The 67710-nt window shown below is 51.9% G+C and overlaps 5 protein-coding genes across 12 annotated transcripts in view; 3 read left to right on the top strand and 2 right to left on the bottom strand.

Moving 5' to 3' along the window:
* Positions 1–12716: 12716 nt before the first annotated feature.
* Positions 12717–24963, top strand: Atp4a (ATPase H+/K+ transporting subunit alpha). The gene is made up of 22 exons (XM_047527426.1): positions 12717–12728; positions 12816–12956; positions 13066–13125; positions 13443–13646; positions 14650–14763; positions 14972–15224; positions 15491–15759; positions 16329–16527; positions 16863–16972; positions 17054–17188; positions 17662–17854; positions 18759–18934; positions 19943–20079; positions 20161–20311; positions 20404–20572; positions 20663–20817; positions 21929–22052; positions 22381–22526; positions 23775–23908; positions 24308–24409; positions 24500–24591; positions 24770–24963. Exons 1-22 carry the CDS (start codon positions 12717–12719, stop codon positions 24796–24798), a joined length of 3105 nt encoding a protein of 1034 aa, XP_047383382.1. The 3' UTR covers positions 24799–24963.
* A 3152-nt stretch (positions 24964–28115) lies between these two features.
* On the bottom strand, positions 28116–29992 carry Tmem147 (transmembrane protein 147). Of its 2 annotated transcripts, XM_047527660.1 has the most exons (7): positions 29776–29992; positions 29634–29703; positions 29065–29124; positions 28846–28982; positions 28623–28707; positions 28402–28523; positions 28116–28318 (listed from the first exon to the last, which is right to left on the bottom strand). In XM_047527660.1, the coding sequence occupies exons 1-7, from the start codon at positions 29850–29852 to the stop codon at positions 28195–28197; spliced, it is 675 nt and encodes a 224-aa protein (XP_047383616.1). In that variant the 5' UTR covers positions 29853–29992; the 3' UTR covers positions 28116–28194. The 2 variants fall into 2 exon arrangements, with proteins under 2 accessions (XP_047383616.1, XP_047383618.1); XM_047527662.1 differs by lacking the exon at positions 29634–29703 and having other exon boundaries at positions 29776–29922.
* Positions 29993–30150: 158 nt separating this feature from the next.
* On the bottom strand, positions 30151–40081 carry Gapdhs (glyceraldehyde-3-phosphate dehydrogenase, spermatogenic). Its single transcript, XM_047527694.1, has 11 exons — positions 39563–40081; positions 36971–37148; positions 35778–35874; positions 35514–35620; positions 32891–32981; positions 32695–32813; positions 32217–32298; positions 31785–31936; positions 31469–31631; positions 30532–30629; positions 30151–30442 (listed from the first exon to the last, which is right to left on the bottom strand). Exons 1-11 carry the CDS (start codon positions 39627–39629, stop codon positions 30370–30372), a joined length of 1227 nt encoding a protein of 408 aa, XP_047383650.1. The 5' UTR covers positions 39630–40081; the 3' UTR covers positions 30151–30369.
* Positions 40082–44678: 4597 nt separating this feature from the next.
* Sbsn (suprabasin) lies at positions 44679–49695 on the top strand. 5 transcript variants are annotated; one of them, XM_047527431.1, is made up of 5 exons: positions 44679–44994; positions 46813–47058; positions 48459–48527; positions 48646–48690; positions 49519–49695. In XM_047527431.1, the coding sequence occupies exons 1-5, from the start codon at positions 44716–44718 to the stop codon at positions 49540–49542; spliced, it is 663 nt and encodes a 220-aa protein (XP_047383387.1). In that variant the 5' UTR covers positions 44679–44715; the 3' UTR covers positions 49543–49695. The 5 variants fall into 5 exon arrangements, with proteins under 5 accessions (XP_047383387.1, XP_047383386.1, XP_047383385.1 ...); XM_047527430.1 differs by having other exon boundaries at positions 46759–47058; XM_047527429.1 differs by having other exon boundaries at positions 44679–45081.
* Positions 49696–57508: 7813 nt separating this feature from the next.
* Dmkn (dermokine) overlaps positions 57509–67710 on the top strand; it is a 13631-nt gene continuing 3429 nt past the window's right edge. The window contains exons 1-14 of one of the 3 annotated variants that reach the window (XM_047527575.1): positions 57509–57954; positions 58174–58353; positions 58458–58514; positions 58750–58800; positions 58917–59132; positions 59709–59762; positions 60120–60179; positions 60372–60422; positions 62570–62614; positions 63671–63730; positions 63876–63923; positions 64106–64153; positions 66746–66802; positions 67132–67179. In XM_047527575.1, coding sequence (XP_047383531.1) covers positions 57697–57954; positions 58174–58353; positions 58458–58514; positions 58750–58800; positions 58917–59132; positions 59709–59762; positions 60120–60179; positions 60372–60422; positions 62570–62614; positions 63671–63730; positions 63876–63923; positions 64106–64153; positions 66746–66802; positions 67132–67179 — 1233 coding nt within the window. In that variant the 5' untranslated portion in view covers positions 57509–57696. Of the gene's footprint in view, positions 57955–58173; positions 58354–58457; positions 58515–58749; positions 58801–58916; positions 59133–59708; positions 59763–60119; positions 60180–60371; positions 60423–62569; positions 62615–63670; positions 63731–63875; positions 63924–64105; positions 64154–66173; positions 66316–66745; positions 66803–67131; positions 67180–67710 lie in introns of those variants that run through there. The other 2 variants (XM_047527574.1, XM_047527576.1) reach the window with 2 other exon arrangements.

Below are 67710 nucleotides of genomic sequence, written 5' to 3'. Positions count from 1 at the left end.
CTCCATGTTTCTTGGTTCCACTGCTGGTGACTCACTTTTTCACTGCTCTTTCACCTTGAATTCTCCCCTTGCCCAGTTTCTATAGCTTCACCTGATCTTGAAAGAATCAGCTGGGGTTCTGATATACTTTAAGCAGGGACATACTGAAATTCTACCTTCTAGGAAAACAACCAGTCACCCATGGGTAATGTGGATAGATAGCTGAAGTAGATGATAATGTGCCAATGAGAAGACAGCATTTGAGGGAAGAGATGGGAGCTGGTCAGAATAGTCAAAATTGGAGGGTTGTTGGCACTGAAGCCAACTAGGAATCCATGAGGGAGGAGCTTTGGCAGTCCTAGGTCAGACCCACAGAAAAAGTAGGAACCTACGGCTCTCCACACTCTCTTTGACATGCCTCAGCACACCTAATGCCTAAGTCATATCACAGAGCTCCTGGATTAAATCCTTCAAAACGCTCCCACAACAATCAACACAAGTCTTCACTCAGGTATATGCACCTGATCTTCTCATCTTCCTCATCTCCTACCTCTTGCTCCTCCTTTACTACACTCAGGCCCCATTGACCTCATTTCTGTCTGTTTTAACCACACCAACCTCTTTCTTATCTTAGGCCCTTAGAACTTGCTGTTTCCCTGTGTAGAACCATTTCCACTAAGTCTTTTCATGGTTGGATCTTTCTCAGCCTTCAGGTCTCAGCTCAGATGCCCTCTCATCCCTCCCCTCTCTGCCCTTGTCAAGTTGTCTTCCTACATCTCTCTCTACCACATCATATGATTTCTTTCCTTCTAGAGAACTTGATATCATCTGAAAAATTATGCCACTTATTTGTTCATTTATTTTATTTTCTGTCTTCTCCATGAATTGTGAGTGCCACAAAATCCATGACTCTTTCTGTTCTTGATCACCTCTTGGTTCCTAGAACTCAGCACAGAGTCAGGCACAAAATAGGTGCCAAATAAGGATAAATGGAATGAGCTAGTAAATTGCACTGCTGACAATTATGGAACACATCTGTAGGTCACATTGGGAACTAGCAGCCAGTTTCAGATGTGCACCCAGTTTGTATTCATGAGGATAATCTTGAGTTCCATTTGAGAAAGGAAAAGCAAGTATCTGAATATTTACGTCCTTTATACCTCAAGTCAATCAGAAGATGGGGAGAGCCCAGGAAATACCTTCCACATTCTTTGAACCAATCAAAAGCCCAGACTGAAAGAAAAACCTTGGAATTCCGCCCCGCCCCCCCCCCCCCATGTAAGAGGAACCAATTATAATGCTGATGGGAATGCCCAGTCAAAAGCAGAGTGAACTTTAGAAAGGCCATCCCCATTCCTCAGGGCCTCAGCTGTCCCCTTTCCCCACAGGCTGTCTGCAGACCCTTTCTCTGCTGGTCTGTGCACTGCCTGTCTGAAGTGTATAGCTGCAGCTCTCTGGGCTCTGTAAGCCGTTTTAAGCCATCAGGTGTTGTGTGTGCATCTTCGAGTGGACCCTTCTGTAGCGGGCCTCCTGCCTCTGTCCATCGATCCCTCCTCTGTTGTTTCTCCTTTAGGATCCTGGCCCCTGTTTTCTCTGACAGAGTGAGGTATAACCCCTTGTCCCTGCACCTACCTCCCCTTCCTTGTCCTTCACCCCAGGGGTCTTCTTCTGTCTTCTAACCCATTCCCTTTCTCCTTCTCCCTTTTCTCTCCAGGGCCCCAAGTCTTCTCCCTGAGACCCAGCTGGCCCCTCCATCCACCACCCTACCAGCCTCTCAGAGGGACTCCTCCCCACTTATTTCCCCTTCTCTCCAAGAACCTCCTTGCCCCTCCCACATTTCACCATCATGCTTCTTCCTTGTAATCCCACTTTTATTTCACTGTGCCCTTTGTACCCATCTCCCAAAGCACTCCTCCCTCCTTGCTCCTCCTTTACCTTGGATCCTGCTCCAATCCTTATCCCTACCCTGACCTTAGGTCTCTCCCCAGAGGAGCTTCCTCTGCCTTCCCTTCAGTTCTACCCCAACCAAGGACCCTCTCTGCCCTGGCTCAACTCCTTCATCTGTATTCCTTCCTGAGGACACTCCTACTAACCTGCCTCCCCCAGTCCTGCAGACCTGGGATGCCAACAACTGTAGAGACAGAGTCAGGGCAGAAAGGAATTTCAACATGGCCTTGGCCATGGCACCATGAGTGTCATCCTGGGCTTATTGTTTCCTCTAATGTTACTTGGTGGCAGATACCTCCACAGTCCTGGACTCCAAAGAATGACCTGGCCTCCTCTCCCTCAGAGTGTTAGGGGTGGTGAGTCCTCCTTGTTCCCCTCAGACCCTTTGGACTCCAGATGTTCATGCCCTGACTCTGTCCTGAGACAGACTGCTCTCCACTGACATTCCAGAGAACAATACTCGTAGAAGGAGATTTCTGCCTTCTGAGTGACCTGTCATTTTCCATGTGCGAGTTCCCCCAGGGTTCATTTATTCATTCAATGAACATCTACTGAACACCAAGGATCCTCCTAAAGACCAAGCCCAGGGGTCAGCATGAAGCTCTTAGGATTTGGTATTTCCATCCTCTCTCATTCATCTCTCTAGTCCAGTTGTGGTCAGCATGAAGCTCTTAGGACTTGGTACTTCCATCCTCTCTCATTCATCTCTCTAGTCCAGCTGTTTTCAAATTTTAGTTTATACAGGATATGTGAAGGACTTATAAAATGTGATGGATGGACATCACCATCTCCCTGAATTTCATGTTCGGTAGGTCTGGGGTAGGATCCAAGAATTTGCACTTCTAACAGATTCCCAGGTGATTCTGACATTTCTGGTCCAGGGATCATACTTGGAAAACCACTGTTCATGACCGATTCTTCCCCTGGGGGGTCCCAGCTCATGGCTTTCTCTATCAAGGCTGGTCATTCCTCAGTGCCTTACCAAGGCCTTTCCTCTGCATCTCTTCCATTCACAGAATTTTATGGGTTGGAGCTAGATGGTTGGAGCTCTTTTTTTTTTTTTTTGTGGTGCTGGGGATTGAACCCAGGGCCTTGTGTTGCGAGGCAGGCACTCTACCAACCGAGCCATACCCCCAGCCCGGTTGTAGCTCTTAACCATGGCTCTTTCTCATTGCCAGTTGTCTCCTAGAGTCAATGTCGTAAGAACATAGAGACATCTCCCTTCCATCTCCATAGACCGGGAGTGCTATCAAGAAGATCAAATGGGTACAGTTGGGAAATTTTCAGTATGGGCCACTTGGCTGAGTATGTCTCAAACTGTGGTTGCTTTCCTCAACATATATATTTTCATTTTTTTTTTCTTGTTGATCTGGCAAAGTCAAGGAAACACTTTACCACAGAAACTTCTAGCCCAGGAACCACCAACAGAGAGACTCTTGTCATCAAATCTAACTCTTCAAGGGGATGAACACAGACACTTTGCTCACTTGTGCTAGGTCTCCTTCAGTCCCACACATGGGGTTAATGTAAAGGAAATATTGAAATCATTCAAAATGAAAAATTCTAAGGAAGACTTGCTGGTGTGTAGGTTGTGTGTGTCTTTGAATGTGTGCAGAGTATGCAGGGTGTGCCGGATGCAGTACCACTACTACATCCAGTGACAGTGCCTCTGTTTCTGTTCCTGTCTCACCAACCTCCTGTATCCCACCTTTGCACTTGCTATTCTCCATGCATAAAACTCTCTCCCAGGATCTCCTGTTGGCTGGTTCCTCTGGTACTTCCAGTCTCAACTCAAAGATTCCTTTCTCAGAGAGGCCTTTTTGCACTTCCCACCACACTCCCAGCCACTTGTATTCCTCTGGAGTCCTCCTCAGTTCTCCTTATAGTCCCCTCATTGCCCTTAGTTCACAATTAAATAATTTTATTTATTTATACGCATGTTATTTCTCTTTTTCCCAGGGCTGTGAATTCCAGGAGCATCATGGTCCTGTCTGCCTGACCACGTGGCCCTCAGAGCACATCCTGGGCCTAAAGGACAGTAGGCTCCAAAGAGGAATAGCAATGGATCTGCCCATTACACTTACAGCCTGAAAGTGAGACCCGCACTATATATTGAACCACTCAGCTATTTAAACTGGGAACAATGGCAACAGGAAAGGCAATTCACTGTAACCCAGTCCCCTCATTCATCAAATCAATCACTAGGGCACAGAGAAAGACGTTAGACTGGGAAATGCCCCTTCTGTACATGGAGCCAATCAGAAGCCATATTTCAGCACTTGGGGCACGCCCATCACAGAGTAGCCAATCATAATGAAGTAGTAGTCAATAGTGAGGCCACACCCTGGGAGCCCAATCTCCAAGGCCACCTCCTGAACTGAGGAACCAGGGAAGTGCTAGGGTCATTGGGTAGGTGGGTGATGGGCTATCAGTAGGGTTGGAGAATTTAAATGTGTGTACATCCGGGATCGCAAGCTAGAGGAGGAAAGCTAGCAGTTGGAGGGAGGGCAGGGGGTTGTGGGGTGAGGCAGGCACTCGGGATTACGAGAGGATAGAGGAGGGGTGAGAGCGAGCTATGGGGCTCGCAAGGCTGTTATATGGGAACTTGGAGGTGTGGTTGGCTTTGGCTTGGGACACTGCCCTCTTGGATTGGGGCAGTGTTTGTTTTTAGTTTAGTTTAGTTTTTAGTTTTACTTTCTAGCCCCAGGGGTTGATTTGACTGGTCCTCATTTTTTGGAAACCCAGGTAACCCCTCTCCTGACTCCATTACCCCTGTCTACAGATTCCACTCATCCAGCATCTCCTCAGGCTAGGTCCATGGCTACTGTACCTAGACCCAGGGACCCAGAAGCCCAGGTTATCTCAAAGAAGAAGATCAAGCAGATATGGTCATCACAGCCATCTATCATGACATCCCTGCCTCCCCCACAAAGAGATTATTTGTGTCTCTCTATCATATCTTTCTTTTTCTTCATTGTGCTGGCAATCCCAGCCCTATATTTCTCCATTAAGGTGGGCACTACCTAGTTCCCATCAAATTTCTTTGGCCCCACAGCAACAACCTCTTTCACCTCCCATCTCCTTCCTCTCCCCAGGGATCTCTTCATGTTCCTAAGGACTTGTCTTTTCCCTCTTCACCATCTAGCTGCCATTACTGCTCCCCAGAATGGTCCTGGACTGCGCCATCTCCTGCCCAGATCCACTCTCTCATCCTGCTCCCTTGATTACTTACTCCCTCCCCGCCTCCCGGGGACTAAACCCTGCCCTTATCTCCCTCACACCACCATTCCTCATCTTGCACTTACCCCTTCTGCCCAGGAATGCATTCCCTCATCTCTCTCTCCTCTTGGAAACACTCCCACCAACTTGCCTTCATCCCTACAGACCCGGGAGGCCAACCGCATTGGGAGTCAGAGAAAAGCAAAGAGGAATTCCAGACTGGCCTTGGGCTTCGGCATCTCAAGCATCCTGTTGGGCACCTTTTTGTTGATTGGCACTACTGCAGTTGAAATTATGAAACATAAAGTATGAGATCATCCTGAAAGCCTGCTTCCATCAATGAGGAAGGGCCTGCTCCTCCTGGAGCCTTTGGCCTTAGACATTACCTGTGCTGGAGGAAGTCTCCTTCCTGTTCAGTAGCATTTTTGAAAGCAATAAAGTTTATGAGGAGGTTTCTGCTTTCCCATTCATTTGCTGTATGTTTCCACACACATGTCCATGCAGCCCTGTAGTTCCACTTTGCCAGGAGCCATGGGGTTCACCCAGATATTCAATTTACATTTACTGGGCAACTGTGCCAGGTACTGGTTTAGGTCTCAGTGTTTTAAGTTTCGTGCTGAGTCAGACAGATGAGATATTTGTCTCCTTAAAACTTGCGTTATAGTCAGACATGAATAGAATCCCAGTGGAATAGAAGACACAGAGACAAACCTACATAAATAGATTTATCTGATACTACGCAAAGGTGCCCAAAACATACATTGGAGAAAGGATAGTCTTTTTAATAAGTGGTGCTGCAAAAACTTGATATCCAAGTGTATAGAAGAATGACCCCTATTTCTCACCCTGCACAAAAGTCAACTCTAAATGGGTCAAAGACCTAGGCATTAGACCAGAAACTTTGCAACTCCTAGAAGAAAATGTAGGACTAACACCTACCTACTAATATACTGACACAGAACCCCTTAACAGGACCCCTAAAGCTCAAGAAATAAAACTAAAAATAGGTGGGATGCCATCAAACTAAAAAGCTTCTGCACAGCAAAAGAAATGAGCATGAAGAGAGAGCCTACCAAATGGGAGATCTTTGCCATCCACTCCTCAGATAGGGCATTAATAGCCAGAATATATAAAGAACTCAAGAAACTTAGCACCAAAAAAGCAAATAACCCAATTTATAAATAGGCAAAAGAACTAAACAGATACTTCTCAAAAGAAAAAATACAATGGCCAGCAGATACATGAAAAAATGCTCAACACCTCTAGCAATTAGGGAAATGAAAATCAAAACCACATTGAGATTTCATCTCATTCTAATCAGAATTCAGCAGATGAATGGATGAAGAAGTATATATACACAATTATGTCATTTACTGGTAAATGAACTGGAGACTATAATGCTAAGTGAAATAAGCCAGACTCAGAAAGTCACAGGCTGAATGTTTTCTGTGATATGTGGAAGCTTGTTTAAAATTAGGGGGAAAGAGAGAGAAAGAGAAAAGAAGTGTGTGGGGGGAAGTCCATCAAAATAAAAGAAAGATAAGGGAACAGAAGAAGGGAATTGAGGGGAGGGAGGAGGGATGGGATGAGGGAAAAATGGCGGAATAAATCTGACCTAACTTTCCAATGTATGTGCATGAATATAATACAACAAATCTCACCTTATGTATATCCACAAAACACTATTTTTTTTAAAAAAAGTAAATAAATAGATCAGTAGAGTAGAGGAAAGGGAACAGGATAGGGAGGGGAAGGATAAGGGTGAGTACTGGGTACTTAATTGGAGCAAATTATACTCCATATATTTATAATGATGTCAAAATATTATAAAAAGAAATAAAAATAAAAAGAAACATATAAAGGCTGTAGTTTAATGGTAGAGTGCTTGCCTAGCATGCATAACATCCTGGGTTCAATCCCCAGAAATGCAAAAAACAAATTAAAAAAATGCTCTCACATTATATTGAGGAGACACAGAAAAAAGGAGTAAAATAGAAAGCCAGAAGATAGTTCTAGATCCAACGCTAACAGAACTTTCTTTGATAACAGGACTGTTCTTTCATCTACTTTGTCCAATATGGAAGCTACTAACCAAGTGTGACTGTTGATGCTTGTAATGTGGCTAGTGCAACAGAAAAACTTAATCTTTTATTTAATTATAATCAAATTCAATTTGCCAAATGTGGTTCATGGCTACCACACTGGGCAGCCCAGTTCTAGGAAGTGATCAATGTCATGAAAGGACAGAATGAACTTGGAAGAAAGACACAGGACAGAGTCACTGGGGAGCTAATAGCTGAACTGACCTGAAGTGAAAGAAACAGTCATAGAAAAATCTGGAAGAGGAAGGGAGAGAAGGGAAAAGTCGTGGGTGGCAAATGGGGACTGAGATCAAATTCCACACATGTATGATTTTTATCAGAATGAGTCCAACTACTATGTATAACCATAATGCTCTAATAAAGAAAAACATCTGGAGAAGAGAGCATTCCAAGCAGACAAGTGTGAAGAGGAACAGTGAGACTCCAAGGCAGGAAGAGCCTGGGAAGAGAAAGGAAATTAGTGGACTGGAGCAGAACAAAGAAAATTAACAGAGAGGCAGGCATGAGACAGATCATAGGAGCCCTGAAGGTCGAAGGAAGAAAGTTGAATTTTAAATTTTAAATATGAAGGGAAGCTATCTGGGGCATCCAAAAGAGAAAACACAGGTTCTGATTTTTGTTAAAAAAGAAAATTTCATGTTCTCTCTTTTTTTTTTTTTTGGCAGGAGTTACTAGTGATTGAACCTAGTGGTGCTTAACCACTGAGCCACATTCCCTGCCCTTTTTAATATTTTATTTTGAGACAGCATCTTGCTAAGTTGCTTAGAGCCTTGCTAATTTGCTGAGGCTGGCCTTGAACTCATGATCCTCCTGCCTCAGCCTCCTGAACCACTGGGATTACAGGTGTGTGGCACTGTGCTCAGTGACTTCAAGATTCAAATTGAATGCAGAGTTTCTTTCTAAATAATAACTAGGGGAAAAAAAGATAAACTACGGAATTCATGTTTTTGTTTGTTTGTTTGTTTGTTTTGGTACTGGAGATTGAACTCAAGGGCACTCAACCACTGAGCCACATCCCCAGTCCTATTTTGTATTTTCTTTAGAGACAGGGTCCCACTGAGTTGGTTAGTGCCCTGCCATTGCTGAGACTGGCTTTGAACTCAAGATCCTCCTTTCTCAGTCTTCTGAGCACTGGGATTACAAGTGTGCACCACCGATGTGTTCTAAAAAACAACAAGAAACTGTGGATGCAAGGAAGTCCAAAGGAGCTAAATTCTAAGGAATCCAAGTTTAAGTGGAGATGGATGAGGCAGGAGCCTGTCTGCAGTTTCTAAGGAGTGGTGGTGAACAGTGTGGCTGGAATAAAGAGAACCAGGGGCAGTGGGAGGAGGTGAGCACAGGGAGGTGACAAGGCCAGCTCACAGGGGACCTTGTGTGCCAGGTGAGGACTTTGCTTTTAGGTGGAGTGAGGTGCAGCTGGCTGAGGCCAGGGAGCTCTGATCTGACTCGGGGGTTCCGAGGCTCCTTCTGACTGAGTTTGAGGAGCAGACTGTGGAGATGGGAGGAGGCTGCTGGAGTGTCCAGGCGGTTGGGCAGAGGGAGAGGCTGGGCCAAGGTGGGAGCAGAGGAGAAGGGAGAGAGCTGGATTCTGGGTATGAACTTAAGGTTCAGAACAAAGGACCTGGCAATTTCCGGAGTGAATGAAGGGCTCTGTACCTAGGCCCAGGACAGCTGACTTCCCAATCTGGACAAAGGAGGGAGAAGGGAGAGATGCAGAGGACCTGGCTGCCCACTTAGTCAGACTGGGAGCCAAGCCTTGCTGCCTGCTCTGACCCACTGCTTGCCCCAGGGGCTGGCCTGAAGATGAGGGAGCAAGGTCCCTTCCTGCCCAGTCCCTATCTCCACCTTCCTAGGGTCTGGAGGTGGAGGGAGGGTGACCTGCCCAGGAGATGAAGGACATTGCAGAGTCCACTATCTTATCAGGGAGATGCAAACATGTACCAACAGTCACGGTCACAATGAGGTCCTTTACTTGGCAAACAGTCCCTGGGGCCAGTCTGGGCTGGCCCTGGGATGGGAAATGCATACAGTGGTGACTGTGGTATTCTGAATCTTATCCTCATGGGGCCCAGAGGGGAGAGGAAACAGCACCAGATTGTGACAGCACAGTGGTCAGGGCTAGGATGGAGGGAACTCAGGCAGAGAGGACAAGGCTGTGAAAGGGAACCCCAGGGAAGTGCTTGAACCAAGATGGTTTCTTGGAGGAAGGAACGTCTGTGCCTGACACAAAAGATGAGCAACAGTGGAAGACGGGGGAAGAGGCGGGGCACCTTCTAGCAGAGGAAATCGCATGCGATCCTGAAATGATCGGTTTGAAACACAGAAGGTCTGGGCAGGCTGAGTCCTCAAGCTTGAAAGGAAAAATGGCACCTGGGAAGAAGGAGGGACAGTGGGGGTCTGAGCCCATCAGGCCCCAGAGGCCACTGAGTCCCTGAGGGTGTGTATGGATGCGGTTCCAGGAAACGCTTATTCAAATTCCCCTTAAAAACCACTTAATTATCCCCATCTGATTAATAGTTCATCCTCTGACCCTTCTTTCTAAGGAAAAGAAAATCTTTTCTTTTCTCAAACTGAAGAAAATCTCAAACTGAAGGAAAATCTACAAAGTAACTAATATTCTTCCAAAATGCCAGGATCAAGAAAGCAAGGAGACTTGAGGAAATGTCACAGAGTAGAGGAAACAAGGGAGACACGATAATTGAATGCAAGGGGTGATCCTGCTTTGTATCCTAGGCTAGGAAGAGAACATTAATGGGAAAACTCAAATTCTCTAATCTAGTTACCATGGTGTCTTTATCAATGTTAATTTTCTGAATGTGTTCATTAGAGTGTGATTAGTTAAGAGAATGTCCTTATTCATAGGAGACACATGCATATGTATGGATAAAAAACATCCTGTTTCTGTCTCGCAAATTATTCAGCCCAAAAAAACCAACTTTAAATCAATAAATCTATCTATCTATCTATCTATCTATCTATCTATCTATCTATCCATCCATCCATCCATCTATCTAGCACAAATGTAGCAAATCATTAAATTTGGGTGAAGGGCAGGAAGGTGTTTATTTTACTATCTTTGTAACTTATAGGTTGAAATAAAGTGAAAAATTGAAATTTATAGTAACACAATAAGAAGTGAGAAAGAAGAGAAAACAAATGAAGCAGAGATTCAAGAGGGACAGCCTTGGTTTGGCAGAGGTGTGCAGGTATCTGAGCCAGCTGTCTGCTCCCAGTGATAGTTCCTCAGTCGCACCAACTGGAACTTTGCCTGTGAGATTCCCTGATTTATGCAGATAGGACCCCTGCAGCTGCCCCAGGTCCTGGGAATTTGGGGGACAGCAGCTGGTAGCCAACATTGAGGGACCAGAGACAGTGCAGTGCATCAGAGGAGTTCCTAAAGACTGAGAATTCCTGAGAACCTTCCCAGCACTGCAGATTTGCTAGTGGATATTCCCAAGCAGCAGTGAGCTAAATCCTGTTCGGCTCTCAGCAATGTTTATTGAGCATTTACTGTGTGCTTGAGGGCGAATGTTCTGGGACTGTACATACAGGACAAGTACAACCAAGTCCTAGTCTTCCTTCTGGTGAGCCCAGGTGAATACCAAATAAATAAAAATAAAATACAATGTCAGTTGGAGCAGGAGGTGTGGATAAGGTAAGGGAATGGAAGGTGAAGGGGATGAAGGTGTTACAGGGTGGACTCTTGACCTAGGTGACATTTTCACTGAGGCCTGAAGGGAAGTGGGAAGGAGCCACGTAGATATCTTGGGAAGAGGGTACCAGCGGAGGAAGCTGCCAGGGCCGAGGTCTTGAAGCAGGAACCACCCTGGTCTCCGTACAAGCACAGAGAGGAGGCTAGTGCCTGGGCGACTGTCAGGGAGAGGGAGGCTGAGAACTGATGTAGGGTCAGATCTCGCAGGAATCGGCTGGCTCAGGGCTCCATGGCAGAGCGCTTGCCTAGCACAGGTGAGGCACTGGGTTCGATCCTCAGCACCACATGTAAATAAATAAAGTGAAAACATTTTAAAAGGCTCAGATCTTGCAGGAATGATTGTGGATTTGACTCTGAGCAAGAAGGGAAGCCTTTAAGGGTTGTAAGCAGAGGAGGGACACCAGTTGCTTTACACACATGGCTCAGGGATGAAGCTCAGTGCACCAACGGTGTCACCGCAGTGGTAGTTGGGGACTGCACCCCGTGCTGTCCCTCTCTTGGGGTTTTCTGTAGCAGGCTGGGCAAGAGCAGAGGGGTGGGTGTGGGGAGGAACTCAGGTTGCCCAACAGCTTCGACTTTCCCAGGTGACCTGCTCCACATGAGAAGGACATCACCAAGGCAATTATCTAATCAGGTCCACTTTCACTGGCCCCAGGGACATGCCCACCCCCTGGGCAACAGCATGGCCATACCAAGGACCCTAGCATTCTACCAGTCCAGCCCCTCACTGCTGCCCCCAGAGGTCCCTGCCTGGGGTATTGGACTTCCTGGTACCTGGCACAGGGCACGGAACACCAAGTTTGGGCCAGGATGCTTGGACACATCCTCTCCCTCTTTCTCACGTTGGTTCCTCCATCTGGCAGGGTGGGGTGGGGACAGGGGGATGGGTAAGCTCTGATGGCTGTAGCTGGTTGTGTAGAGTCTCTGAGACCCTCTTTGAACCTCTCCAAGGCTCAGTTTACTCCTCTGTACAATGGAATGATTGAGTTCCTTCACAGGGGTTTGTTGTGACAACCTGTGAGATCACATGTGAGAAACCTAGCACATTCTTGGGGCTACTGGTGTGATGTTTGGTGTCTTTGATTAGTAGTACCATGTAAGAATCAGACTCCAGGGTCAAAACTGGGCTGGAATCCTTAGGCATGCCAACCTTACATGAGATCCTTACCTGTCTAGGCCTCGGTTTCCTCATCTGTACAGTGAGCTCATGAGAGAACAGAACTTTACAGGGCTGTTGTGAGAAGCTAAGGAGACCATTTGAGTGAAACACACAGGGCAGGGCCAGCCCATGACAAGTCCTCAGTAAACGACAGCCATCACAGACTATTATGGGCATCCTTCCTGCTGGTGACTGGGCCTACAAAGGGACATTCTGCACCTGACCTACCTGGTTCTGAGTCCTGACTTTATCGTGTCCTCACTTGGGGACTGTGGGCAAGTGGCTTGACCCCTCTGTGACTCAGTTCCCCCATCTGTGAAGGGAGTGGGAAGGTTACGAAAGCCAGCAGCACCGTACCTGCCACACGTCACCACGTGTTTGTTCTTTTTATTGTCCTTGCTGTGGTGTTGCTGGTGGTTCCTGATCTGTGTGCAGGCTGTACTGGGATTTGGGCAGGTTGGGGCAGCTGGGTAGGAAATGCCTGGAGGTCACCCCAAGGAGCCCTTCGGCCGGCTGGGCCCCACCCCTCCCTCCCTGGGTATATCAGAGCTGGGCAGCCCCGGCTCTGCCAAGGCCAAGCAGCAGAGCTCTCTGCACCATGGGGAAGGCAGTGAGTGGGTCCTGGGCTGGGGGCCTGGGGGTGGGCGCAGAGTCCCGGTGGCATCTGATGCCTCCCTTGTCCCACCTCATCTCCTAGAAGAATTACGAGCTCTACTCTGTGGAGCTGGACTCTGGCCCTGGTGGGGACATGACTGCCAAGATGAGCAAGAAGAAGGCAGGCGGTGGGGGAGGCAAGAGGAAAGAGAAACTGGAGAACATGAAGAAGGAGATGGAGATCGTGAGCTGCGGGCCGGGCTGCAGGGCTGGGGCGGGGGCTGGGGACAGGCGGTGGTCAGGGTGGGAGCTGGCTGGAGCCGGCAGCAAGCGCCCTGTCCCCTACCTCACAGAATGACCATCAGCTGTCTGTGGTAGAGCTGGAACAGAAATACAAGACCAGTGCCACCAAGGTGAGCTGGGGCTGAGGAGGAGCGGGCACAGCAGGGCAAGCGGGGGAGAGAGGAGGGAGGAGAGCAAAGCATTTGGGGGCTAAGCTCAGAGAGGGACAGAGAGACAGACAGGTAGGGGCAGAGACAGGCAGAGAGACAGGGAGAGAGACAACGGGAAGAAAGATGGGAAGGGAGACAGGAAGATGGGGGCATGGGGGGGAGAGAGAGAAACAAGACAGAGAGATGGGGGAGAGGGAAGCGGGGAAGGAGACAGGCAGAGGGCTGCGTGGTGACAGGAAGGCCCTGTGACCTCCAGAACCCCACCCCTCTGTTCCCAGGGCCTGTCTGCAAGCCTGGCAGCTGAGCTGCTGCTGAGGGATGGGCCCAATGCCCTGAGGCCACCGCGGGGCACACCCGAGTATGTCAAGTTTGCCCGGCAGCTGGCAGGAGGTCTGCAGTGCCTCATGTGGGTGGCTGCTGCCATCTGCCTCATTGCCTTTGCCATCCAGGCCAGTGAGGGCGACCTCACCACCGATGACAATGTGAGCGGTGGGCCCTGCAGGCCAGCCACAGGATACAGGGACCGGCGGGACAGAGGACAGAGAGTCTGGAACTCAGGACAAAAGGAACATAGGATGGGAATTCAGACATAGAGATGCAGTCCTGAGACATGGATCCTGAGGGATGCAATTACACCCAAGAGCACAGGTCACAGGGACACTGGGGAGGAGTCTTAGGAAGACTCAACTTGGTGGGATATAAAGACATGCAAACGCAATATGTATGACTGGGACATGGGAAACAGAGGACAGACTAAGGCCACAGGGCACAGGGGACATTAGGACTCCCTATGGGACACCAGGGACATAAGGGACATAAGACATAGGATACAGCACATGGAGAGATATCAGACACTAGACATAGAAGCAGATAGAGAGGAAATGGAGATGCAGGACAGAGGGACATTGGATATATGACAGGGTCAGGATGTGGGGACTCGGACAATTATGACATTGGGCAGAGGTATGAAAAGTCATAGGACAGGTGACGTGGAACAGGGACTAAGAGGACACAACCACATGGGTATGGGGACATGAGGACACAGGAACTAGTGGGCACAGGAGATACAGAGGGTGGCATGCAGATTACAGAAAACAGATGCAGGAGGAGATAGCTCCAGACCTCCCCTAGGGCCTCAGCCACCACCATAAAAGACTTGGGAGACACAGGAAAAGGGAACACATCTGACCAAGGAGCATACTGACATGGGGCCCAAACCACAGGAAATAGGACCGTGGGAGACCCAGAATTCAGGAGCCAAAGGGCGGAGGGCATGAGAGACTGAACACGTAGGACAGGTGGATGTGCATGTGCAGAACCTGCTGGTGGGTCTCAGCCCACAGGGAGCAGTGCGTGAGGTTTCCTAATACAGGGGGATCCACAGAGGTGACCCTGAGAATTCCGGGGGACCAGGGGGTGGGCGTGGTCTCGGCAGGGAGCTTCTAACCCCTAACACGTAGCCCCAGCCCCCTACTCCTCCTGCAGCTCTACCTGGCCATTGCCCTCATTGCTGTGGTCGTGGTCACTGGCTGCTTCGGCTACTATCAGGAGTTCAAGAGCACCAACATCATCGCCAGCTTCAAGAACCTTGTGCCCCAGGTGGGTCCCCAGGCCTGGTCTCTTCAGATTCCAGAGGCTCCAAACCCACCCAGGCAGGCTCCTGGCATGTCTCTGTGGCCTCTTCTATCAGGCCCACCCTGCCCTCAACTGTGACCTCCACATCTCCCCTACGGCCTCAGCTGCCCCATCTTTCACCTCCCCACATCCCTTTGCTCTCAGCAACCTCAGCCCCACCCCTGCCCCACAGCAAGCCACTGTGATCCGAGATGGGGACAAGTTCCAGATCAACGCGGATCAGCTTGTGGTGGGTGACCTGGTGGAGATGAAAGGTGGGGACCGTGTGCCAGCTGACATCCGCATCCTGGCAGCCCAGGGCTGCAAGGTGGACAACTCTTCACTCACCGGAGAGTCTGAGCCTCAGACCCGCTCGCCTGAGTGCACACACGAGAGCCCACTGGAGACCCGCAACATTGCCTTCTTCTCTACCATGTGCCTTGAGGGTCTGTGAAGCCCCTTTCCCACCTGTTCAGTAGCCACACGGCCCCCATGCTTCCCATGACAGCTCCCGCTGGCTCTTCAGCTATGTTTTGTGACATATGCCTTCCACCCTGCGTGACTGCCACCTTTCCAGGGCACGTGACTCTATCACCTGCTATACCTACCCTCTTCCCGTCACACACTGTCTCTGTTGCCTCCCGACTGTCCCATCTTCAGGGCACATGCCACTGCTGCCCACCCCACCTGAGCCCCTCCCGGTCCCCTGCAGGCACAGCGCAGGGCCTGGTGGTGAACACAGGGGATCGCACCATCATTGGGCGCATCGCATCGCTGGCCTCGGGAGTGGAAAATGAGAAGACGCCCATCGCCATTGAGATCGAGCACTTTGTGGACATCATCGCAGGCCTAGCCATCCTCTTCGGTGCCACGTTTTTTGTGGTGGCCATGTGCATAGGCTACACCTTCCTGCGGGCCATGGTCTTCTTCATGGCCATTGTGGTAGCCTATGTGCCTGAGGGACTGCTGGCTACTGTCACAGTGAGTGAGGAGACGAGAGGGGGTGCAGGAAGCAGAGAGTCTGCCCATCTGTTTATTCATCCAGGCTTCTACCCTCCACCCTCCTATCTGTCCTTCTGCCCATTCACCTCCCCATCCACCCTCCACCTTCCGATGGCCCATTCATTCACCTACTTCAGGCCATGTTCTGGGCCACGTATGAGGGCTCAGAGATGGACAGAGTCCTTGACCAGAGGAGGCCGAGGTCCCCTGTTGGCAGCTGCCCTGTAACCAGGCCTTATGCAGTCAGCATTTTGGGGGGCCCATGTTCTCATTTTGATTGTGCTCATAGTAGGACATGTGGAATCTCAGTTGGGACAGCTCAGAGTGTATCTGGTTAGACTAGGAAAAGCATCCCAAGGAGGAAGCACAGACAGGACAACAGAAAGGAGGCAAAAGCTTGGTTTTTGTTTTGTTTTGTGTTTGGTAGAAGCATATTGTGCTTGAAGTGCTGTGGCTGGTGTGAAGAATTCCCCAGTGCTGTGAGTGGAGGAAAATGGGACTGGAAGCGGGATTTGTCCTGGTGCCTGAGTGTCTCACCTCTCCCCCAGGTCTGCCTGTCCCTGACAGCCAAACGGCTGGCCAGTAAGAACTGTGTAGTCAAAAACCTGGAAGCAGTGGAGACCCTGGGCTCTACATCAGTGATCTGCTCTGACAAGACCGGGACCCTCACTCAGAACCGCATGACTGTGTCTCATCTGTGGTTTGACAACCACATCCATACAGCTGACACCACGGAAGATCAGTCAGGTGTGAAGGTGGGAGGGGACAAGTACTGGGACAGGATCCAGTGGATGGTGGAGACCTGAAGGGAGCCTGGGAAGGCCTTGTCTTCATGGGAAGGGGCGGGCACTGTGTCCCAGTGGGGGACTCAGCTCCTGGTTTGTGAAGAGGTGCTATGTCTGGTCTTACAGAAAACTGGATATTGACTCTAGAGGGAAGGCTCTGTTCTGGGGTATGAGGAAGGAGTTTGGTCCCACCCAGGCCTGGGGAGGGGACTCCAACCTGAACGCAGGGGGAGGTGCTCGGTTCTGGTCTGGGAGATCCGCTCCCTCGCGCGGCCAGCCCGGGCGTCTGGTCTTCAGGACAGACGTTCGACCAGTCCTCGGAGACGTGGCGGGCGTTGTGCCGGGTGCTCACGCTGTGCAACCGCGCGGCCTTCAAGTCCGGCCAGGATGCGGTGCCTGTGCCCAAGGTGAGATCCTGGGGGACTCCGGGCCATGCTGGGAGCTTGGTGAAGCCAGGTTCGATCCTGACAGTCGGTTCCCGCTCCCAGCGCATAGTGATCGGAGACGCGTCGGAGACTGCGCTGCTCAAGTTCTCGGAGCTGACGCTGGGCAATGCCATGGGCTACCGCGACCGTTTCCCCAAAGTCTGTGAGATCCCCTTCAACTCCACCAACAAGTTCCAGGTGTGCAGCCTGAGCGACCGGCCCCGCCCACGGCCCCGCCCCGCCCACTTCAGGCCCCACCCACAATTAGGGCGGGCCTACGCCGCGCTCTGTACCACAGTTCTCCCTCGTCCAGGCGGCCGGTCGTCCTGCCCACAGCCCCGACCCACCTGAGGTTAGGTCCCACCTACGTCTAAGCCCCTCGCTGGTCCCTCGCAGCCGGGAGATCCCCTCTGCGAGCGAATCTTGGCCATCAGGGGCGTAGCAAGCCATCGAATCCCGTTTCCAGCCCAACTCTCCTAACTGCCCATTCTTGTGCCCAGGACCCTAAGCTCTGTGCCTAGCCCTTCCTGCCCCTCAGCCCTACCTAAGACCGCCCAGCACGCCAGCCCTTCACCCTCTCCCGAAGACCCTTGAGATCACGCTCGGTGCCCTCAGCTCCGCCCCGCTCCTCCGTGGTCTCGCCCACAGCTCCGCCCCTTCCCCGCCCACAGCTGTCCATCCACACGCTGGAGGACCCGCGTGACCCACGGCACTTGCTGGTGATGAAGGGCGCCCCCGAGCGCGTGCTGGAACGCTGCAGCTCCATCCTCATCAAGGGCCAGGAGCTGCCCCTGGACGAGCAATGGCGGGAGGCTTTCCAGACTGCCTACCTCAGCCTGGGAGGCCTGGGCGAACGCGTGCTCGGTGAGACTCGCCCGGGGCTGGTCACCGACTGTGCGAGGAGTAGCGAGACAGACACCGCGCAGCCGTCCCGGTCCAGCCTTCCCGGTCCAGCACCGACCCTGCCCTTTCTCATCTGATCTGCCCCAGTGCACATATTCACCTTTGACCCCTGTCTAGCCTCAATTCCTAACCCAACCCCTCCACTCTGGTCCTCACCCTGACCATTCCCCTCCGTGCCTAAACCGTGACCCCTTGATTTTTTTCCCAACTCTTGCCCCGACATCCACTTTTCAGTTTCTCCTCTTGACCCTTTGACCTTCCCCAGGCCTTGCTTCAACTGGAGACCTAATTCCCAAATCCTTGTCCTGACCTTCAACCTCCTTCAGTTTTTGTCTTGATCCCTTACACTTCCCTAACCCCTGCCTTGACTCTGGAAGGTACAGACCTGTGGTCCAATTCTGCACCCCACCCCCTCGCTTTATTTGCTGTGTGACCTCTGGCAAGAAATCTTCCCTCTTGTCAGGCCTGGTGGTGAATGCCTATAATCCCAGTGGCTTGGGAGGCTGAGGCAGGATTGCAAGTTCAAAGTCAGCCTCAGCAACTTAGTAGACCTTGTCTCAAAATAAAATGAAAAAAAAAAAAAAAAAAAAAAAAAAGGTGGGGAGACTGGTGGGGATGTGGCTCAGTGGTTAGGCTCTCCTGTGTTCAACCACTGGTACAAAAAGATTTCCCTCTCCAACCTCAGTTTCCTCATCTGCAAAATGGGAATGTACCTCACAAAGTGGTTACAGGAATGGATTCAGATAACATGCTGGGCGTCCACAGGTGCTTGGTGAGAGGTGCCTGATTATTTTGCTCATCTCCTGGCCTTGCTTGAGTAGGGTCTGCCAAGGACTCCTCTTTTACCTCCCTATTTTCTGGTTAGGTTTCTGCCAACTGTACTTGAATGAGAAGGACTACCCACCTGGTTATGCCTTTGATGTGGAGGCCATGAACTTTCCAAGTAGTGGCCTCTGTTTTGCGGGACTTGTATCCATGATTGACCCACCCCGGGCCACTGTTCCTGATGCTGTACTCAAGTGCCGTACAGCGGGCATCCGGGTAAGCCATCGGGGAGAGGACCGGGCAGTGGTGAGGACAGAGGGTAGCAGTATTTGGGAATGAGGAAACCCAGTGGCAGAACCAACCTGAAACTGGCTTGAATCCAATATATTGGTTCATGATGCTGAAGAATTCCAGGGAATGTAGCTTCAGGTATAGCTGAATCCAGGTGCTCAGTGTCATTAGGAATTTACCTTTCTTCATGTCTCAGCTCTATTTTTGTCTCTGTTGGCTTTATTCTCAAGAAGTTGCTCAATTTGGGTGGGTAAAGATGACAACCTGCCCCTTCACCTCCAGCAGCTTTAACTTAACAGCTCACTTCTGTCCTGCCAGATGGGGTCACATGTTCATTCCCAAACCAGTCATTGTGCTGGAGGATAGCATACCTGCCCAATCTTGGGCAGGAACCTCACTTTAACCAATGGCCTAGGGGACAGAGATGGTTCCTCAATGACAAATCTAGGGTGGAAGAGCCACTGCTGAGCAAATCATGCCCAAACCCTTCCTCAGGTCTCTAAGGCCCTATGAGCTCTGGGCCTTGCTCCCTCTCTGGGCTCATTCCTTAGCCCCCCACCCCACACCCTGTTGGCACCTGTTGTGTTCTCTCTGCTGCTTCTCCTACAGCTCAGGCACATTCTCACCTCAGGGCTTTGGCTATACCCTCTTCCAGGAATGCTCTTACAGATTTCCCTCACCTCCTTCTGGTCTCTGCTCAGTGGGGACTTCCCTGGGCACAATTAGCCTGAGTCACCACTTCCTTCACTGAGTTTATTTTCCTCCCTCCTTCTAACATGCCATGTAATTTATTTGTTTATTTTGTCTACTTACTGTCTCCCCCACTAGAATGTCACTTCCACAAAATACAGGCATATTTGACTGTTTTGTCCAGAAACCTAGCAGGTGGTCACACTCGGTTGAATAAATGAGTGTATCAGCAGATGCCTACTAGGGAGGACAGGGAGACTGGGTTGATCTAAAGGTGTCAAGGGTCTGCTGGTCCCCACGCAGGTGATCATGGTGACAGGTGACCACCCCATCACAGCGAAGGCCATTGCAGCCAGTGTGGGCATCATCTCGGAAGGCAGCGAGACAGTCGAGGACATTGCTGCCCGCCTCCGTGTGCCCGTGGACCAGGTTAATAGGAAGTAAGTCCCCCTCTGTCCTCCCCGTGGTTCTCCCACACCTCATCCAGACCGAGGCCCTGCTGAGAGCCACCCCCACCTCAGGGACGCCCGCGCCTGCGTGATCAATGGCATGCAGCTGAAGGACATGGACCCGTCAGAGCTGGTCGAGGCACTGCGCACACACCCCGAGATGGTGTTTGCTCGCACCAGTCCCCAGCAGAAGCTGGTGATTGTGGAGAGCTGCCAGAGGCTGGTGAGGCCCTGCCGAGGAGGCTGGGAGACCGCTGGGCTGACCCTGGGCGGCGTCACGCTGACACTCCACCCACCCGTACCCGCTGCTTGCAGGGCGCAATCGTGGCTGTGACAGGCGATGGTGTGAACGACTCCCCAGCCCTGAAGAAGGCAGACATCGGCGTAGCCATGGGCATTGCTGGCTCAGATGCTGCTAAAAATGCAGCCGACATGATCCTGCTGGATGACAACTTTGCCTCCATTGTGACGGGCGTGGAGCAGGGTCCGGGCCAGGCTAGGGAAGGGGCAGGCTGTGCAGGCACAGGTGGCAGTGGGCTGCCAGGAGGCTGAGGTGCCCGCTCTGCCCCCACAGGCCGACTGATCTTCGACAATCTGAAAAAGTCCATTGCCTACACGCTGACCAAGAACATCCCGGAACTGACCCCCTACCTCATTTACATCACCGTCAGCGTGCCGCTGCCCCTCGGGTGCATCACCATCCTTTTCATAGAACTCTGCACCGACATTGTGAGCCCACAGTCCCAACGCCCCCACCCTACCCATGGTGCTGCCCACGGGTGGACAGGACGAGCCACGGCCACCACATATACTCTTGGACACAGAGTGATGGACAAGACATAGGCACACATCAACAAAGGCCAGGAGTGGACATGCGGGTGGGCAGGCCTGGTCAGACACACAGGTGGACACTCGAGTAGGCAGGTGTGGACAGACCACGGACACAGGGGACTCATGGAAACTCAGACAGAGATGTTAACAGACACACGTATCTGGCTAAACATGGATCACAGGCAGACATCTCTAATGGACAAACAGACCCTCTCAGATACACCAGCCACAGATACAACCCCAAATGCAGCCAGGTACACAACCCTGTTGACATGTTTATTAGTTCAGTGCTCACTCTGGCCCTGCCCATGGCAATTTACTTAATGTTGTCCTCATGACCACCCTGTGCCATGGGTTTTATTGTTCCCATTTGACTGATGAGCTCATTAAGGCATAGACCTGGGTTGCCCCAGGTCACACAGCTAGTAGGTGGCACATCTGGATATGAGTCCAGGCAGGCAGGTGCCCCAGCCTGTGCACTTGATCAGAACACTTTGCTGCAACTGTGTCACGGACAGTTGTTGTTGGTGGTGTCATGGGGGGCACAGGGGCACTGAGAAACTGACAAAGAGGCATGGGGATGGGGACAGGGACACAGGAAAGCAGAGACATGGTTACAGGGAAAGAGGCTAGAGACAAAGAAACAGACTAAGGGATAGGAAGTGAGAAAAAACTATGAGGAAACAGAGCACCCCGACTGGATGACCCCAGAGACCAGAGTCCCAAAATAGACAGAGGGAGAAAAAGGAGATGAGGGAGGAGGGGAGAGTAGGGGAGGAGGAGAGAACGAAGGTGATCACAGGATCAAAGCAGACATTCTAATGGAGATGGACCCCAGGAACACGTGGTCAACATGCCAGACCTCCCATGGGGGCCAGCTGGACCCAGAATGTCCAAGCAGGTTCTGCCTCCTAACCTCAGTCCTGTTCTTGCCAAGGGGCTGACTCTAGAGGATAGGGGACAGGAGCCCAGGCAAGTCCTCAGCCCTGTTTCTTCTGCTCCTGGTTAGTTCCCATCTGTGTCCCTGGCATATGAGAAGGCGGAGAGCGACATCATGCACCTGCGACCACGGAACCCAAAGCGAGACCGACTGGTCAACGAGCCCCTGGCTGCCTACTCCTACTTCCAGATCGGTGAGTGCCTGTGGGGCCAGGAGAGGCCTCCCTGACTTGCTCTGGATCCCAGTTTTGTTTTCTCTCTGTTCCTGTCTCCTTCTCTGGTCTCTGCTGTCTTGGGTTCTCTGGGAGTGTTTTCCTTTTTCTCTCTGTGCCTTGATTTCTTGTGCGCCTAACCATCTCTCTTGGGGTCCTTGTCTCTTCCTGTGTCCCTGTCTCTGACTCCATGTCTGTTTCTGTCTCTGTGTCACTGGCTCTCTGTGTGTTCTGGACCTTCTTTGCATAACCTGTGTCCCTGTTTCCATCTTTGTCCCTGCCCCTCCTTGTCTCCTTGCCTCTCTTCCAGGTGCCATCCAGTCGTTTGCTGGCTTCGCTGACTACTTCACAGCCATGGCCCAGGAGGGCTGGTTCCCTCTGCTGTGTGTGGGGCTGCGGCCACAGTGGGAGGACCACCACCTCCAGGACCTGCAGGACAGCTATGGCCAGGAGTGGGTGAGCCCCTTTCCCACCCGTCCCATCACTCCCTTCTTCCCAGTGCCACCTACCTTCTGTGGTCCATACTCACTGCTGCACACAGAACTGAGCTCAGCCAGAGCACCCCAGGCACCCAGACTCTCTGCCAATTCCGGGGGAAGGGGCCTTTCCCAATCCATCTCTGCCCCACCCCCTGCTCCTGACGCCCACAGCTGCTCCTGACGCCCTTCCCTGACAGTAGCACGGCATCGTAGGTGTGGAAGTTCTTTCCTGTTACTGCCCTTGCAGTGTCCCTCACATGGAGTACTGGTATGTGTAGCCCATTCAACGAAGGTTTGGAGCACAGCGAGGCTGGATGTGGTTACCAGATGTGTTTAGTTTGATCTAAAGAATAACAGAATCCAGGTCAGGATAGTTCCCTTAATTATTTACTGTCATGGTTAAGAATGCAGATCTTGGAGCCAGACTGCCTGGATTCATGATCTGGCACTGCTCCCACAAGCTGTGTGACCCTGGGCAAGTTGCTTCACCTTTCTGTCTCAGCTTTCTAACCCATAAACTGGGGATAATACTGATGTCTGCCTCAGTGGCCTTCAGTTGTTACTGGAACAGCTGGCAGCAGTACTGCCTGAGAAATGCAAATGTGGGGTCAGGAACTCTGGAGGTGGGGCCCGGAAGTCTGTTTTAAGCAGCCCTTCCCAGAGTCTGATGCATCCTGCATCTGAGAACCAGTCATCTACCTCCTGCACAGGGTTCCTGGGAGGATGGAATGAAGTAACACACAGGGAACACTGACTCCCTACACAATTAGCTGCTATTAAAATTAGCTGTGCTGGGGAAGGGGACTGCATGGTGGCTGCGTTGTCAGTGGGCATGTGCCCTCGGTTCCCCAGAGGCCCACCTGGCCCACTTCCCTCATTTTGCCATCTGCCTGCCCCTGGAGTCACGGGACTTTGCAAATCCTGCCTCAGGATTCCAATTTCCTTTTGCCAGACCCCTTCTTTTGGGTGCCAGGGAAATCCCACTTCTCTGTTCGTTGTGAAGCAATCTAGCCTGGCCTACTGTCTGCCCAGGCAGAGTTGTCCAAGCCCTGCTAGACTCTGGGTCCTCCAAACCTCGCAGATGCTGCACCTTTCCCTTCCCCAAGTCCAGTCCCTGATGTAAGGGGAAAGGAGCATTTAGGGGTTCATGGCCCAGGACCTTGGTGCCCAGCGGCCAGCAGAGGCTCTGTCTGGATTCAGGCTACTTTTGTCTCCTGGTCCACAGACATTCGGACAGCGCCTGTACCAGCAGTACACCTGCTACACTGTGTTCTTCATCAGCATTGAGATGTGCCAGATCGCTGATGTCCTCATCCGCAAGACGCGCCGCCTCTCTGCTTTTCAGCAGGGCTTTTTCAGGTGTCCTGGCTGAGCCCAGCCCTGCCCACCCTGCCCACCCTGCCCTCCCATCCCTGGTCACAACTCCCATCACACCCGGATGAGGGCCCACTATAGCACCAAACACCGCACCAGATGTGGTGTGTCAGACACTCACACACCCAAGCCTTCCTTATCAGCCCTCAGTTGCTTTCACGTGCCTCTCAACTGGCCCTTCCATGTTTCCTTAAGGGCTGATGCCGACAGGGCAGCGCCCACTGCTGGAGAGGCGTGGGCTGCGCCAGTGCTCCAAGTGTAGGACATCCCAGTTGCCTCTGACCATTGACCTGCTTTGACCCAGCACCCTGATTTCCATCTGGTCCCTAACTCTTCATCCCAAGCCTGCCCATCTGAGCCTGTTCCATCCTGCCCCGCCTGCAGGAACAAGATCCTGGTGATTGCCATTGTGTTCCAGGTCTGCATTGGTTGCTTCCTATGCTACTGCCCGGGAATGCCCAACATCTTCAACTTCATGCCCATTCGGTATGAATGAGGGGTAGTGAGGTGTGAGCAGAGGGATGGGGACACAGAGCTTGGGATAGCCTTCACCTTGCCATCTTGCCTGTGCTTCAGGTTTCAGTGGTGGCTGGTCCCCATGCCCTTCGGTCTCCTCATCTTCATCTATGATGAGATTCGGAAACTTGGAGTTCGCTGTTGCCCAGGGAGTGAGTGTGGAACTGGGGGGCGGAGGCAGGGGCTGAAACATTCTTGGAGGTGCTGCCCTGACCTTTGATCTTCAACATCTGGTCTCCAAGCCCTCCGTATCAAACTCCGTTTCATAACCTCTGAGGCCCTCTGACAGGCACCCCCAGCACTGAGACTCCTTTCTCCCTCTCTCCCCAGGCTGGTGGGACCAGGAACTCTACTATTAGAGGGCGGGCTGCCTTCAGGCTGTCCCTGCATCCAGAACAGGCACATGAGGATGGGGCTCCTGGGACCTTCTGGAAGGCCACCAAAACATCTGTGTAATCAAGAGTCCCGGCCCCACTTGTGTTTGCTTCTAAGCACATGGCACCCCAACTTTGGAGAGGCTTTATTCACTGATATTCCCCTCCTCCTGGGGAAGCAATCCCTAGGTGTGGTCCTCTGAGGTGGTGGCGGGGCTTTGATATGGAGCTGGCTGCTCCTGGTGAGGTGTGTTTGTCCTTGGAATTCCAGGCTGGGCAGGAGGGCTGCCTGGGACTCTATGTTAAAAACATAGTCATATTATGTTTAACAGTAATAAAACAATCCCACACTGGCTGTGCTTTTAATTGGTGCCAAGTGCTGTCTTAAGTGTTTTTCATCCGTGCCACTGACCTTTCACAGTCCTACTGCACGGGAACTGATCCGGGCTGCAGTATCTCCAGGGCCTAGACCACAGCCTGGCACATAGTACGCACTCAATAAACCTCCCCTGGAGGCCAGGGGTGGGGTATCTCAGTGGTACAGTGCTTGCCTAACATGTACCAGGCCCTGAGTTCAATTACCAGCACCACAAAACAAAAAACACAGAAACCAAAAGACGCCCCCACCCCTCCAACTCCCAAAACCTTCCTTGGGAAAATGAATTCCAATTTCCTTGCCTAATGTTGCATAATTTAAAGATAAGTTGGGATGTGGCTGCAGGCGCCCTCTAGAGATACCCTGTAGCCCATCAAGTGCCTGTGACCACCTCAGCTTTTTGTTCTCAGCACCAATTCTCCTGAGAGCACCCTGATATGAGCAGATCCAAATTTCCCCACACCAAGCATCCCTGTCCTTCACAGGGTCCTGCATCATCCTGCTTGCTCACTCCTTTGTCCCTGCAATGGTCAGTCCCTAACCAGCCCCTGGAGGTTGCCTTCACCCCTCACCTGAAGTTAACCCTTCCAACCTCTGGAGTGCCTGTCTCCCCTCCCCTGCCGGCCACTCCTTTCCCTAGTGCACTTTGCTTCTCTCTTCCCTTTTCTGAGTTTCCCTGGCTGGGCCCTGGGCTTCTTTCTCTTCACCACAGACCCTGATGATTTCAGTTCTGTCTCTGCAGTGATGCCCACATCTGGTTCCAGCCTCTCCTGCTGGGTGACCAAGGTCTGTTCCCCAAACTTGTCTCCATTTATTGTTCAAGCTCACTGACAGCACCACTGTCCCATCAGTGTGAATCTTTCTCCCTGGGAGTGTAGGGGACCCTTGGGGAACAAGTCCCAAACTTGTGCTATCCCAGACTTCTCTGCCCCTTTCCTCATTTCTCATCTTTCCACTGTGCCCTCTGCTGACAAGCAGAAAGTGTCACTGGTCACCACCACCTCTCTACCTGGCTTCTAGCCTCAATCCTCCTACCCTTGCTGCTCCAGCCCTGGCCTTGTGGCATGTACCTCCCTCCATACAACAGCCAAGGACAGCTTTCTAAGCTAAATTTAACCCTGTCTTCCCCTTTCCAGAGCTCCCCGTGGGTCCCCATTGCCCTGACCAATTCCCCCGTCAGCCTCCAGAGTTCTGGTGTCTGCCAACCTCTAGTGTCACAACCCTCCTTGAACTTGTTCCAGCTAGTTCTTTTTCTAGTTCCCAGAAAGGCCAAGTCCTCATTCTAACCTCGGAACCTTTACATCTACCTTGCCCCAACCACATCCTTTCCAGAGTCCAGCTTGCCTCCAGGCTAGGTCAGGCAACTCCTCGGCGTCTCCAGAGACCTTGTTTTCCCTTTGTAGCTCTGATCGCTGCAGCCAGACTCACTGTGACCCACCACTGCCCAGGCTCTCCATCACATCTGATCATTGCAGCCTGTGCTCCCCATCTCAGCCCTAACCACTCTACCCGCTTCATCCAACATAAGATGGGATTATTTCAGACAGTTGGTTATTTCTGCAATCTTCACCTATCTCAGTTGTGTAAAGGGCTGGGCAGGTCACAAGAAGGAGGTGTGGGAGAAAGTGACACTACTACATGTCTACCCGGATGGGCTGTGGATGTACCCCATCTACTTTCCACATTAAAACTGAGGTGATCAGTCACTCCCAGTTCCCAAGAAACCTGTGAATTTCCTTTACTTAGGGCACTGAAGGAGGATGGGGCTAGAGGGTGGCTTCCCTGTCTGAGGGTAAATGCACCTTGTGAAAACACCAACTGCCATAACAGGGCCGAATAGAGCCATCCTTTCCTTGGACTGAAGTTAAATAACATGTAGGCTCTCTAGAGCTTGACGTTCAAAGGCCCACTTGGGTATATCCCCATCAGGGATGGGGAGAAGGTGGGGCAAGGAGCCATCCCAATGGACCACCGCAGGGTGGGTGGTGGTGGTAGAGGGTGGTATCTAAAACAATATCCAGGCTGGTGAGCCCCACTGCTGTGCTACTTAGTTGTTGCTAATCCTACACTCCACCCTGAGACGATTTCAGCCAGGATTTGACATGAGGGGCACAGGATTGAGTCAAAGCACCAAGAAGTTCAGTATCAAGTCTTCTTATGCCCAACCACGGTGGTCCTCTAAATTGATTTTTTTTTTTTTTTTTTGATACTGGGGATTGAACCCCGGGTGCTTAACCACTGAACCACATCCCCAGCCCTTTCTATATTTTATGTTTCATTTACAGACAGGGTCTTGCTAAGTTGCTGAGGCTGGCTTTGAACTTACAATCTTCCTGCCTCAGTCTCCCAAGACACTGGGATTATAGACGTGTGCCACTGTGCCCACTTGGATTGAATGATGTTAAAAATCTGATTGGGTAAATCAACCCAGGGAAAAACTCCAGAGATCAAAGGTCAAAATCAAAGGCACAATGAGAAGCCACAAAGTGTAAGCAGATAGGAGTGACCTAGCAAAACAGATTACAGATTGACCTCCCCACCAGCTGTCATACGGAGGATGGATCAGAGCATGAGATGGGTTGGTAACCTTGGAGGTAACTAAGCCAGGGAAGAGCCTAGGTGGGAGAGGAACCGGTTGAAGGTGTGAAGAGAGGAGGAGCCCTCAAGAGCCCTCTCTTGGATTCTAGCTCCCCTCTATCAACTGTTCCCAGGCCTCTGTGGCTACTCAAAGGTCATCTACTTTAAGCTCTTCATCTACCCTAGAAAACCAGGAGTCTTGAGAAAATGTCAGGACAGAGTACAAATCAGTGGACTGGCTAGCATCCTTGCTTGTCTACCTGGTTCCAAAGCCAGAATAAGGGTCTCTAAGACCTAGGTGGAGATGGTATTGGGAAACAGTTCTTGACAGAGAAATAAAGGCAGAAACAACTTTCCAAATACTGTTTACTTCACTAAAACCTGGAGAAAGGCAGGGAAAAGGTATGCCAATGTCTTGGTCACCAATCCTAGGAGTGCACATTGACAACGGCAACATACAGGGCCAACGTGCTGAGGGCCAGAAGCCCTGTCACCACTGCTCGGGCCAGGAGTGCTGTCCAGCTGCCCAGGGAGCAGAGGTGGACGAAGGTCCTGTGGGGAAACATCATAATGAGGAAAGGAGAGCAGAAATCCCACCCTAATTTGGACCCAGCCTCAAAGCCCCCTGAGCTCACTCCATGACAAAGGCCTTGTAGACACTAAGGAACATCAGCAGAAGGACAGCTGGCCGGAAGGTATGGTACAGATCGTAGCGTGTTATCATCCAGACCTGGGCGGATGCAACGATGTAATGGACCTGAGAGGAGGGAAGCAAAGAAGTTGGGGCCAGGGCTTGGGGGAGAAATATGGCCACCAGCAAAAAGGCAGATGTGGCAAGGACAGCAGGACTGCATACCAGACTGATGTTGGAGTCAATGCTCATCTGGATGTATTTCCAGTCAAACTCAATGCCCCGAGCTCCAACCCAGAGGGGGATGCAGCTGAGGAAAGCAAAGGGAGGGGTTTTCTGGTACCCAGTCATCCTTAACACCCAGACTGAGGTCACCCCCTCCCCAGCATCCCTGTCCACCCGGGTGTCCTTTTTTAGGATAGTATGGGCTCCAGGCTGCTGCACACACCGGGACATAATGAGCTCGGCGGTGGCCCAGCCCAGGGCAGCAACCATGATCTTGTACTCTCCCTTGCCGGCATTCCGGGACATGACAAGGTTTAGGCCTATCAGGTCTGCCACATCCACACTGGCTTTCATGAACTCCTGTGGGTCAGGTTGAGGCTTGAGTAAGTACAGGGCCAAGGGACCCCAAACTCACTCCCTGTCCCACCCTTGCCTCACTCACCCCAATGAAGTCATAGATGCCACCTTCCCAGGTGGGGAAGAAAGTGGCCAAGAACAGCATCTGAGAACAGAAAGCAGAAAGGTCACCTCAAGGTGAGGGGGAAAAACCACGTGTGTTTTGTGGGAAGTCAGTGTGCATGTAGAAAGCAGTACACTAAATTCCAGGGCAGTGACAGATCACAGGACTAGGGGAGACAGAAGATAGGTGTCTGGTTTCTGAGGGGCCTGGAAATTCACAGGGGGATATGAAGTCTAGAGGTGCTGGGGTGGCTACTTGGGTGTGCTAGCAGCAGCGTGTGACACGCTCGGGGTTAGTGTTCGCTCTTAACCGTACCAAAAAACCCTCTTTGCCAACCCTACAACTGAGGTTTTTCTCAATTTTATCAAAAAGCGCTAAGAAAAAGTTGCTTCAAGACCTCATCTCCGGTTCCACCCCTTCTGGGGTCTATCCTCAAAGGGACCTATGCGGAGTCCCGAAAGAGATCCCACGGTGGGGGGACAGCGGCAGAGCCGGGTCCCTGGGTCTGCAGAGCCTGGGGGCCAGACACGTGGGGTCCGGGCGGCCCTCACCTTGCATAGCTGCACAAAGAGGTAGGTGACCCCGGCCTGGACGCATTTCCAGAAGGCGTTGTACTCAGACCTGGAGAAGCGGGCTGTGAGGGGTCGGCCCGGGCCCCGCGCCCTCTCCGCCCCACGCCCGCCCCGCACTCACAGGCCGCTGCACTTGTACGTGATGAAGTAGGGGAAATAGGCGAGGGCGAAGCAGTTCCCGAAGTGGAACAGGGTCATGACGCCGGCCGCCCGGTCCCGCCGGCGCGGGAGTCGCGAGGCGACCTCTTCCGACGCGGGTCTCCGCCTCCGCCGGCGCTCTTCTAGCCCGGGCAGGGGCCTGGCGCCCACCTGACTGACCGCGGCCCGCGCGCGGCCTTCTGGGAGCGGTAGTCCGAGCCCAGGCGTCGCGCGCGGTGACGTCAGAGCGCCCGCGGCCGGGTTCCGGAGCTGAGAGCGCTGTTGAAACAGGTTTTCGGACACGCAGGGGCTTCGCTGCTACAGCGCTACCGGTTTTCCATAAATGCAACCCGGCTCTCAACCCAGCGCCAACCCTCGTCCATGCTCGGACCTTAAACCCGGCCTAGAACCCGCCGTGACCGGCGCAGAGAGACGGGCGCAGCTGTGAGCACTTTGGTTTTTATTTCACCGCTGACCGAGCAGCGCAAGGCCCTCACTCCGCGCGCCTGCCTTCCTGGGGGAACCCAGCGTGGGAACGGCACCGGAGCATGGCGCAGCAAAAGAGAGGCCTTTCGCTTCACTGGTCTCGGCTGAACATGTAGCAGACCAGGTCCACCACCCGGTTACTGTAGCCATATTCGTTGTCGTACCTGCAGAGGAAAGGAAGAGGCGTCAAGGGAGTCCCTCCCGACCATCCGTCAACCTACTCCCTCCAATATTCTGACCTCCTCCTCCTTACCAGGAAATGAGCTTCACGAAGTTGTCGTTGAGGGCAATGCCAGCCTTAGCGTCGAAGATGGATGAGTTGGTATTGCCGAGGAAATCCGTAGAGACTACCTGGGCGTCAGAATTTCAGTAAAATGGTTGGGTAATAGAGAAGGACCCAGAGGTCAGGCTCTGGCCCTTAGGCACAATGTCTACCCATTCATCCGAGAGGTGGCCATGAGATTGTGTCTTGATTACCAAGATCGGGTCAATTTGGGCCCTCAGAACAGTGTCTTAAGTGGAAGGAGTTGCAAGCACATAGGCCTGAGCTTATAGTGGTGGAAGACCACAGGAAGGTTTTCAACAGTGGGGGTTCTTTGATGCCATTAAAACAAGAGAACCTGGCTCCTGTGTGAGTGACCTGCAGGAGCTAAACTAGGCACAGCACCAAGGCAGATGCATAGAAAAGGCACTTCCGACTGTGGACATCAATTCACAGGAAAGGATCTGGCGTGACCTGACTCTAAGCAAGTGTTGAAAATGGATGTAAGAGTTATTTTTAGTTCACTAAACATGTATTGTGCACCATGCTGTGCACAGGCATACAGTTGGAGCTACAGAAGTGAAACAGTAGTTCTTAAATTTCTGCTTTCTTGGAATGTACCTGCTATTGGTGCCAATAGTTACAGTGAAGTGAAATTTCTGGTGAGGAAAAGAGCCACAGAAAACATCCTGAGGGGGAGGCCTTCCAGAGGAGGGGAATTGAAGTAGAAACTTGGGAAGACTTGTAGCCAACTGGGGGAAAAGTGTCCCAGATCAAAGGAGCAGCAAGTGCAAAGATCCTCAGGCAGGGCAGTCTGTTTTCCCAGCCCTGCATTTCCTACCTTGGCACATTGAAAGCAACTTTCGCGCAAGTGGAAATCACAACCTCTCCACAGAGGGCTCCTCCCAAGATCCCAACCCCTACCTACCTCATCCTCGGTGTAGGCAAGGATGCCAGACAAGGGCCCCTTGGCTGCTGCTTTTACAGCTTCCTTGATGGCTGAGTAGGAGGCACCCTGGGCCAGGCGGCAAGTCAGGTCCACAACAGATACGTCTGGGGTTGGCACCCTGAACGCCATTCCTGTTAGCTTCCTGGAGAATCCCACATTGGGGGTGGGAATCAGCCCAAGCACTTCTGCCTCCATTGCCCATTCCCTTGGGGCTTGGCCAGTCCTTGTTTTCCCCTCAAAGATTGGGGCTAGGTCATTTATCCCACCCCTTGGTTGCAGCGTCCTTTCCTCATACCCTTTGAGCTGTGGGATGACTTTGCCCACAGCACTGGCAGCCCCGGTGGAGGCTGGGATGATGTTCTGGTGGGCACCCCGTCCGTCTCGCCAGGCCTTCTTTGATGGCCCATCCACTGTTTTTTGGGTGGCTGTGTAGGAGTGGACTGTGGTCTTGGGGAAGAAAGGACTGAGGTGAGGCCTTCCTGCTGCTATGCTCCCATGCCCCTTCCTCTTAGCATTGGGTTGGAGGCCAGTGGGGCCACCACCATAGGCCACAGGAGAGGCACATGCAGGCCAGTGGACTAAATGTTATGCTAAAAGCCTTCTTCATTGTTGGACCTCTTTCTGAGACCACTCTCCCTGCTAACTCCATACCCTAAGCTAGGCTTGGGAAGAGGATGGTGGTTTTCCTTGCCATCCCTCCCACCCCAACCCCTCAGCTTCAACTCACCATCAGTCCTTCCACGATCCCAAATCGCTCATGGATGACCTTGGCAAGGGGGGCCAGGCAGTTGGTGGTGCAGGATGCATTGCTGCAATGGCCCAGGTGTACAAGGGCACTGTGAGCTGAGTTGCAGAGCCACCTCTCCACCCTGACCCCGTTGGATTTGCACCCAGGTCTAGTTTTGTGAGAAGTCAGGATGGGGACAAGAGGCTCACTGGGGTGTTGTCAGATTAAGGAGGCACCATTGGTGCCTGGGGTCGCTCCCTAAGCGTGTTCTCTAGCAGTTGTGCATTTCTAATAGATAGTTTCAAGGTGACATTAACATGGCTGGCGAGAATTAGGAACAAAGAAGCAGGAGCAGGTTGAAGAAACACTGGGGATTAAGTGGGAATGGGGGCAGAGAGGGTGTCTCTTTCCTCCTCTCCACAGGCTGGTATTTCCTGCAGGCAACACTCACCCTTGAGGAAGTTGCTGCCCCTGTTACCTGACAATGTTCATGGAGCCAGGAACATAGTCCTTCTCATTCACACCCATGACGAACATTGGTGCATCCGGCGAGGGTGCAGTGATGACGACACGTTGGGCCCCTGCTGTGATGTGTGCCTAGGGAGTGAGCCCAGGGTCAGGTGCTTCATGTGCAGTGGCCCCCAGTCAGCCCTGGGCACATGTCCCCCACTTACTGTAGCTGCCTCTAAGGACAGGTACACGCCTGTGGACTCCACCACATAGGGATTCCCGACAGACTTCCAGGGGATTTCTTTGGGTTCCTTGCTGCAGAGGGGTGAAAGGGCTGTGAGTCAGTGTCCCCTGCATGGCCTTGCCTTCAGATGTCCCCAGCCTTCACCACTTTCAAAGCCCTCCTGCCTTGTCTACAGTCGCCTGTTGCCCCATCCCATGCACACCTAGCTACCCCAAATGGATGCCATCTTGCTGGCCTTTTCATCACTGTCCCCTTGCAGACTGCTTTTCCTTTCTTGCCTGTACCACCCCTGCTCTGCCTCGGTATAGGCTGCCATCTCCCCAACTCAGGCCTGACTTCCTCAGGGGGACCAGACCTGGCTCTGCCCAGTGGGCTCATGCTTGTTAAGCATAATGCAGCCCAGAATGGACCTTGTGGCAGTGAGGCCAACTCAGCTGCCTTCTGGTCCCCAGCTCTGACAACCACACCAGGAGCCTTCGTAGGCCCTTTTGTCTTGGCCACCCAGCTCCTGCAACAGGGAGCCTGCTGCCAGAGGCTAGGAAGTCCTTGAAGACACGCCTGCATCCTGAGAGCAGCCCTGGGGCCAGTGGTGGCTAGTGGTTTACAGTAGAATAGTGAAGGAGGATTTCTGTTCCCTGTTATGTAAACCTACATAATACGGCATTTTGACAAGTGTATCTTAAACATATTAGACATCTACCATTACAACTTGCTTGGCTTTAGCAAGCAGTAAATGAATCAGCTGTATGCTAGTCTCATCCTTTACATATATAACAGGGATATTGGCTTCTGTGATTGTTTGCATCTGTTTTGTCTTCTAGACTATTCCACATAGCACAGGGCAGGGTCTGTTTCCTTTGCTGTTGAGTCTGTTCCCTGACATGGGATTTCCTTTGGTCAATCAATGTTCGTGGCTTTTTTTTTCAGCCATTCTGCACACGCTTACTTGCACACTTACCATGTGCCTGTGTTCTGAGCTCCTTACCTGCATTAAACTCATCTAACCTTTAAGACCCGAGGAGTAAGTACTATTGTAATTTTTTTGGAGGAGCCAGAGTCAGGTCAAAGAGGACGGGAGTAAGTAGCAGAGCCAGTGAAGGGTGCAGGTCAGTACTCCTAGGCAGGCTACCTGAATGAATGACCAAGTAGACTTCCCCTCTTCTCCCTGGGCCATGGCACATGGTTATTCTCTCCTTGCTCAATCACCTACTCTCTCAATCCACACTTTTCATCCCTGGTCCAACGAGTTCTTCTCTGATGCCCCACATTTCCTACCTTCCAAGTTGGGGGTACTTAAACAAGTTCTATAACAATTGCTGAATTGGCATGAGACAGTCAGGCTTCAAAAGACCCCAGAGCCCATCATGGGCCCTCCCTCCTGCCCACAGGATAGTTGTGAGATTTCCATTCATTCTTCAAGGAAGTAATGAGTGCCTACCATGGGCTAGGCCCCATACCTGCCAGTGCCAAAGCAACAGTGGTAAGCACAAACCAGTGGGGCTCTCCCTGCAAGGTGGTACAGCCTTGTGGAAAAACACCCTTCCAAGTGTTTCACAAATGCCTGCTAACTCCACTCATGCTCCTGCTACTGCCATGGAGGACATGATCATTATCCCCATGGTACATGCAGAGACTGAAGCTTGGGCAAGTTGGATCCCTTGCCCAAGGTCACCCAACTGAGAAGAGGCGGGGAGGGGCAAAGTGCATGCAAACACAGCTTGTGCTTAAGTGCTGGAGAAAACCAGCAGGGCGTGGTGGAGAGGGGCCGAGGAGGAGAACTAGGCAAGCCTGCAGGTCTTGCAGGAGGCTGCAGAGGGTTGATTGTGCCTGTGTGTGTGTATATGTGTATGTATGTAAAAGGCTGAAGCAACCACAGGATCAGCAGTGGCCAATCATATTAGAAAGTTAAGTAGGTTTAATAGTTTCCATTTTACAAATGTTTAATTCTTTTGATATTTTGAGAATGTTTATATTTGAAGCACTGTAACAGTTAATGTTACTGCTTTTGCCTTACAGAACCTATCTTTTAATGAAGGGCGAGTTTCAGTATGATGAGGAACTATGCATGATGGGAACCAGGAAGTTAGCATTGCCTGGGTGTGAGAGGTGCAGGCTCAGGACCCAAAGAGGTGGGTGGCTAGGTTGGCCGAGGGGCATGGAAGGTCTGCAAGTGGGGTGCACCTTGTGGGAGGCCCATCAGGAGTTGGGACCTTATTCATGGATGATAAGAAGCTATTGGGAGCTTTAAGTAGGGGAGCAACCAGGCTTGGTGGATGTTTTACAAAGCCATCTGTGGCTCCTGGGTAGAACACAATGGAAGGAAATGGCCATGATGTTCCTTGGAAGGGAGTGGGAGAGGTCTCAGGGTCAAAGGGGGTTGAGTTGTAGACAAGGTGAGTTGATAGGCCTGTGACAAGACATGCAGATGTGCTTTAAATACAAACAATTCTTGAGAACAGTGGCGCATCTGTAGATTAGTGTTTCTTCACCATTTCAGAGGTCAAGGACCTTTCTGAGACTCTCTAGGCTGATCCCCAGAAGCATGCACACACAATTTGGGGGGGGGGATATGAACCATGCGAGGTTAGAATCCTCTGCCTTACCACTGGTAGACAGTGATCTCCTGGTTGTCCACAACCAGCTGTCCATTCTTGCATTCCACATTCCCCTTGTATTGGCCATGAGTGGAGTCATACTTAAACATGTACACCTGCAGGAGACAGAATGCACCCTGGTCCTCGAGGGGCAAAGCCAACAGCCCCAGTGGATCTGGGGGAAGGTTCCACATTGGAGGAGGGAGGCTTCTGTAGGGGAACCCCAGCCCCCAGGTTCACCCTTCCTGGCCCTCTCCTGTGCCCACCACTCACCATGTATTCTGGGTCGATGAATGGGTCATTCACTGCCACCACCTTAACTCCCTTTGCCATGCAAGCGCGTAACACCAGGCGACCAATGCGACCAAATCTGTCCACGGACAGGCAGAGGAGGGGGTGAGAGAGAAAAGGGTCATGGAGATGCTATAGGTTTAGTGTCCCCACCAAACTCAAGTTGGAATGTAATCCCCGCTGTGGGTGTTAAGAGGTGATGGCTTTTGGAGGTGAGACTTTGGGAAGTAATTAAAGTCAGACATGATGGCATTAGGAGCTTTATAAGATGAGGAAGAGAGAGTGAAGCTAGCATGCTTGCTCTGTCTCACCATGTGAGATACAGCAAGAAGGCTCTCTCTGTATGTGGTCCCTTGACCTTGGACTTCCCACACTCAAGAACTGTAAAAAAATTAATTTTATTTTCTTTATAAATTACCCAGTTATTGCAACATAACACCAATTAAGACAGGGGAGGGGACCCATTCAAAGGAACTGGGTGACAGCACCCAGTTTAGGGAAGAAGGTAGTCAACTCTTTGCAGGCCACAGTCCTCTCTTGTCCACATAGGTTCGCCAGGTTTTTGCCTGCATATTCTGCTTCGTCTCTCTCTTCATACCCTGCCCTCTATTCTTAACCTTGTGGCTGGGTGGATCTCTTAAAACTTCAAGTTAGATTTTGTCTCTTGGTCTGAGAACCTCCACAACTGTCTATTAGTAAAACAAGATCCAGGTCTCTGCTGGGTTTTCTCCTCCCTTTCCCTCCCCCTTGCTGGGGCTAAACCCGCTATACTGACTTCGTGACTGTCCTTAAACACACTGAGTTCTCTCTTATATCCCAGAGCCCTTGCTGTCCCTCTTGCTGGAAGACCTTTTTCCCTAGCAAGGTGCCCAGCTGGCTGCTTTTTGTCACCCAGATCTCACTCCCATGTCACCTCCCAGAGACCTTCCCTGACTTGGGCTAACACTGCCTCTGTCCTCACTACCACCGAGGTCTATGCTGTTCATAGCACACCATTAGTGAACTCTCTCGTTTCTTTGATTATTGTTTTTGCCCAGACTGTGAGCTCTCCCAGACCCAGTCTATCTACTCCCTGCTGTCTTTCTGGGCTGGCAGAATGAGCCCTGGTGGGGAGGAATGGGGAGGTACCCAGGCCTGTGACTTCTAGAACAGCTCAGGTTCAAGGGTAGACTTACCCATTGATGGCTACTTTCAACTCCCGAGCTGGAGGAGCCTTCTTGGGAGGTGGTGGTGGTGGTGGTGGAGGAGGAGGAGGAGGGGGAGGTGGCTTTCCCTCTTCCTTAACTGGAGGTAGTGGTTTAGGTGCAGGTTCTGGCTCAACCTTGGGCTCACATGGGGGTGGTGGTCTGGTCACTGTGGGGAGGGAGAAAGGTCATGAGCTGTGTACCTTGTAAAAGAACGAACCTTCTTTGCCACCCAGAACTGGTTGCTGGCTCCTAGTGCTGGCCACTAGGGGCCACCCATGTAGCCCATGTTTCCCAACCCATTTGACCCACAAAATGACCAAGAAGTGGGGTGGTTTTAAAATATCAGTGGCAGGGCCCCTTCTCTGGAGATTCTGATTTGGTGAGTATGTATTTTTAGCAGTTTTGCTTGAAGATGTATTCTCTGTGCTTGAGTTTCCTTCTCTGTGAAATGAAGGTAAAATAATTCTTTCAGGGCATCACTCTGAAGATTAAATGAGGTAATAAGTGTAGTGTTTAGGAGAGAGCCTAGAAAACATTCCACATGTTAGTATTTCCAAGATTATTTCCTGAACTTGTAATTGATCTAGTCCAGTTGTCCCCAAATGGTTCTGATGATAAGACTTTCTGGAGAAGGCCTCTTCCTAGAAAAATATAACTCTGGGTCTGTACTGAGTTCCAGGAATCCTATTTTTAACATGCATTTAAGGTGGATTTTACCCTTGGGAAGTTTAGGAGACAGTTTGTATCACACCACACAAACGACGTGGAAACCCCTACTGGCTCCCACTTCCCTACCCCCACTCCTAGACTTAGCTTAGACACCTGTGCCTGGAGATGCGCGCCTACCTGTGCTACAGGTGAGAAGAGGAGGGAAGGAGTAGAGACAGCATTCGGGGGACCTGGGTGGCAGAGGGTTTCAAGCTGGAAGTCAGGCCTGGATGCTGGCTCTGGCTCAGTCACCTGCCTCTGAGTGTTTCGGTGTAAGTTAATGAACTTTCCTGGTCTGTTTCCCAGGTGTCACTTCTGACCCTCTATCTGTAGGGTGCTGGAAAAGTTCAGTGAGATCTCAAGGCCACGAGTAGGAGCTGATTTTAATAGAGGAGGGCAAGAAGTCAGACACTATGACTATTTATGAGGAAAGGGAGAGAGAGGAGGCAGGAAAGGGGCTAGAGGATGTTGGTGGAGCTGCTTTGGACAACTGGAATCAAAAGTACCTCAGGAGGTGGTGGGGCTAGGAGCGGAGGCCAGCTGGCTTATCTTGTCTCCCTGACCTCTCCCTGCTGCCACAGACCTGTGGCCTGAGGCTGGACTGTGGGTGTTTCCAGTGACAGTGCGTGTTCATAAAGGCATTAGTCAGTGCTTGTTGGTGGCAGCGATCCTGTGGTCGCTGGGGATGTTTGCATTCCTGTCATGAAAGGGGGAGATTTGTCCTGGGTTAAAAGGGGTCATCTGTGCCCAATAGCAAACTTCCAGAAGAAACCTCCCCCCATCTCCCTGTCCACTCTAGGTATGTGGGCAGAAGAAAGGCTGCCAGGCCCACTAGGTGCTGTGCTGGGCTCTTCACTCACGTCAGCTCAGCTGAATCCTGTGGGGCATGTGCCATAAGCCCATCTGGAGGGGGACATGAAGCCCCAGGTCACAGTCAGTCAGTCCCTGGTGTTAGCCTGTCTGCTGCTGTCTCTCACAGGGTCTCCTGGATCCTGAAGCCCTGTGGAAGCTTGGCTCTGCCCCGGCGCCACCCACCCTGTGACGGCCTGGATTCCCTTCTTCCCCACCTGGGGAAGTAGGAAGGGGAGGGCATGACATGTGTTCTTCCAGGAGGCCTGGGTTCATCTGGCTTGTGTGTGTCTGTGTGTCTGTATATACTCCCATAGGTGCACACCTGCGGCTGGGTGAGGCAGGACTGCCTGGTGACTGGGAGCAAGAGTCTGGAGTCCCCAGGCCCTGGGTGCAATACCAATGCCACTTGGTGAGAGGGAGGGAAGTGGTGTACTCTCTCTCAATCTCTGTTGGTCCCTCTAAAATGAGGACAGCGAACACACTGGCCTCAGTGAAGGTATGTCTGTAAAGTGATTCGTGTGGCCCAGAGGGTTGAAAGTGACGGTCCTTTGTGCAGTACATGGAGAACAAATCCACCAGCGCGTGAAATGGCTCCTTTCTGGCTGGGGGATGCAAGGGAGCATCAATGTAAGGTCAGAAACCCACCTGCCTCGTCCTTCCCACAACTGCTCCTCATAAACCTACCCTTTCTTCGTCTCCCTTGGGTCTGGGTCCCTGCCTTTGCCTCTGTCCCTGCTCCTCCCACCGCCTGCTAGTGGCGCAGAGTTCTCCCAACCAGCAGGGATAGAACCCTTCCCCTCCAGGGTCAGCACAGGAGCGGAGGGAAGCGTTTCTGGAGGAAAGGGACATGCAGGTGCGTGGCGGCTCCACCCCTCGGCCGCGGCCTCCCGGCAGACCCTGGACGGCACGCACGCTCCTGGGAGGAGATTCGCCACCGCGCCCCGAGCCCCGTACTGGGGCGGAGCACTCCCCGACCGCCCTTTCTTCCCCTTGCTCGTGTCGCCCCGCAGCTTCCCTCACCCGGGCATGGCTGTCGCAGCAGCTGGACAACGGTGACATTGGTGAGGACGATGTCGCGTTTCGACATGACCTTCTATGGTATCGCTATCATGGCCTAGCCGCCGTGGGACCCGCGGTGATGTTACTGAGTCACGGGGCGCCGGGTCCAGAGCTCCTCAGCAAGATGTCACAGTGCCCAGTGGCGTCACAGAGGAGGCAGTGCGCAGGCCGCGGGACTTGGGACTACCTTTGCCCCACCGCATTGAGCCGTGGGACGACCCCACGCTGTGCACCGCCATTGGAAAGGCTCCCCTTGGCATCCGGACTGGAACCCACCTTTTCACACGGGCACCTTCGTTCTTTTCCTTGCCTCTCCTCCTTGACATGCTGGCTCCTTGCTTTCCTGACCTCTGGATAGTCACCCTTGGGGTTTCCTTATGCCTGGAAAGCCCTACCCAGGTCGTTCCTTGGCTATTCTGTGGCTTCCTTCAGATGCCAGTTTTCTGGCATGTTCCAGGCCCTTCTGGACTCCCCATCTAAAATGCCCTCTTTTCCCAGTGACTACCCATCCTCACACCACCCGCCTCAGTCTCTACCCATCTTCCAGGAAGCCGTATGCATGACTTCCCCATCCTGGGTTGGATGTTCTAATATGCAAAACTACTATAGAACCGGGCTGGAGGAACCAGACTGGTCTCCAGCTACTCAGCAGGCTGAAGTGGGAGGATCACTTGAGCCCAGGAGTTCCAGACCAGCCTAGCAGCATCGATAGCCCCCTATCTCAAAACAAAACCAACCAAGGGAACAAAAAACTCAAAATACTTTAGAGCTGTACTTCCTATGATCTAATTTTCCTCATAGCATATGCCTAAATATCTTTTTATTCATTTATTTTCATACCAATTGTCTCTGCCACTACACTGTAAACTCTGGGAGCAAGAGCTTGTCTGTCTGTGTCACTTCTACAGCCCATTGACTAAAAGAGTGTTTGGCACTGGAAAGGTGTTTGCTCAACAAATAATATAGGCCTAACTTGGCAATATTGTGGATTCAGTTCCAGACCACTTCAATAAAGCAAATATTGCAATAAAGTGAGTCACAAATTTTTTGGTTTCCCAGTATGCATAAAAGTTCTGTTAGTGTAGTCCATTATTTTGTGTTCAAGAGCATGAGGTCTAAACAAAACAATGTACATATCTTAATTTTGTTATGCTAGAAATTGAACCCAGGTCCTTACACATGCCAAACATATGCTCTTACCATGGAGCTATACCCCAGCCCCCACATATCTTCCCCCCCCGCCACGTATCTTAATTTAAAATATAATATTTAAAAAAAATGCTGTTGGGCATGGTAGCACATGCCTGTAATCCCAGTGCCCCCAGAAGCTGAAGCAGGAGGGTTGCAAGTTCAAAACCAGCCTCAGCAATTTAGTAACAACCTATGTCAAAATAAAAAATAAAAAGAGCCAGGGATGTGGCTCAGTGGTTAAGTACCCCTGGGCTCAATTCCTGGCACACACACAAAAATGCTGATTTGTTGGAAAGTGGCGCTGATAGGCTTGCTCCATGCAGGGCCACCACAAACCTTTGATTTGTAAAACATGTAATATCTCCAAAGCACAACAAAGTTAAGCACAATAAAACAAGATATACCTGTACTTGAATGAATAAGCAAATGTGGCCTTCAGGTTTCTTCTGATTCCCAGACTTAAATCGACCACCTCCAGGTCATATCTTCTCATAGCATCTGTTCTTTTCCTTATCGGTTTTCCTGTGGTTTGTCATGATCTAGTTATTGGTGTACTGGTTCCATATCTCCCCCACTACTATGCCTCAGCACCTAGAACAGTGCTTGGAACAAAGCAGGTTTTCAATAAATGTTTGGGGGAAGAACAAGTAGACAAATGACTCTCTTCCCTAAAGCCCCAGGGGTTGGGGCTTGCTTGCACATCAGTGACTCAAAGGCAGGCACCTTTGCCTGCAGGACCAGTTGACATGCAACTGTGACCAAGATTTAGGGGGTGTAGGGTTTGTGTCAGGAGTCACCATCCCAGAGGAAGGGGTGGAAGAAAAAGTCACAGAATGACATAATCTTTTCCTTCCCCAAACGTCCATGGGAGCTCAGTTTGCCAAAGTGCCTGCCCTGGTCAGGAATTGGTGAGGTTCTTTTGCTTGGATGACCTTGGAGAAATGGAACTGAAAATAAGTCGGAGGAAAGATGAGGCAGTTTAAATGAACCAAGGTCAAAATGTTGATTAATCAAAGAGGGTTAAATTTTAAAGCACATCATCTAGAGGGGGAAAAACCCAGCACAAACAGAACCAGGATTGAAACGGGACTGACTTTTTGCACAACTTCATAGTAGTAGATTTGAAAATACAGATGCAATTGAAAATTGTCTTAGAAAATACAAAGGATCAAAACTGGTGCAAGAGGAGATGGTAAATCCAACTAGCCCCAAAACAAGAGAAGAAAGAGAAAAGGTTACCAAATAGCCTCTCAAAATCCGATTCAGAGTCAGAAAATTTTATGAGCAGTTCTACCTACACCTTAGGGAGCACATATTTTGTCATTCTGTACTGACTGTCGCAGAGCCTGACTAGAGCTGGGAAGCCCTGTGGCGAAGAGGGCTCTGGGCAGGGCATAGCTGTGACATCCTCAGATGGGCAAGCACAACTGTATATGCGCACACTTCTGAGGGAAGACCGTAAGTGCTCAGCTACTAAAACTGCCTCCACTTATTCTAGGAAGCCAGTGTAACCGTGTTACCAAAACCAGCCAAGGCCTGAAAAAGGAAAACTCCAGCTCAATCTCAATTACGGAGTTAGATGCCAAAGTCCTGAATCAAATAGTTGAAAATGGGAACATAGAGATTGGGGAGAGGGATTGGGGTGCATGGAAGATGGAGGGAGAGGGCAGAAAGGGGTGGAAGAGGAAAGGTGGAATGCATTTCTAAAGGAGAAGCCCTACCTCTCTGTCTCTGGGTGAGTTAAAATTCTTGAGCTGATCACCCACCCTTTTGCGCCCAGCAGTCTCCTGGCCTGGGACACGCCATCACAGAGACTGGACAAGGGTGATAATCCACACCTGAGGTTGCCCAGGGATTTGCCATTGTCCCTGGAGCATGAAACTAGAAACAGATAGAAGCTCAAGTTGTGGCAGTGACCTGGTTAGTAGCCTCTATGGGCAGAGTCTGGAAAAGGCAGAAACTTCTGAGTCTCTGGCCTGGGATGCCTGGCTCTGGGTGGAGTCAAGTGTCCAGGATCTGGGGTGGAACCCTGGGTCCTCTGAGGGGAGTGGGCCTCGTGCCCTGATTTGAACAAAGCTTGAAAACACGTGCGGATTCTCGCCACACCTGGGCACCCACACACATACTCGGCCACCCCATCTGCTCACGCCCTGCACATTCCTTTGTGCCTGGCCTTCCCACCAGCAATCCCACTTCCACCCCCTCACTCGGTCTCATCCTTGGCATCAAAACCCAAATATCTTTCACCCCTGCACCCAGCTGTACCCACCCACTGGCTCTCGGGAGCACTTCCCTCCAAACTCACTCCAGGTAGGTAGGCTGCCGCAGACCTACCAGCCACCACCTGCCCTTCCTTCTAATGTCCCTCTGCAGCCCTAAACCCAACTCCAATCTAAGCCAGTATGTCAACACTCAGGGCTTTGGGTCAGGGCTTAAGAGGCCCCAGGGGAGGAGGGCAGGGAGGAAGAACTCCTGGCCCCCAGCCCACTTTCTGACTGACAGCTCCTGCTGCCCAAGGTCCTCAGCCCCTCCCCGTGGCTGCCTCAACCGGCTTTTCAGGAGACGCTGCGTCCTGTCCTAGCTCAGCTCATGGCAATCAGCCCCCTGCCCTTGCCCAAGGGCTGGGAGGCAAGAGGCCTGGGTTCCATGATGAGAATGTCATCCTGGCTTCAAAATCCACAGCCCTCCCCAGGGCACCCTGTGTTGCCCTGGGGACCCAGGCAGCCATCCTTACACTACCCTGTGAGACTCAGGCTCAGGCTTGGATTCTCTTCCCTTGGCTTTTTCTGACCCATCCATGTGTTCTATCTATAAATACTTACTGAACCCCAGACTCTGTTCTAGAACCTAGGGTTATAGCAATGACCAACACAGAAAAAGCCCCTGTTTTCTGGAAGTTTACCATCTGGTAGGTGAGACACACAATAAAAAATAAAGGTGAGCTGGGCACAGTGGTGCATTCTTGCAATCCCAGCAACTCACAAGGCTGAGGCAGGAGGATCATGAGTTCAAAGCCAGCCTCAGCAACAGCAAGATGCTAGGCAACTCAGTGAGACCCTGTCTCTAAATAAAATACAAAATAGGGCTGGGGATGTGGCTTAGTGGTCTAGTGCCCCTGAATTCAATCCCTGGTCCACCCCCGCCCCCTGCCAGCAAAACAAAATAAAGGGAACTTCAGATCATGCTAAGTCCTCTAGGAACAAAAGGGTGATTTTACAGAGTGCAACTGTAGCATCTTGTCAGGGATGGATGGTCAGGAAAGGCTTTTTGGAGGTGACATTTGAGCCAAGTATAGAGCAAGGAGGAGTCGGCCATGTGAGACTCTGGGTTCTGCATTCTAGGCAGAGGAAAGATCAGGTACAAAGATGAGAGGCAGCAGGGAGTGTGGTGCATTTGAGGAGGTGGGACAAGGCCCTTGTGGCTGCAGAAGACTAACTGAGAGTAGGAGCAGGGACAGTTCTTTCCTTTCGCCCAAATACAAACGCCATCTTTCCAGACCTTCACTCCTGGGCTAAATGCTTAGATCCCTGAGAGGAGCCACAGTGCTGCAGATCATCCGGGGGTCTCAGGGACGGAGGGTGATTGAAGGTGGGTTTGAGAGAGAGGAGGCCTGGATCGTGGGTGAGAAATGAAAAGAAGAGGCGGTTGGCAGGGCAGACACCCTCCTCTCGGGTGGAGAGCCTGAGCCAGGCAAGGAGCAAATATGCCAGGTTCTTCTCCATGAGTGACTCACCTTCTCTTCCTCCTCCTCTTCGTTGCTCAATCCCAAATCTCCCTGGGAAATACCTCCTTGACTCGGACCAAGTCAGTGCCTCGCAGGGGCAATTGAGTCATGAGGGGTGGAGAAGAGGGCGGAGGCAGAGGATAAATAGCAGCCTTGCTTCCTGGGCTCCTCTCTGCATCCTCCCCACCTTCCCAACAACATGCGCCTTGCCAGCTTCCTCAGCTCCTGCTGCCTCCTATTGCTCCTGGGGGCCCTGCCTGGATGGGCAACCAATGATGACCCTATTGAGAAGGTCATTGAAGGGATCAACAGAGGGCTGAGCAATGCAGAGAGAGAGGTGGGCAAGGCCCTGGAAGGCATCAATAATGGAATCACTCAAGCTGGAAGGGAAGTGGAAAAAGTTTTTAATGGACTTAGCAACATGGGGAGCCAGGCCGGCAAGGAGGTGGACAAGGGGATCAACCACGGCTTGGACAAGGTAGCCCATGGGATCAACAATGGCGCTGGACAAGCAGGAAAGGAAGCAGAGAAGTTTGCCCATGGGGTCAACAACGCTGCTGGACAGGTTGGGAAGGAGGCAGACAAAATGATCCATCATGGGGTCCATCATGGGGTCAACCAGGCGGGAAGTGAAGCAGGGAGGTTTGACCAGGGGGCCCACCATGCAATGGGGCAGGCTGGGAATGAGGCTGGGAGGTTTGGCCAGGGTGCCCACCATGCTGTGGGTCAGGCTGGAAAGGAGGCAGAGAAGTTTGGTCAGGGAGCCCACCATGCTTTTGGTCAGGCTGGGAATGAGGCAGAGAAGTTTGGCCAGGGTGCCCACCATGCTTTTGGTCAGGCTGGAAAGGAGGCAGAGAAGTTTGGTCAGGGAGCCCACCATGCTGCTGGTCAGGCTGGAAAGGAGGCAGAGAAGTTTGGTCAGGGGGCCCACCATGCTTTTGGTCAGGCTGGAAAGGAGGCAGAGAAGTTTGGTCAGGGGGCCCACCATGCTGCTGGTCAGGCTGGAAAGGAGGCAGAGAAGTTTGGTCAGGGGGCCCACCATGCTTTTGGTCAGGCTGGGAATGAGGCAGAGAAGTTTGGTCAGGGAGCCCACCATGCTTTTGGTCAGGCTGGAAAGGAGGCAGAGAAGTTTGGTCAGGGAGCCCACCATGCTGCTGGTCAGGCTGGGAAAGAGGCAGAGAAGTTTGGTCAGGGGGCCCACCATGCTTTTGGTCAGGCTGGAAAGGAGGCAGAGAAGTTTGGTCAGGGAGCCCACCATGCTGCTGGTCAGGCTGGGAAAGAGGCAGAGAAGTTTGGTCAGGGAGCCCACCATGCTTTTGGTCAGGCTGGAAAGGAGGCAGAGAAGTTTGGTCAGGGAGCCCACCATGCTGCTGGTCAGGCTGGGAAAGAGGCAGAGAAGTTTGGTCAGGGGGCCCACCATGCTTTTGGTCAGGCTGGGAATGAGGCAGAGAAGTTTGGTCAGGGGGTTCACCATGCTGCCGGTCAGGCTGGGAAAGAGGCAGAAAAGTTTGGTCAGGGGGCCCACCATGCTTTTGGTCAGGCTGGGAATGAGGCAGAGAAGTTTGGTCAGGGGGCTCACAATGCTTTTGGTCAGCCTGGGAGGGAGGCAGAGAAGTTTGCTCAGGAGGGCAACCATGCTTTTGGTCAGCCTGCAAAGGAGGCAGAGAAGTTTGGTCAGGGGGTTCACCATGCTTTTGGTCAGGCTGGGAATGAGGCAGAGAAGTTTGGTCAGGGGGTTCACCATGCTTTTGGTCAGGCTGGGAATGAGGCAGAGAAGTTTGGTCAGGGAATCCACTATTCTGCTGGTCAGGCTGGAAATGAGGCAGAGAAATTGGGTCAAGGGCTCCATAATACTGTGGGTCAGGCTGGAAAGGAGGCAGAGAAATTTGGTCAGGGGGTTCACCATGCTGCTGGTCAGTCTGGGAAAGAGGCAGAGAAGTTTGGTCAGGGGGCTCACAATGCTTTTGGTCAGCCTGGGAGGGAGGCAGAGAAGTTTGCTCAGGAGGGCAACCATGCTTTTGGTCAGCCTGCAAAGGAGGCAGAGAAGTTTGGTCAGGGGGCCCAACATGCTGCTGGTCAGGCTGGGAAGGAGGCAGACAATGTGATCCCAGGGGCCCAGGATGGACTTAGCCATGCAGCAAAGGAGGCGCTGCAGTTTGGCCAAGATCCTCATCCTGTTGCAGGGCAGGTTGGGAAACAGGGAGGCAAAATAATTCATAGTGTCCATCCTGGGGTCAACCAGGCTGGGAAGGAGGTGGAGAAGTCTGGCCAGGGAGTTCACCATGCCGTTGAACAGGCCGGAAAGGAAGCAGACAAAGTGGTCCAAGGGGTCTACAATGGGGTCAACCAGGCCGGGAAGGAGGCAGAGAAATTTGGCCAAGGGGTCAACCATGCTGCTGGTCAGGCCGGAAAGGAAGCGGAGAAGCTTGGCCAAGGTGCCCACCAAGCTGCTGGCCAGGCCGGGAAGGAAGTGGACAGGTTGCAGCAGGATGTTCATAATGGGGTCAACCAAGCCAGCAAGGAGGCCAACCAGCTGCTGAATGTAGGTGAACAGGGGCGGGGAAATGGGAGAAGAGGGTTGTGGGAGGGAGGGGTTAAACCCTTGGGATGTTTGGGGAGCCTGTATGCAGCCCTTGGTAAAAGAAGCATTGGGCAGCCATATAACCATGTTCCCCTTCTTCCTTCTGCATCTCTCTTACTAAGAAGCTGGTGGTCAAATGGATTAAGACATCTTATCGGCAAAGCCCCACCTTAGATAATGTGGAAGGAATCTAGTTACCCCTAGTTAAGGGGGCTGCACTGAGGATCACAAAGTCTCTCCCGGAAACAGGAAACAGTTCTGAAATCAGATCCATGAAGTGCAAACAGAATGAGTGTTGAGAAAGCTCAGCATGTAACAGTGAGTGTGAGGGACAGCTTTGGAGATAAGCTCTCTTCTGCTTACTCTTCATTACACCCTCTGAGGTAGTCAGGATGAGGATGCTGACTCCCTGATGCTCAGATAAGGAAACGGAGGCCCAGAGAGGCTAAGGGGATTTGCCAAGGTCATGTGGCAAGCACCCAGCTTTGGTCAGGGTTCTCCTTCCTCTGCACTGCTGATCAGGGAAGGCCTTCCGGAGGGTTTTTCCTACCCATGTATGTAGAGGAAACAGGTTGGAGGCCAGGAAAGCCCTGCCATTGACCACAGAACCACAGGCGCCAAGGAGGGATCTGGAGAACCGCAGAGGCCGACTCTCGTGTGCCTCAGTACCCTGTCCTTGGGATCAGCAAGCTGGGAGACCATCTTGAGGATGGACCCAGGTCTCAAAGCCCAGAGTCACATCTGCTGTCAGGCAGGAAGCCAGGGGTTGGGGGGAGGGAGAAGAGAGGAAGAAATAGTACAGAGAGGGAGAAGAGAGGGTCCTGAGTCAGGCCGCCCAAGAAGGGGGTGGTTTGTTGCAGGATGCGAGGTGGCACTGCCAGGGGTAGGGGTGTGTCTGGGGAAGCACTGCTGGAGTGACTGCGGATGGGGTCAGGGATGGCGATCAGCCTGAATTAGGGCTGAGGCTAAATTGTGTGCAGAAGTGTTGATTTGGGGTCAGGGTCGAGGTCTGTGATGGTCCTGGTATGTGCGCAGTGCTCTGGGTTCTCCTCCCAGGGAAGCCCCTTCTCAGTGGTTGGGAGCATTTTCCTAACGCCAAAATAAAAGGGAGTCTGGGAAAGACCAGTCGGTAGGAGGCAGACATCCTTCCTGGGGTTCTTTCCATCTCCCTTGAAATTCTCATGGCATCATGGACTTTGGTTTTTCTCTCTGGACAGTGAGTGAGGAGGTCAAGGGGTCAGCCTGTACCTCCCCACCCCAGCCTGAGCCACCCTAGACAGGGGAAGGTCACTAGGGAAAAGGAACTTAGGAAACCCTCAAAGGTTGAGGGGTGGCATTGACCATCTTGGGCTTGTCCACAGGGCGGTCATCAAGGAAGCGGGGTTACCGGCCAGCACGGAGGGGCCGCAACCACCACAGTAGCATCTGGAGTAAGTCTCCTGGGCACAGCGTGGACTTGGTGGCAGGGAGGGGAGGCCACTTGGGGGTTCCCCCTGGGATGGAGTTGGGTGGAGACTGGGGATTAACCTTCCTGTCCTCGAATTCCAGGCCTCGGTCAACAAGCCCTTCATCAACTTTCCAGCTCTGTGGAGGGTGAGTGTCTGCTGGGCTCCTACTTCCTGCTTTCCATCTTGAGAGACACGCCTATACCCCTTCCCGCTGCTCGGGGACGACCTTCCTGTGGGCAGACTCAGCCTCTGCAGAGGCCATCCGACCTGTCCTCCCAGCCCTGGTCTTCCCTTCACCGCCTGCTCTCCTGCCTTGCGTCCGACTTTTGGGTGCTTTCCATTCCCACAGAAGCTGCCAGAAGTAACCTCCAGGGCGCTTGCACAGAGACTGGGGAGGAGGGGGCTGTGCTGCTGAAACCACCCTCCATGTGGCCACATGGCTTCTCTCATCTCTCCCAGTGGTCAGCGGGCTCCTCTCCCGACCCCGCTCTCCAGGGAGCCCCTCTGCTGCCTGTGCTTGCTGCCTTGCCTCAGTGTGCTGGGCTGTGGGAACTTGGGGCTCTGTCCACTCTCTGATCCTCACTCTGGGCCAGAAGGCCCAGCTCTCTCTCTGTGTTTATTACACAAGTTGCCTAAGACTGGGGCGCAGAGCCGTGGGTGTATGACAGCCCTGTCCTAGGCACGTGGAGCGGGAAGACATACCCTTGTTGATCCTTTGGTTTTGGGGTTGGCAGAGGCTCCTCTGAGATAAAGCACACAGGGCTTCTCCATTGCCGTATAGCCCCCCAGTCCTGCAATGGGAGGGCTGGCTCCCGATCCTCCCAAGGAGGTGCCACCTTCCTTCAGATATTCCCCAGAACATAAGCGATTCCTGGGCCAGAGTGACCCGTCCTCCTCTGGCTGCCCGGGACGGCGGCGCTCTGGATCCTCTCAGCCGGCATCCTGCACTCACTTTCTCTCTCCTCTTTTCTAGAGTGTCGCAAACATCATGCCCTAAACTGATGCCCTGGCCTTGCTGAGCAGATAAATGTTCCTCTTGTCACGCCAGCAGAAAGGACTGGAGGGACTGGGGGGCGGGCATAGGTTCTTGGAGTCCCTTATGGGGCTGTACTAGTATTTGTGAATAAAAGTGGCGCAATGTCCTCTCTCATCGTGATCCACTGTGCTCCCTAAAGAGGGACGGGCAGGGGTGGGAGTGGGGACTTGGAGAGTTTCATCTTGTTCTCTGCTGAAGGAATTGGGGGTGTGCTGCCCAGGATGGGTGGCACTTGGGCTGCTCAGCTTGAAGAGGACAGTTCACAGGGACAAACTACGCTTTGCTAGTGTGCCAAGTTTGTGCTTGGCGCCGGGAGAGCACCCCTGCCAGGAAGCCACTGCCGGCAAATGGTGGGGACGGGGACACCAGAGAGAGAGAATGGAGGACCTAGGTAGAGCTGCAGGGGGTAGCGTTCTCATTCAGGGGGTGCGGCACCCGAAGAGTAACAATAACAGCTTGTACTTATTGTGCAATGCAGACTCTGGGAGCTTTGCATGAATGACATCACTGAATCCTCCCAACCACCCAGTTAGGTGAGAGGTACTGCTACTACCCCCATTTTATAGGGAGGCACGTGGAGGCTTGCACAGGTTAGGAAACGGGCCAAGTTTACATGGTCAGTAAGTGGAGGCAGAGAAGCCACCCCAGCCACAGAGGCTGTTCTGTTAGGCGTCGATAGGGAGGGGGACCCAGTGAATAAGGAAAAAAGACCGAGATGCACGTGGGACAGTCTCTCTGGGGAAGGACGAAAGGCTCAGGCAGGAGACACACTAATGACCTGAGGGAGGGACTCTACCAGTGACACAAGGTGTCTGCCAGCAGCTCACTGCCCCCCCCCATGTCCTGCTATATGAAAGGGGAGCGAGGTGTCTGCAGGGAGGTCCTCCATTGCTGCTTCCTGCTCCCAGATGCCCTCAGTGGTGGGCCCCAAAATAAAAGCCAGTGCTTTTGCCTTTGGGGAATTTGGCCAAATTCCTTTTGGGGAGATGCACAGAAAAAGAAAACAAACAGGAGACAGAGCACCAGAACTGAACGACCGCGGTGATGTTCCTGACACTGGGGATTCACTGTCCTTTTCCTTGTTTCGTAGAATATCATCATTTTAAAATATCTTTTAAAAATTTGTTCTAATTAGTTATACATGACAGCAGAATGCATTTTGACACATCCTACACAAACGGAGTATAACTTCTCTTTCGTCTAGCTGAACAGGATATAGAGTTACTCAGGTCACGTAATTGCACATGCACAGAGGGTAGTAATGTCCCATCATTCTACCATCGTTCCTGCCCCTTGTCCTCTCCCCTCCCTTCTCTCCCCTGTCTACTCCAAAACACCTCTATTCTCCTCCGCCATTATTGTGAACTAGGGTCCGCGTATCAGAGAAAACATTTGGCCTTTGATTCTTTGTGATTGGCTGATGTTGCCTAGCATAATATAGAATATTAATATTTTATTATGTCTGTTTTTTACCTGGCCTGCAACATTTTATTTCAAAAATGTTTCAAACATACCAAAAAGATGAAAGAATTTTACAGTGGACACCTGCTCTCGCCGCTTAGATTCTGCCTTTAGCTTTTTATCATGTTTGCTTGACCACGTATTTATGCATCTAACCATGTATCCATTTATTTTTGATGCATTTCAAAGTAAATTGCAGATATCTGTTTGCTGCACTTTGATAAACAGAATCATTCATCCTTATGGACATTTATTGTCTCCTTTTACAGGACTCTTTCATATGCACTGGGGAAGTCCCTCCTTGAAGGGCTCCTCCAGAGATTGCATTTGCAAAGACAATATTGAAGGATATCATTCTTTTATCAAGTAAAAACTTGCATTGGCTGGATTTTTATGCACACTTCCGTCTGGCTTTGTTTGGAGGGGAGTCTTGGCAGCACAAAGAGACATGAAATAAACCATACGAGCTGATGGTCAGTCCTGGGAAGCTGTTGGAAAGTGAGAGCTTTGAGCCGATTTTGAAGGGTCAAGGAGACTCGCAGGGTAACGGGTAAGGGCCTGGAGGCCCTTACTGCCATCCCCTCCATGGGGAATGTTCTCCATGCCTGTCTCTCCCAGGCTGGCTCCTCCTCACCCTGCAGGTCACGGCTGCCTCAACCACCCAACCCGAACATCTCCTACCCTTCTCATTTCTCTCACGGTACCCTGATCTTGACGATGACAATTTGTAATTGGACTGCAAACATGGCTTGTCTAATATCCACTTCCAAGGTTCAAGAGGTGAAGTCAAGGCCAGCACAAATATCTGGCATTTGAGCAACTGGGCCTGAGCAGTCTTGGCAAAGGCCATGGGATAAGGGTGAGCCAGAAACTGGCTGCTTTGCCAAGAAGGGTGGGGAGTAACAGAAAGGGCCAGTTTCTGCAGATGTCGAAGAACAGGGAGAGGAGTTTGGGAGGGACTCTTGTAGTCATCTTTATTGGGTCTGCGCTGAGCACTTACAGACATGATTCATTCTGTCCTCACAACCACCTCATGGGGCAGGTACCATGATTACCCCAACGTGGATGATGGGAGATGAGGCTCTGGGAAGGGACAGAGTTGCCTGAGGCCACCCAGTCAATGGTGATGGCAGGGCTCCAATTCGAGTGCTTCCCTGCTGGTCATCTCTACTAGTGAGGTGGCCTGCCTCCCTGGGACCCCCAACAAGGGAGAAGGGGCTGTTTCAAAATAAATTCCCTTTTAAAGGATGGGCCTTTGGCCCATCCAGGACACGCACATGTGCATGTGCGAGTGTCAACATAAAACAATCCCCAGGAAAGTATTCCAGCAATACAAACACGCCCAACGCTCCCAAGAATATGTATTGAGTTCTTTTGCCTGCCAGGCACTTTTCTAAACTGTTACATGTACCATTTCAGATGATTCTCATGTTCACCGAGTTTGACAGACAAAGGTGCACAGATGGACTAAGACCACGACTAATAAGTCCAAACTACTATTGACAGCTGTTAAAGAGACCTGCATGCCCAAGTTAATGGTCACCATTCACAATAGCCAGCTCACAGAATCAGCCTAGATGCCCATCAACAAATGAATGGATTAAAAAGATGTGGTGTATATATACAATGGAATTTTATTCGGTCATAGAAAAGAATGAAATCTTGTCACCTAGATGCCCTTCAATTGATGAATGGATAAAGAAACTGTGGTATATATACATAATGGAGTATTAGCCATAAAGAAGAATAAAATTATGGCATTCAAATGGATGAAGTTGGAGAATATCATGCTAAGTGAGATAAGCCAATCCCAAAAAACCAAAGGACAAATGATCTCTCTGATAAGTGGATGATGATACATAATGGGGAGTGGGAGGGAGGCAAGAATGGAGGAAGGATGGATTGTATAGAGGAAAGAGGGGTGGGAGAGTTGGGAGGGGTGGGGGGAGGAAAAAATAACAGATTGAGACAAACATCATTCCCCTATGTACATGTATGATCACACAAATGGTATGACTCTACTTCATGTACAACCAGAGAAATAAGTTTAACCCCATTTGTTTACAATGAATCAAAATTAATAAATTAAAAGAAAAGAATGAAATCTTGTCATATGCAGGAAAATGGATGGAACTAGAGACCATTATGTTAAGTGAAATGAGCCAGCCAGGTATTACATCTTTTCTCTCATGTGGGGGAGGTGTGTGAGGGGGAATTAGGGAAGGGGAAAGGGGGCTGAGGAGAGGGAAGGGGCATAAGGGGCAGTAGGAAGGGTGGATACAATAAAAGCTTGTTACATACATGTAAGGAAAGGTCACAACGAAACCTATTAACTGCTATCACTAATACATGCTAATCATAATAATCCTAATAACAGGAAGAAGAAGAACGATTAGAAAGTAAGAATCAACTCTAGAAAAAGAAAACAAAAACAAAAAGAAGGTCACAGCTAGTGAGTGAACTGGCCGTGAACCTGAGCGTCAGGGTGGGCCCCGGGGATGCAGCTAGCCTGCGGATGGCACTGTGAGGCCTGGGACTCACAGGAAGGGAGCAAAGACATCGCCGGAACCCAAGCCCTCATCTTCACACGATACTAGAGTCCAACCTTCATTCTGTCCCTGATGTCTCCTCCCTGGTCTCTGATTCCACAAGTCCCCAAGTCTGTCCCTAGAAAGAACCCTGTTAGCACCTGCATCCAAAGTCAAGCCTCTCTAGAAGATGGTTTTAGATTATAACCATAGATCTGCAGGTGCATTTTGGTCAAGTACTTGTGTTTATTGTGCAGAAAGTTCAGACTTTATTTCACAACATCCAAGCTTCCTTGATGTCCCAAGGTGGTAATGTATCATAAAAAGTAGAGCTAGTGAATTAGCCAACTTGTAAATATCTTTTTGTTATACCTGATAGAAAAGCTGCGTCCTGGACATGGAATTGTTATGCCTCTGGGCAGTGTGTACCAGGACTGTGGATTAGGCTGCAGCCAAGGGGCACAAGGAGCATACAGGGAAAGGCCGGATCAAGCGCTCAAGGATTTGCTATGAGCCATTGGCGTGTGTGCATCTTCTGACTGTACTGTAGGACATGGATTCGCTGGGGATGTGCTTTCTTGCTAAAAATTTGGTAGGAGAAATTTCATAATGAACCCTCTTAGAAACATTATGCTTGGTGTACTCTGTTGCTTTGTCTCATTTTAAATCGAGTCTTAAGGGAATGCATTATTTTAGTTGTGACTCTACTAATAATACTTCTATATAGAGGCCTGTTGCCATTTCTGTCTTCAGTGAAAATTTTGTCCCCCAGAAAGGCAGAATTACAATCTTTCTAACAGATGGAGTTGGTATAGTGTTTTCTTGGTTATTAAAGCTCCTCATGTAACTCTGGGATTTTGAATTGGTGAATATTCGTGATGTGTGGAAAAAACATTACACACTACCATCTCACACACTAAATGGGATGCTGTGTGTGTGCACACATAACCTGGAACAACGCATCTAACTAAGCTGCTTGTGGCTGGATGACTTTGTTCTTTGCTTGTGTTTTTCTGTTTCCTGTAATGCACATATTAACTTAAAAAAAACTATTAAAAATGTTAAAGTCCTCACAATGGTCCCCCAAACCCCAGAATATGGCCCTTTTGTGTCTTTTGATCTCAACTCATCCCCCTAGTCCCCCTGTGCTCCAGCCACAAATAGAGTAAGCAGACTCCTGCCTCAGGGCCTTTGCACTGCTTAGAACGTTCTCCTCCCTGAATATTCATGGTTTGTTCTCTCACTTCCTTCAGGTCTCAGCTCACTGGTCACATCTCAAGCAGCCCTTCCCTGACTACCTTATTTAAAATATCTCTCTGCCTTCCCTATTCCCTCCCCACCACTGTAGTTTTCTTTGCAGTGCTCATTACAATCTGATAATCTTATTGTCCAGCTTAACTCACCATGAATTTGAGCTTCTCAAGGAGAATGATGCTGATTTTGTTTCACACTGTATCCCTGCTACCTGGAATAGGCGTGGCACAGAGTTGCTGCTGCATAAATCTTTGTTGAACCAGTGAAGTAGTGAATGGGAGGGAAAAGCGATCACTCGAGGTTTCTCAGACAAGATATGAGCACATCAGATTGGGAGATTTTAGTAGATTTAAGAGCAACTGAGACCTGGAGACACTGGAGAAGGCTGTTTGGAGTAAGATCTGGTCCCGGTTTGACTTCCTCCATCTTGCTATGATCTTTTCACAAATGATTTTGTGTGTGGTGTTTAACCACTCTGGATTTCAGATACCTCATCTGTAAAATGGGAACAACACTGATTTGTGGAGGTTATAGTGAGGGTTAAATGAAATCATGCGTGTGAAAATAGCTAATATTCTATTTGGTTCACAATAGAATTTAATAAACATGCCTCAAGACTGAGCCAAGTTGGTCCTTCAGGTCCAGGATGTCTGAAGGCAGCTTATCCCGAAAGAAGAACAAGGTGGTTTGGGAGAATTTAGGCGGTTGGAGAGCATGACTCTGAATGAGTCCAAATCACACAGTGAGAAACTTCCTCTCTCTCCATTTTCTTCTTTTTCAGACTATGTTAATTAGGAAGACTCAGCTTCTGAGCTGGGTTGCCCAAACACCTTGCTCATACTTGTTAACCTTCCTGCTATAGTGCAAGACCATTGTTTGCATCTCTGTTTTTCTGGAACTTTCTGTGAACAAGTGATTCTGGCTTTCCACTTGCATAGCTCATAAAAGCATCCTCTTAAAATACTCTTAAGTGAGAAGGCAAGCTGGTTTAAAGGTTATTGATACCAGCATATTATTGATAAAGAATGGAGAAGGAAAGGGGCAGGTGTACAGTACTGTCAAGACGGAGTCTGCCAAGGGAGTCTGGGATGGAGTCTGTGTCCTCTGCCCTTTTGATGCAAGCTCAGGGGCTGCACCAATGCTGGGGGCCCACATTCATTTCTGCATCTCATAAATTCAACTCCATTCAGAGAACCGCCAGGGGGCTTTGACAAGCAGGGGTTGGTATGAGACACTGAAAGACAGCAAAGGCTCTGGAGCCTGGGCTTAGGAGTGAAGCAGGTCTGGACTGGCTCACCGTGTCCTCTCAGAGTCCAGTGTCTATGTCTCTAAATGGGAGAATAATAAGACCTGTTTGTATGATTCTGAATGTGCTTAGTCTGGTGCTGGGCACATAGAAAGCCTTTGATAAACTGGAGTCACAATTATTATTATTTTTATTATTATCACCATCACCACCGTCATCATCATTAAAGAGTCAGAGATGGAACAACAGGGAGGTGGAAGCAGAGGACAGGCAGGGAAGGTGTTTACAGGCTCAGAAGTGCTGGATGTTACAAGTCAGGTGCGGGTGTCAGGGTGGAGAGAGAGGGAGAGACTGACGGAGAGACGTTGAGAAAGGCGGATGGAAACCGGCCCCTCCTAACCTGGTGATGAATCCCAGTGATACGAGACAGTGCCAAGTGGGAGGACCTGGGGCCCCTGGGAACAGAGAGGTGGCCGCACTTGCCAAGCAGGGATGAGACCTGGGGAGGACAGCCAAGATCCTCATCCAAGCTGGGACTGGGGATGAGGGCCACAGGGGCTCCTGACCCTGGGCTGACCCTGCTCCCTGACCAGCACTGCCCTGGCTCCCAGGGGAGGACAGAGGTGGGTGCGGTGAGCCGATGCGGTCCCTCCCCTCCTGGGTGGCCATGAACTCACATAGGCACAAGGGTAAACAGGATGGAAGCCTGGGTCAGCTGCTCTCTCCCTTGGTCCTTCCCTCCCACTCTCCCCTGGGGGTGGCTGGCCCGCCCAGCTCCACAGCTCCACACCCGGCTCTCTCAGCTGAGAGCATCATGGACACTAACTGAAACACCATGAGGACACTCTCAGAAGCCTGCCATGCCTTCCCAAACCTCAGAGGCTCCAGGGTAGCCCCGTGGCTTCCAGTGTCTCTCCAGGGGCAGGAAGGGTGTAGGGCAGCTTAGGTGGCAGCATGGCGGGAGAGAGATGGGAGCAATGAAGGCCAGCTGAAACTGAGAAGAACCAAGAAAGGGCACCTGCCTCTCCTCCTGGTGTCCCTGACCCTGGCCTGCAGGGGCCTGGGCCGGGGCCCCTTCCAGTGCGCTTTCCTCTCCTTGCTGTCTTGCTGGGGTCCTGCTTGTGACTCCTGTCTCCTAAGTGCCCCCACCTGCCCCCAACGCCTCCAGGAGATACCAACACCTATCTCCTTAGATGTCCCCGTCCCCACCCTGCGCCCCAAATTCCTGGGGTTGGGCAACTGAACACTCTTGTATCCGTCTCATTCCTGTCCTCCCTCCCTGCTGCACGGGCTCCCTCTCTGTTTCGACAGACTCAGACTCACAATTACGGCTCATTAGCCTATCGGTGGCTGGGCCCTGAGTCACTGGGGGAGGAACCCTGGCCGCCCAGCCCTGTCACCTTCTCCCAACCTACAGTATAAGGAGTAGTGACAGGGAGGAGGACTCTGGGAAGGCAGGGGAGTCTGGGAAGGGAGAGAAGGCTGTGAACTTGGAGGGAGGGAGAACAAGAGGGCAGCGGAAGAGGGGAAGGCAGAGGGCACACAGACCCGAGGAGGGAAAGGGCGACGAGAAGCAGGCTGCGGGGGGACGAAGACACTCGGGCAGAGAGAGGGAGCTGGACAGAGATGAAGTTACAGGGGTCCCTGGCCTGCCTGCTGCTGGCCCTGTGCCTGGGCCATGGGGCTGCTGGCCCAGTGCAGAGTGGAAGGGAGAGCACTGAACAAGATTCGGGACCTGTCCCGCAGAATGGCGTTGGGGAGGTCTATGGCCATCAAAGGGAAGGGATCAGCCACGCTCTTGAGAACACTGGGGAAGAGGTTGGCAGGCTGATCGAGAGCGGTGTTGAGCACGGAGTGGATGCAGCCCGCAGCTCCGAGGCCTGGGTGAGTGAGGGGACCCCAAGGCGGACGCGGCGCCGTGGGCTGGGAATCTTGGGGCATGGCCGAAGGGATGAACGGGTTTCTTACCTGTGGCTTCCTGGGGCACTTCCTCTCAACCGGGTCCCTGCCTTTTCTGACTGCTCTCCATCTCATGCTGTGTGGCCACCTCCCCCGTCAGCGTCCGAGAGGGCCACCCTACATGCAGATGTGTTGTCTTTGCAGGGAACATCTGGAGGCCATGGCATATTGGGCCATAGCCAGGGCAATCTTGTAGGTCCAGGGTCTCCCTGGGGCCAGGGACATCCTGGAGGCTCAGAAGGCAGCTTTGGAACCAGCTCTCTGGGAGGGTCCTCAGGTCAGGTAGGCAGCAGAGGGTCACTCAACTTTGGGACCAATGTTCAGGTAAACCGACCACCGGCCCGGCCACCCGCCCCGCCCTCCCGCTCAGTCCACACTTTCCAGCCTCCCTGGTTCTTCCAGATCCCACAGTCCCACCCTCTCCGCAGGGAGCAGTGGCCCAGCCTGGCTATGGTTCAGTGAGAGGCAGCAGCCAAAATTCAGGGGTAAGAAGAAGAGTCCAGGGTGGAGTGGGCATCTGCTGCATGTGACAGAAGGAGCCGGGGGGACAAAAAGGAAGGGAAGAGGGGGAAGGCGGGATGGGGTAAGATGGCCTGGGAAGAGATGGGTGCGGGGAGGAGACACGGAGGGGCCGAGCACAGGCGGCAGGTGAGGCCTGGCTTGTGGAGCTGACGCTGAAGGCAGTCTAGACCCACTGGTCGGGTCCCCTTCCTTCTGCAGTGCACCAACGCCCCGCCATCCGGCTCCGGGGGAAGCTCCAGCAACTCTGGGGTAAGAGGAGGAGTGGCCTGTGGAGGACAGGGGACACTCTGCTCCCCTGCAGGAGGGCAAGGGGAGGAGGGACACAGTCCTGCTGCTTGTCCTCCACCCTCCATCCTGCCCCTCAGGAAAGCGGCAGCTCACAGGGCAGTGGCAGCAGTGGCGGCAGCAGCAGTGGTGGCAGCAGCAGCCATGGTGGCAGCAGCAGTGGCGGCAGCAGCAGCCATGGTGGCAGCAGCAGTGGCGGTAGCAACAGTGGTGGCAGCAGCAGCCATGGTGGCAGCAGCAGTGGCGGCAGCAACAGTGGTGGCAGCAGCAGTGGCGGCAGCTCTGGGGCCAGCCGGGTAGGTTTGCCCTTGTCTGGGGGCAGGGATGGGATGCGGGAGCTGCAGGAGCTGCTCAGGAGACGCCTCTGGGTGGCCTGAAGGCTGCCGCAGCTCTGGAGTGGGCGGCACCACTGGCAGTGGTCCTGGGGCTCCTTCTGTTTCTGTTCCCCACCTTCCCAGTCCAGTCACCTCCTCTTCCTTTCCTTCCACTCCACCACAGTAGGGAGGTCCTACCTCCTGTCTAACCTCTATTCCTCGCCCACTTGGCAAGTCTGAGTAGAGCTGGGAGTGTGGAGGGAAGAAAAGAGGTGGGCGCAGAAAAATGACACGTGTTTGGGAAGCTCTCAGAACTTGGGAGGATGTGTTCGGGGCTGCGGTGCACCCCTGAGGCTCCACCGGTGCATGGGAGGCCCAGGAGGGGTGCCTTAGAGGAGGGCTCCGAGAGAGGGACCTGGAGTCAGGGAGCCACGCTGGGGCTCTTTGGGGCTCTGGGAAGGGGCGTCGGGCAGGAGAATGTAAGAAATGACCAGAAAACCAAATAGCAACCTGCTTTAACCTGCTGCTCCTTATATTTCCCTCTTTTCCCCTGGCTAGGAACGACCTTTAGAAAATTCTAGGGATTTGGATCAAAGTTTTTCAGTCTCCAAGGTAAGGACTCCACAATTCCATTTCCTTCCCACATTCTAAGAAACCGGGAGGGGAGAGGAGGGGCTGGGGCCGAAGGAGCCTCACCTGCCCTCTGGCGGCCGAGCGGCGGCTGCGGTGTGGCCGGTCGGGTGGGAGGCGGGGCAACAGCTCAGACTTGTCCCCAAATCGTCTCCGGCTTCCAAATTCACACCTGGTCTTCTCCGTGCTCAGAACAACTTCCCTTCCGGCTAACGATGGGCACGGAACGGAGGTTGGAGAAAGCGTGGTGTTTATAAAAAACCCACAAAATCCCTGGAAACTGCCTGGTCCTCTGCGAGTCTGGCTCAGCCAGCGTGTGAACCCCGCTTTCCCTCGCAGGAATCCGACTCCGGCCGTTCCTCAAGCAGCAGCGGAAGCGGTGGTGGAAATAAGCCCGAGGTCAGTGGTGGGGACTCGCCTGGGCACACATCTCCCCCAAACTGTAGAAAAAAAAAGAAGAGGGGTCGGCCCCTTGCCAGCTGGGGAGCGAGGGTCACTGCTGAGGAGGAGCCAGTTAAAAGGCTGCCATTTCAGGGCTGGGACTGGTGTTTGGGAGGGGACAGAGAGAAAGTCTTCCCTTCCCCCTCGCAGTGTGACAACCCAGGGAATGAAGCCCGAGTGGCCGGAGGATCTGGGAGTCAGGTAAGCCTGCCTGTCTTTTGTCACTGTCACTGTCACTGTGCCAGCTCTCAGGAGTCCACTGGGCTCAGCCCCACTCCTTTCAGTTTGTCCCTGGGGAACTGGCAATCTAGGCGGAGGAAATCGAAGGCACACTCCTAATCACACCAGCAGGCTCCAGAGTCATAGTCAGTTGTAAATCTTTGTGACACACCTCTCCCACACCAGGACAGGCTGTGGTGGTTTTAGAAACATGATCATTTCAGTTGTCCCATCCCCTGCTAGCGACCATGCCGTGAACTCGGGCAGAGAAGCGCTCTGGAGCGCACACTCCCTCCTAGTGGTTCTGGAAATCTAGACGTCAGGGGCAAATGCAGGGCCTGATGCTGCAGGCCCGTGGGGCTGAGATTCCGCGGTTCTCGCCATCTCCTAGGGAGGCTACTTTGGTGGCAGTGAGCCCCGCAGGGCAAGGAACAAGGCCAGAAAGGGGGACAGTGGCTGGTGGCCGTGGGCTGCCCTAAGATGAACTGGCTGTCTGCGAGCTCCTGGGTGTTAGGAAGCTGGCAGCCCGACCCTTGTTGTGGTACTGGAGATTGGATCAGGGGTGCTCTGCCACTGAGTTCATCCCAGCCCTCTTTATTGTTTATTTTGAGACATGGCCTCCCTAAGTTGCCCAGGCCGGCCTTGAACTTGTGATCTTCCTGTCTCAGCTTGGTTTACATGTGTGAGTCACTCTGACCGGCAGGGTGCTAAACTCATGTTGGTTCACAAGTTTAAAAACAAAACAAAACACTTGTCTCAGTTTCTAACTCTTATTTCTAGTTTTTGATGCCCCAAGGTCTTAAGTACATAGGGAGTCAAAAATCTCAGTCTTTCCCTCTGTGGTTTCTGCTTGTGGTGTATTGCTTCCCATACCGTCTCTTTGCCAGGATATAAATACTTACATCATTTTTCTCACTGTAACTCTTTAATCCATCTGAACTTTACTTTGCTTCTGGTTGGTCTAGTCCTACTCCTTAATCTATCCAGACTTAGCCTACACCGATTGGACTGGGGAGTCCTTTATAAGGGGAAAATAAGCTAAAAGCAGAAGGGAGAAACTGATGAGGTATAATTAATATTTCCCCCACTACTTAGCTGATATTTCCAGCCACACCTATCACATCATTTCCACTACTGATTTGAGATGCCGCTAGTAAATACCTTCATATTTGGGGGAAGCTTCTGGGAGTTCTGATTTGCTAAATAGATCCATTCATTCTGGCAAAGGTAGTCACATGGCTTTATTTACAGTTGGTACATTACTATCTGTCAGCACAAGTCTCCTCTTGTCACTGGTCGTTTCCAGTGTTTTCCTACCTATTCCTAAGCCCTTTATCCTTCCAGATGAATTTTAAAATTATTTCGACAACTTCCCAAGGAGAATTCCAGAAGGACTTTTAGAGGAATCATGTTGTCAACACGTACATTTTTGAAGATGGCCTCAGGATCTGGAACAGGGATCTGGATTTCACTGTCTTATCCCCCTGGGACTTTGGTGGAGAACAGAGAGGACCCAGCAGTTCAGAAACATCAGGGTAGAGAGGTGGCAGGCCTTGAAAGGAGGGGCTGAGCCCCAGTGAGTGGGATGAAGGCCAGCTGTCCTGCAGCTTTGCGAGCAGAGCAGACCTTTGCACATCCTGGCTGGGCTTACATGTTAGCTCTGGGAATGAGAAGCGACACTGAGGAACCTACCTCTAATTTGGGAGGAGAATAACAGGTGTACTGGGCCACCCGGGCTCCTGCTGGCTTGTCAGCTGGACATTAGCCCAGCTGGGGTCCTCCGGTTTGAGTCAATGCAGCCCAACAACCTGGCTTGTTCCTGCTTTAAAGCCAGGGGAAAGTTCAGACCCTTCCTCTTGGATTTGGGGCAGCGTGCAGAAATGAGTATGAGCAGACATGGTGATGTTATCCATAAACACCATAAGTGATCAGGAACTTGGTCCATCATGTGAGGTTGAAATAGGACCTGCCAGGGAAGATGGCATTCCTTGGAGAGAGGGAGCTGCTTCTTGGGGTCCTGGGAAGTCCTCTGTCATGCTCATGTCTCAGTCCCCTGGTTGCTGAAATGCCTTACCTACTGCCGTCCTGCCTCTCCTCCCCACTGACTTCTCCACTTTCTGTCTCCCTAGGAAAGCAGAGAGCACAGTCACCTCCTTGGGGGTTCCAATCATCAGGTGAGCCAGGGGGCAGCCGGGGTAGGTTTTAGCAGAAGGATGGTGGGTGTGGGACAGAATGCCAAGGACCTGGGAAAAGAAACAAAAATGTCCGTTTCTTCTTGTAAGTTGCTTTGAAACTGTGTCAGTTGGCCTTTGGGAGACCAAGATGGCAGCCTGGGTTCCCCACCTGCCTCCTTCATTTGCTCATCTCCCCCTTCTTCCAACTGGGGTCAGAGCCATAGTATTTTTGCAAGGGGGAAAACATACAGAAGTAACAGAAGAGTGGCCAAAGGGTTTTAAAACTCATACTTAAGAAGTCAGTGTTGAGAAATCTAAGAAGTCAGTGTTGAGAAGTGGAAAGGTACTGAACTTTGAGTTAGAAGATGGGGGTTCACTTGTTATCTGTGCATCCTTAGGCAAGCCAGTTAACCTCTCTGAGCCGAGGTTTCTTTGATTAAAAAGGAAATGGTGGGGGCTGAGGATATAGCTCAGTTGGTAGAGTGCTTGCCTCATAAGCACAAGGCCCTGGGTTCAATCCCCAGCACCAAAAAAAAAAAAGGGGGGGGGGATGGATAGTGAAGTCTGACTTGCTTACCAACCTCAGTTACTATAGAGTTTTCTGGATCATAACCAGACCAAGATGGTGCAGAGTCCAGATATGGAGACAGATCCTGAGGTCAGCTGCTGGCCACTTCTTGAATTTCAGTCCATTTCATCTGTAAAATGGACTCAGCTCCTGCATAGGGATATGGCTGGCTAAGGCATGGTGCTTGGCACACTGTGGGACCACACATTAGCTACTCTCCTTCTGAGTGGTGTTTAGGGATAGGAGAGTGTGGAGGCAGGGTGTGAATCTGATTCAAAGGCCTGGGTGGGGCTACGTAGAGTCATCCTAGGAAGGCTTTTCGATGTGGGAATTTGAGGTACCATATAATGGAGAGGAGAAGGTGGGTTTAGAGAGGAGAAGAGAAGTCTGAGCAATGGTGGAGATGAGTTGGCCCCGAGCAGGTGGGCAGACGCATGCATGACAGAATGTGGGAGCCTTGAACTGATCAGTCCCTTCTTCCCACCCAGGGGCAAGGGTCCAGTGGGGACAGTGGAAGAAGCGATGCTGTCAGCGGACTCAATACCGTGGTGAGTGGAGGCATTTGTCCACCTTGGGCTGGGACCATGCTGTCAAGCATTCCCTGCCTCCCCTCTTGACACCCTATCTCCTGCCCCTCTCTCTTGTTCACAAAGTGGGTTCTTGATCTCACCCCTTTTCTCATTGGTTCCTTAGAACTCTCAGACATCTCCTGGGCTCTTCAATTTTGACACTTTCTGGAAGGTGAGTTCTGTGAGATCACTCTGCCCCCTCTCCTTTAGAAAACCAACCCCTGCCCCTTGGTCCTATCGTCTGAAATCCTCTTTCTATACCAATAGTCAGCATAAGTTCTTGACTTCTGGTCGGAAGCTCTAAGCTGAATACATCCTGACCTGATTTGGACATTCTTTTTGTTTCCTTTGCAGAATTTTAAATCCAAACTGGGTTTCATTAACTGGGATGCCATAGAAAAGGTACGTGCTGGCAGGCCGTGCAGTCCTGAACTTGGTGGGGGGGAATATGGGGAAGAAGCCAGATCTCTGCTTGGTGAGCCAGGGGAGCGATCATGACAGCCACTACGAAGGTATTCCAGAAGTGCTAAAACCCAAATCCAACCAACCAACCAAGCAAAACTGGGGGAAGGCCAGCAGAGACCTGAAAAGGCGGGGAGAATCTGGACACAATGAGGAGTTGGGAAGAGGGCATGGGAGGAGCCTCTTGGGTGCCGCAACATGTAGACCTGACCCAGTTCTGAATCTTAGTTTCCCCTGTAGAACTGGAAGGAAGGCCAGGGAAAAGTAAGTAGGCCTGATCTTAAAGGGTAGCTTGCATGGGGAGTCAAGTAGACCTAAGAGGCCACGTGAGGACGGAACATTCAGAGAGAAAAAGGCAAAGGAATAGAACAGCTGCCCAGGGCCCCATGGGTGACTGGCGTTAGCCTGGGCCCTGTTCATATGTAATCTTAGACCATAGCTGGGACCTAGGACCTCTGTCTCCTTCCTCCCTTCCCACCCCTCCCTCTTGCAGGGCGTCCTCTGGGCAGGCTGATTTGAGGGGGCTGGACTGGAAGGGAGGGAACGAAGGGGCAATGAACAATCCAAATGCACTCCCCAGGCAGAAGCTGTGACTTGGTGACCCACTGCTGTGATTTGTTTGAGCTACTCTTTTGGTTTGTTTGAAAGACTATGAATTAGAGGGCCAGGGATGTGGCTCAGTGGTAGAGTGCTTTTCTGGCATGCATAAGGCCCTGGGTTCCTTCCCAGCCCCATTAAAAAAAAAAAAAAAAATGGCTGGGTGTGGTGGTGTATGTGCATAAGTCTAGCGGCTCAGGAGCCCGAGGCTGGAGGATCTCAAGTTCGAAGCCAGCCTCAGCAACCTAGCGAGGCCCTAAGCAACTTAGGGAGACCCTGTCTCAATAAAAAAAAATTTAAAAAGGGCTGGGGACGTGGTTAAGTGCCCCGGGTTCAATCTCTGGTTCAAAAAGAAAAAAAAATTGAATTAGTTGCTCACATTTAAAAATTGAGAGACTTCACTTAATAATTTGGGTTTCCGTCCTCTCTTGAAAAATCTGGTAACCCAAGGCCCCTTTGTTCCTGGGGCAATGAATGACAGGTGGGGACTGAGCAGCAGCTACTTTTTGGGGTGGGCTCTTGCTCTTCAGGGGTTGCACCGCCCCACCCGACTGGCCCAGTGAGCATGAGGTTTTGAAGGCCTAGTGCAAAAGAATAAAGCCTAGGATCCCTGCCTTCCCAAGCCTTGTGGTCTTTATGGGGGAAATGGCTGGTGATGAGTAGAACCCGAACCTGGGAAAGTGGCATCTGATCTCTTGGGAATGAGGTGGAGTATGAGAAAGAGAAGAAGGCAAAAGACCCCAGCTCCAGGGCTGGGGAGATAGCTCAGCTGGTAGAGTGCTTGCCTCGAAAGCCCAAGGCCCTGGGTTCGATCCCCAGTACCAAAAAAGACCCCAGCTCCAGTGAAGTTCTGGTTTAAGTGAACAAAATAAATTCTCTATTTTATAGAAAACAGTTTCTGGTAGGGGTAAGACTCCTTGCTGTGTGGACCTTGGGTACTTGGGGTCTGAGGGGAGAGCCAGGGGACACATCACACTTCCCACAGGACCAGGAGAGTGCCAAACATTTTTGCCCATCTGTCGGGCCAGTAGGAGTGTGATCACAGTGAGGCAGGACCATAATGGCCAGTCTCCTGGAGAGGCAGGTCCTGTAGGAAGAGGGGCAGCAGGGCAGAGTTGGGTGGGGGAGCTGAGGATGTCCCCCAGATGAGGAGCGAAGACAGGGGAGCCCCATTAATGCTCCAGGTGAGGTGTGAGGGTTCTCAGGCCAAGCCGGGCTATCTGGATTTTCCTATTTGACAATGGCAGGCTGAAAGGTCCCTGGAGATTTCTGGAACAGGGCTCCATGCTACCCTGCCTTGGCCCACCATGCCCCCTAATTCCTGTTCCTCAAGCTCCCTCTTAGAACCTATTTCTTTGCCCAGGACCAGAGGAGCTTTCGCATCCCGTGACCTCCAGACAAGGAGCTACCAGCTGGATGGGAGCCCCCCACTCCCTTCTTAAAACACCATGCCCTCGTCCCCAGTCTAGACCCGCACCCTTGAAATAAAGCGTAGCTGCCCCACACTCTGGTCTCCGATGCTTTTTTCCGTCTCCACTGTTGTCCAGGGTTGGGGAGGGGAGGTGCAGACCCACAGCTTTGGGAGATGCCCGGGAGGTGGCCCTGCAGGTGAAGCTGCGGGGAGTTCTGGAAGCAGGTCCTGGTCCTGAGGTTCTGCTGAAATTATGGTGTCCCCCCAAACCCAGGAGGGGTGCCAGATGAGGGAAGAACAGTGGCTCTGTGCTGGAGGAGGGCAGGCGGGTTAATGGCTCAGATCTAACTTCTCTCCCTCCATTTCCAAAACAGTTTCTGGTGTCCTTAAAGACTCCCAGAGTCCCCTTCAAATCTTAGTTACAGTGAGATTCTGAAGGCTGAGAAGTGTCAGGAGCCCGAGTCAGGGCTTAGGTGAGCAGGGCGGGGCACCCTGCTAACCTGCTCCCCACCTTTCGTCCACAGGGCCGAGTCCCGTCCCCCAGCACCCGAGCCCTTCTCTACTTCCGCCGCCTCTGGGAGGTAGGAGAATTCCGTTTTTGAAGAACTGGGAATCGTGGTCATCATGTCCCTCCCCATGCCTCCCTCAAGGCGGCTACCCTCAGTTCCAGCCCACCTGTCCCCAAATTGCCTCTCTTTTGATTTTTGAGAGGGGTCATCTCCCCCCAAATCTTGTCACCAATGCCATCTCAAACCTGAACACTCACAATCTCCTGCGCACTCACCTTCATCAAATTGCACTCTGTCAAGTCCACTGCCAAGGCCACGTGGAAACCTGCCCATTGCTGCCACTTCCCACCCTCTGAGTACTGCCCACCCCACCAAGGCCCTCTTATCTCTCCTCCCTCCAGAATTTCAAACACAGAACTCCTTTCTTCAACTGGAAAGAAATTACTGAGGTAAGGGGGCCAGCACTTCTCTTTCCCAGGTGAGGAAGCTCAGCTCTGGGGGACTAGGGGAGGTGGTTCCTTGGCAGGTGGCATGCTGATGCTGCTGTCCCAGTTTCTTCCCCTCCCTGCTGAGGGCGGGCGCCTCCTCCCTTCCCACCCTGAGTGGAGGTGGGGTGGGAGAGGGAGTCGGTGAGTCACTGAAGGAGTCGGTGGGAGGGCCTCCTCAGGATAAAAGCCCAGGGCTCCAGGACCTGGGACTCCACAGGCACAGACTCATGAAGCCAGCCACTGCCTCTGCTCTGCTGCTGATCCTGCTGGGCTTGGCCTGGCTCAGGGGGAGCCACAGCTGGGTGGGTATTTCAGGGTGAGCAGGTGGAGGGGGACCATGAGGTGGGGAAGACAAGGGGATCTGGGACTGGGGTCAGCTCTAGGTACCAAAAAGTGGCACTGGGGAGAAAACTGGAGGGCAGAACAGGAGTATGGAAATCAAGTCAGGTTCAAGTGTGGGCAGGTGCAGAACATCTGAGTATCTGAATCCTG

This window comes from Sciurus carolinensis, chromosome 16, assembly GCF_902686445.1.
Source record: "Sciurus carolinensis chromosome 16, mSciCar1.2, whole genome shotgun sequence".
Lineage (NCBI taxonomy): Eukaryota > Metazoa > Chordata > Mammalia > Rodentia > Sciuridae > Sciurus > Sciurus carolinensis.
The sequence above is the reverse complement of the archived record's forward strand: the minus strand, read 5'-3'. Positions and strand labels throughout refer to the sequence as shown.

Bases quoted from the DNA above. Each gene is read 5' to 3' on its own strand.
- Atp4a (XM_047527426.1), top strand. The intron at 20,312-20,403 runs GTGAGGCCCTGC...CGCTGCTTGCAG, and splicing joins TGGAGAGCTGCCAGAGGCTG to GGCGCAATCGTGGCTGTGAC. The intron at 24,592-24,769 runs GTGAGTGTGGAA...CTCTCTCCCCAG, and splicing joins AGTTCGCTGTTGCCCAGGGA to GCTGGTGGGACCAGGAACTC.
- Tmem147 (XM_047527660.1), bottom strand. From the start codon at position 29,852: ATGACCCTGTTCCACTTCGGGAACTGCTTCGCCCTCGCCTATTTCCCC. The intron at 28,983-29,064 runs GTGAGTGAGGCA...CCTGACCCACAG, and splicing joins GCATCTATGACTTCATTGGG to GAGTTCATGAAAGCCAGTGT. The intron at 28,708-28,845 runs GTGTGTGCAGCA...TGCTTTCCTCAG, and splicing joins GCCGAGCTCATTATGTCCCG to CTGCATCCCCCTCTGGGTTG.
- Gapdhs (XM_047527694.1), bottom strand. From the start codon at position 39,629: ATGTCGAAACGCGACATCGTCCTCACCAATGTCACCGTTGTCCAGCTG. The intron at 37,149-39,562 runs GTGAGGGAAGCT...CCCTCCCCACAG, and splicing joins GCTGCGACAGCCATGCCCGG to TGACCAGACCACCACCCCCA. The intron at 31,632-31,784 runs GTATGAGGAAAG...GGGATTCTCCAG, and splicing joins GTCATCCCACAGCTCAAAGG to GAAGCTAACAGGAATGGCGT.
- Sbsn (XM_047527427.1), top strand. From the start codon at position 44,716: ATGCGCCTTGCCAGCTTCCTCAGCTCCTGCTGCCTCCTATTGCTCCTG. The intron at 47,059-48,458 runs GTAGGTGAACAG...GCTTGTCCACAG, and splicing joins AGGCCAACCAGCTGCTGAAT to GGCGGTCATCAAGGAAGCGG. The intron at 48,691-49,518 runs GTGAGTGTCTGC...CCTCTTTTCTAG, and splicing joins ACTTTCCAGCTCTGTGGAGG to AGTGTCGCAAACATCATGCC.